Genomic DNA, 69,439 nt, shown 5'->3' on the forward strand with positions numbered 1-69,439 from the left:
GGCAGTGGTGGGTCCATCTGTGGAGGAGGAGGCTCAGGGTATGGAGGAGGAGGAAGCTCAGGCAGTGGAGGTTCCATCTCTGGAGGTGGCCACAGCTCTGGTGGATGGGGATCCAGCTCTGGCGGTGGCAGCAGCTCTGGCAGGAGAGGGTCCATCTCTGGAGGTGGAGGAGGAGGAAGCTCAGGTCATGGAGGATCCAGCTCTGGCAGTGGTGGCTCCATCTGTGGAGGAGGAGGCTCAGGGTATGGAGGAGGAGGAAGCTCAGGCAGCGGAGGTTCCATCTCTGGAGGTGGCCACAGCTCTGGTGGATGGGGATCCAGCTCTGGCGGTGGCAGCAGCTCTGGCAGGAGAGGGTCCATCTCTGGAGGTGGAGGAGAAGGAAGCTCAGGTCATGGAGGATCCAGCTCTGGCAGTCGTGGCTCCATCTGTGGAGGAGGAGGAGGAGGAGGCTCAGGGTATGGAGGAGGAGGAAGCTCAGGCAGTGGAGGTTCCATCTCTGGAGGTGGCCACAGCTCTGGTGGATGGGGATCCAGCTCTGGCGGTGGCAGCAGCTCTGGCAGGAGAGGGTCCATCTCTGGAGGTGGAGGAGGAGGAAGCTCAGGTCATGGAGGATCCAGCTCTGGCAGTGGTGGCTCCATCTGTGGAGGAGAAGGCTCAGGGTATGGAGGAGGAGGAAGCTCAGGCAGCGGAGGCTCCATCTCTGGAGGTGGCCACAGCTCTGGCGGATGGGGATCCAGCTCTGGCAGTGGCAGACACAGTCCCCACAGTGGAGGGATGAGCTCTGGCGGTGGCAGCAGCTCTGGCAGGAGAGGGTCCATCTCTGGAGGTGGAGGAGAAGGAAGCTCAGGTCATGGCGGATCCAGCTCTGGCAGTGGTGGCTCCATCTGTGGAGGAGGAGGAGGAGGAGGCTCAGGGTATGGAGGAGGAGGAAGCTCAGGCAGCGGAGGGTCTATCTCTGGAGGTGGCCACAGCTCCGGTGGATGGGGATCCAGCTCTGGAAGTGGTAGACACAGTCCCCACAGTGGAGGGATGAGCTCTGGCGGTGGCAGCAGCTCTGGCAGGAGAGGGTCCATCTCTGGAGGTGGAGGAGGAGGAAGCTCAGGTCATGGAGGATCCAGCTCTGGCAGTGGTGGGTCCATCTGTGGAGGAGGAGGTGGAGGAGGCTCAGGGTATGGAGGAGGAGGAAGCTCAGGCAGCGGAGGCTCCATCTCTGGAGGTGGCCACAGCTCCGGTGGATGGGGATCCAGCTCTGGCGGTGGCAGCAGCTCTGGCAGGAGAGGGTCCTTCTCTGGAGGTGGAGGAGGAGGAAGCTCAGGTCATGGAGGATCCAGCTCTGGCAGTGGTGGCTCCATCTGTGGAGGAGGAGGAAGCTCAGAGTATGGAGGAGGAGGAAGCTCAGGCAGCGGAGGCTCCACCTCTGGAGGTGGCCACAGCTCCGGTGGATGGGGATCCAGCTCTGGCAGTGGCAGACACAGTCCCCACAGTGGAGGGATGAGCTCTGGCGGTGGCAGCAGCTCTGGCAGGAGAGGGTCCATCTCTGGAGGTGGAGGAGGAGGAAGCTCAGGTCATGGAGGATCCAGCTCTGGCAGTGGTGGGTCCATTTCTGGAGGAGGAGGAGGAGGAAGCTCAGGGTATGGAGGAGGAGGAAGCTCAGGCAGCGGAGGTTCCATCTCTGGAGGTGGCCACAGCTCCGGTGGATGGGGATCCAGCTCTGGAAGTGGTAGACACAGTCCCCACAGTGGAGGGATGAGCTCTGGTGGTGGCAGCAGCTCTGGCAGGAGAGGGTCCATCTCTGGAGGTGGAGGAGGAGGAAGCTCAGGTCATGGAGGATCCAGCTCTGGCAGTGGTGGGTCCATCTGTGGAGGAGGAGGCTCAGGGTATGGAGGAGGAGGAAGCTCAGGCAGCGGAGGCTCCATCTCTGGAGGTGGCCACAGCTCTGGTGGATGGGGATCCAGCTCTGGCGGTGGCAGCAGCTCTGGCAGGAGAGGGTCCATCTCTGGAGGTGGAGGAGGAGGAAGCTCAGGTCATGGAGGATCCAGCTCTGGCAGTGGTGGCTCCATTTCTGGAGGAGGAGGTGGAGGAGGCTCAGGGTATGGAGGAGGAGGAAGCTCAGGCAGCGGAGGTTCCATCTCTGGAGGTGGCCACAGCTCCGGTGGATGGGGATCCAGCTCTGGCAGTGGCAGACACAGTCCCCACAGTGGAGGGATGAGCTCTGGCGGTGGCAGCAGCTCTGGCAGGAGAGGGTCCATCTCTGGAGGTGGAGGAGAAGGAAGCTCAGGTCATGGAGGATCCAGCTCTGGCAGTGGTGGCTCCATCTGTGGAGGAGGAGGAGGAGGAGGCTCAGGGTATGGAGGAGGAGGAAGCTCAGGCAGCGGAGGCTCCATCTCTGGAGGTGGCCACAGCTCCGGTGGATGGGGATCCAGCTCTGGTGGTGGTAGCAGCTCTGGCAGGAGAGGGTCCATCTCTGTAGGTGGAGGAGGAGGAAGCTCAGGTCATGGCGGATCCAGCTCTGGCAGTGGCGGGTCCATCTGTGGAGGAGGAGGAAGCTCAGAGTATGGAGGAGGAGGAAGCTCAGGCAGCGGAGGTTCCATCTCTGGAGGTGGCCACAGCTCCGGTGGATGGGGATCCAGCTCTGGCAGTGGCAGACACAGTCCCCACAGTGGAGGGATGAGCTCTGGCGGTGGCAGCAGCTCTGGCAGGAGAGGGTCCATCTCTGGAGGTGGAGGAGGAGGAAGCTCAGGTCATGGAGGATCCAGCTCTGGCAGTGGTGGGTCCATTTCTGGAGGAGGAGGAGGAGGAAGCTCAGGGTATGGAGGAGGAGGAAGCTCAGGCAGCGGAGGTTCCATCTCTGGAGGTGGCCACAGCTCCGGTGGATGGGGATCCAGCTCTGGAAGTGGTAGACACAGTCCCCACAGTGGAGGGATGAGCTCTGGCGGTGGCAGCAGCTCTGGCAGGAGAGGGTCCATCTCTGGAGGTGGAGGAGAAGGAAGCTCAGGTCATGGAGGATCCAGCTCTGGCAGTGGTGGCTCCATTTCTGGAGGAGGAGGCTCAGGGTATGGAGGAGGAGGAAGCTCAGGCAGCGGAGGCTCCATCTCTGGAGGTGGCCACAGTTCTGGTGGATGGGGATCCAGCTCTGGCGGTGGCAGCAGCTCTGGCAGGAGAGGGTCCATCTCTGGAGGTGGAGGAGGAGGAAGCTCAGGTCATGGAGGATCCAGCTCTGGCAGTGGTGGCTCCATTTCTGGAGGAGGAGGAGGCTCAGGGTATGGAGGAGGAGGAAGCTCAGGCAGTGGAGGTTCCATCTCTGGAGGTGGCCACAGCTCCGGTGGATGGGGATCCAGCTCTGGAAGTGGCAGACACAGTCCCCACAGTGGAGGGATGAGCTCTGGCGGTGGCAGCAGCTCTGGCAGGAGAGGGTCCATCTCTGGAGGTGGAGGAGAAGGAAGCTCAGATCATGGAGGATCCAGCTCTGGCAGTGGTGGCTCCATTTCTGGAGGAGGAGGTGGTGGAGGCTCAGGGTATGGAGGAGGAGGAAGCTCAGGCAGCGGAGGCTCCACCTCTGGAGGTGGCCACAGCTCCGGTGGATGGGGATCCAGCTCTGGCAGTGGCAGACACAGTCCCCACAGTGGAGGGATGAGCTCTGGTGGTGGCAGCAGCTCTGGCAGGAGAGGGTCCATCTCTGGAGGTGGAGGAGAAGGAAGCTCAGGTCATGGCGGATCCAGCTCTGGCAGTGGTGGCTCCATTTCTGGAGGAGGAGGTGGAGGAGGCTCAGGGTATGGAGGAGGAGGAAGCTCAAGCAGCGGAGGTTCCATCTCTGGAGGTGGCCACAGCTCTGGCGGATCAGGGTACAGCTCTGGCAGTGGCAGACACAGTCCCCACAGTGGAGGGATGAGCTCTGGCGGTGGCAGCAGCTCTGGCAGGAGAGGGTCCATCTCTGGAGGTGGAGGAGAAGGAAGCTCAGGTCATGGAGGATCCAGCTCTGGCAGTGGTGGCTCCATTTCTGGAGGAGGAGGAGGCTCAGGGTATGGAGGAGGAGGAAGCTCAGGCAGTGGAGGTTCCATCTCTGGAGGTGGCCACAGCTCTGGTGGATGGGGATCCAGCTCTGGCAGTGGCAGACACAGTCCCCACAGTGGAGGGATGAGCTCTGGCGGTGGCAGCAGCTCTGGCAGGAGAGGGTCCATCTCTGGAGGTGGAGGAGGAGGAAGCTCAGGTCATGGCGGATCCAGCTCTGGCAGTGGTGGCTCCATCTGTGGAGGAGAAGGCTCAGGGCATGGAGGAGGAGGAAGCTCAGGCAGCGGAGGCTCCATCTCTGGAGGTGGCCACAGCTCTGGCGGATGGGGAACCAGCTCTGGCAGTGGCAGACACAGTCCCCACAGTGGAGGGATGAGCTCTGGCGGTGGCAGCAGCTCTGGCAGGAGAGGGTCCATCTCTGGAGGTGGAGGAGAAGGAAGCTCAGGTCATGGCGGATCCAGCTCTGGCAGTGCTGGGTCCATTTCTGGAGGAGGAGGTGGAGGAGGCTCAGGGTATGGAGGAGGAGGAAGCTCAGGCAGCGGAGGCTCCATCTCTGGAGGTGGCCACAGCTCCGGTGGATGGGGATCCAGCTCTGGCAGTGGCAGACACAGTCCCCACAGTGGAGGGATGAGCTCTGGCGGTGGCAGCAGCTCTGGCAGGAGAGGGTCCATCTCTGGAGGTGGAGGAGGAGGAAGCTCAGGTCATGGAGGATCCAGCTCTGGCAGTGGTGGGTCCATCTGTGGAGGAGGAGGTGGAGGAGGCTCAGGGTATGGAGGAGGAGGAAGCTCAGGCAGCGGAGGTTCCATCTCTGGAGGTGGCCACAGCTCCGGTGGATGGGGATCCAGCTCTGGAAGTGGCAGACACAGTCCCCACAGTGGAGGGATGAGCTCTGGCGGTGGCAGCAGCTCTGGCAGGAGAGGGTCCATCTCTGGAGGTGGAGGAGAAGGAAGCTCAGGTCATGGAGGATCCAGCTCTGGCAGTGCTGGGTCCATCTGTGGAGGAGGAGGAGGAGGAGGCTCAGGGTATGGAGGAGGAGGAAGCTCAGGCAGCGGAGGCTCCATCTCTGGAGGTGGCCACAGCTCTGGTGGATGGGGATCCAGCTCTGGCGGTGGCAGCAGCTCTGGCAGGAGAGGGTCCATCTCTGGAGGTGGAGGAGGAGGAAGCTCAGGTCATGGAGGATCCAGCTCTGGCACTGGTGGGTCCATTTCTGGAGGAGGAGGAGGCTCAGAGTATGGAGGAGGAGGAAGCTCAGGCAGCGGAGGCTCCATCTCTGGAGGTGGCCACAGCTCCGGTGGATGGGGATCCAGCTCTGGCGGTGGCAGCAGCTCTGGCAGGAGAGGGTCCATCTCTGGAGGTGGAGGCGGAGGAAGCTCAGGTCATGGCGGATCCAGCTCTGGCAGTGGTGGGTCCATCTGTGGAGGAGGAGGAGGAGGAGGCTCAGGGTATGGAGGAGGAGGAAGCTCAGGCAGCGGAGGCTCCATCTCTGGAGGTGGCCACAGTTCTGGTGGATGGGGATCCAGCTCTGGTGGTGGTAGCAGCTCTGGCAGGAGAGGGTCCATCTCTGGAGGTGGAGGAGGAGGAAGCTCAGGTCATGGAGGATCCAGCTCTGGCAGTGGTGGCTCCATTTCTGGAGGAGGAGGAGGCTCAGGGTATGGAGGAGGAGGAAGCTCAAGCAGTGGAGGTTCCATCTCTGGAGGTGGCCACAGCTCTGGTGGATGGGGATCCAGCTCTGGCAGTGGCAGACACAGTCCCCACAGTGGAGGGATGAGCTCTGGCGGTGGCAGCAGCTCTGGCAGGAGAGTGTCCATCTCTGGAGGTGGAGGAGAAGGAAGCTCAGGTCATGGAGGATCCAGCTCTGGCAGTGGTGGCTCCATCTCTGGAGGTGGAGGAGGCTCAGGGTATGGAGGAGGAGAAAGCTCAGGCAGTGGAGGTTCCATCTCTGGAGGTGGCCACAGCTCTGGTGGATGGGATCCAGCTCTGGCGGTGGCAGCAGCTCTGGCAGGAGAGGGTCCATCTCTGGAGGTGGAGGAGGAGGAAGCTCAGGTCATGGAGGATCCAGCTCTGGCAGTGGTGGGTCCATCTGTGGAGGAGAAGGCTCAGGGCATGGAGGAGGAGGAAGCTCAGGCAGCGGAGGCTCCATCTCTGGAGGTGGCCACAGCTCTGGCGGATCAGGGTACAGCTCTGGCAGTGGCAGACACAGTCCCCACAGTGGAGGGATGAGCTCTGGCGGTGGCAGCAGCTCTGGCAGGAGAGGGTCCATCTCTGGAGGTGGAGGAGGAGGAAGCTCAGGTCATGGCGGATCCAGCTCTGGCACTGGTGGGTCCATCTGTGGAGGAGGAGGAGGCTCAGGGTATGGAGGAGGAGGAAGCTCAGGCAGCGGAGGCTCCATCTCTGGAGGTGGCCACAGCTCTGGTGGATGGGGATCCAGCTCTGGCGGTGGCAGCAGCTCTGGCAGGAGAGGGTCCATCTCTGGAGGTGGAAGTAGTTCAGTCTCTGGAGGTGGGGGATTGAGCTCTGGTAGTAACTGTGGTTCTGGCAGTGGAGGGTATGGTTCTGGAGGTGGGGGTGGCACTGGAGGGGAAGGGGGTTATGGAGGAGGGAGCCGTGGAGCTGGGAGATACAGGTGTGGCGATGGAACTGGAGAATGCAGCTCTGAAGGAGGGTGGTCTTCTCAAAGACGGGGTTACAGGTCTGTCTATAGAAGTGGCTCAGGTTCTTCTGGAGACGCTTCCGACAAGTAATATTTGCACGCAAAAATCTGCCAGTGGAATGGGAAGAAGGCATTCCCCTTCCCGTCAGAGGCAAGGGTGGCTTTCCTGCCCACCACTGAGTCACCGCTAGTCCGAACGGGTCGCACATAATCCCGAGCTCTCTTCTCCCTGCAGAGCCATCTCCTGAATTCTCCAACCACACACCTCTGTTTTATGACAATATTGTGATGGTTGCTATTGTTTCCTTGGGCTTTCTCTGAACACTTCAACTCAGCCTGCTTGGAACCTTTGTTTTTGGCAACTAAAAGCTTGAAACCCTGTCTGTGTGTGTGTGTATTGGTCTATGGGAGGGCAAAACTCTGACGTGTATGATGAGATTTTTGAAAGAACTCTTTAAACAGATAAACCAGTTTTTGGAGATCTGATCCAACCTCAAGAAAAAATTAGTGAAAAAGTGGAAGAAGGTGTTTACAGAAGAATGTCTGCTGGGGGGGCCATACGCCTAACATCTGCTGTGAAAATGGGTTTCAGGGGACAAGTCCTATTGGCCTAATCGAGCCGGTCAACCAGGACATGTGGCTACATGTCAGTTCCATCACTCCCTCCAGGAGTCACTCATTAAATAACCAGGGGATCGAATCATCCATGTAGATTTTGTTAGCATTGCAGTTGCACATGAAGAAAGAGCAGAAAGTCTATGAACAACAATGTCTCCTTATCTCGCTTCTAGTCCCGTTTTTCCCCCTGGAGTCCCAAATCAACGTTGGTTGGTATGTACCCAAGTAAGCCTTTTTTGGTCAACATCGTATTCAATGGTTGCTTCTATGCAGAGGAAGCAAGATGTTTTCTAAATTTCTCACAGAACCTCATTTAAGTCCAATCAAAAGTTCTAATGAAGAGCAGAGCAGATGAGATTACCGGGAAAGTTTGTTCAAGAAGCTCAATGCAACTGTGTCACCTTAATTTAGCAACACTCTTCTTAGGAAACTAGAGTGTCACAATCCCATCAGGAATATTTCATGTCTTCTCCCCAGTCAGGGGGAAGGTAGGACCCTCTTAACTGTTTTTCAAAGAAATCCAACTGTGAAGAGTCCTGGGGGTGGCAGCCAGTGGGGGGTGAGATACTCAGCTTGGTGGGAAATCCACCGTGGAGACCCATTTGCAAATGGCCGTACAGCCATGAAAACACCTAGAGAAGGTTGATGGGGAGCCACAAAGGGCTAAATCAAACCTTTATAGCATAGTCTGGAAGCAGTTACGAGTACCCTGCATGTGGGGAGGTCTAGACACTGTATTTCAGTCAAAACTGGATTATCACTGCCCTCATCAAATGCAGAAAGCCCTACGCAAGCCGTGAAGCAGTCAGTTGTGGTCGTGAAATCTGGAGATTGTGTTAGCAAACCCTGCTGAGATATGCCTGTGTTTTCATCTGCACTGGCTCACATCCCACAGGTTCAGCGTGTGGGTGGTGTGAGTCTACCTTGGTTTCAAAATGCCATGTAGAGCTACCCTCCAACAGCTGAGACAGTTTATTCACCCTGTTAATGGCTGCTTCTTACATCACCTACTGAAACAGCTCAGTTCTTCAGGATCCAAGTGATAAATAAGCTGCATCATCAAAACCTCATTTTTTATCTAAGAGATTAGGTAAGACTTTTCAATCAAGACAAAGCCTCCCCTCTTACAATAAAAAGTGGAAGCTGTGAAAGGTAATTCTGCACACTACCAAGTATTGTTGGGCTTTAGTTTCACTGTTAAATTAATTACGTAGGCAGGGCGCCTAGAGCTTCTCATCTCTAATCAGCAGAAATAAAGAATTAATATGAACGCTGTGGTCAGGTCTGTGGGTTTTTTACTGATCTGTTTTGTAGAGTGAAAGGTCGAAAAGGAAGAAGGTAGAGTCAATGGAGAGAAATAGGCACTTCTGGAGGCAATTCAAAAGACCTAATTTGTGCATCTACCTTAGTACGGGATGAATCACCCATTGGAGATCAGACAAACCATCTGTTTCAGCTGACTATAACAGGAGCTTGGGAGACCAGCTTAGAAAAGAGACTGCTAACCCCCAACTCGTACGAGAGGCTTGATCAGCATTTCCACTAAGTGGTTTTAAGTACTGTTTACACACTGGTAGTACATAGCCTTAAGTGCTGGGCTAATTTAGTGAAGGAATAGTTTGGAAGGGTATATCAAAACCTGTTCTGCTTGTCAGCTAAGCTATAATCATATCTCCAGTTTCTGGAGATGAGTGTTCTGGCACCTCCTTCCATATAAAACTATCCCTTTTTAAGTAGAAGTGAAAAATCTGGCCCAGTTTGTTTTCAGTTGTCTAAAAAGATAATATTTTTAAAATGCTTAATTACTGCTGTTCCTTTCCTTCAGCAGTTATGTGGTCCAACTCCTGCTAGTACCTGTAAGGAGCTTGTGTATTCGGCTCTATTAAGACCAAGGCTGAGTGTCAGGTCTTTGGACCATACAGATTTGAGCTGGGATGATCAAGCAGATGATTTTCTTTCCACCACCACAGCACGTGCAAAGTGTGGAAAGTGGCTAAAAGAGGTGCAATGTCAATGTGGGGAGCATGGGGACATGTCCACTGCTGATTTCTTGTTGCTGCAACACTAAGTTGCTTATGTCAATTAGATATTGCCCATGCATTTTTGATGGAAAATGCCACAAGGTAGACTGCCTAAGGCTGTGCCCAGACACATTTTGATTTTTGAGGTTCAGGGGCTAGGCTGAAGAAGAAGAAGAAGAAGATCATAAGATGGGGCCTTCAGATTAATGTCAGTTAATGTCTTGGGGCATGTATTATCAGTCATCACAACACTGTAAACGTGCTCAGGGTGTAACACTGAAAGAAGGTGTCTACTGACACCCTGTGCCTAGGCAGAGCTTGAGCCTCCAAGAGTATTGATGCGATAAGCAAGATTTCAGGTATGAGGGGAGGACACCAAGGTGGTGAAGAAGATGACGGTAGGTCAGTTGTCCTTAAAGCTGGTGGTAACTCTCTAGCTCAGTGTCGTTTTTCTGCCAGAGGTGCATTACTGGATGCACACGTATTTTACAAAACATCCCAGGCTCATAGTCAGCCTCAGAGTACAAATCCATATGAAATCTCACCTTCTTGCAAGGACTGAGGACCTTGTTGTTCCCATGCTGTCCTGGCTTCTAAATATTGCCCTCTATAGCTGTGAGTTAGCTCTTGCTAGTGGTATCCTGAGAGGTTTCTGAGTGTTGAACTAGGTGTGAACAGGCTCACGTCACCACCAAGAGCCTAAGCGAGGACCCATGTGGACAGGGATGTTCAAGATGCATTAGATACCACCACCTAGTGGGAGAAAAAAGTTGTACCATAGTGGTGTAGAGCTGGTCTTTGCGCCGGCTCTCCCAGTCTCTCTCACTGACTGATGGAGTTTTGGGCTTGAGCCCTCTTCGCTCTACAGATGTGGCCGGAACAAGAAGTTCCCTCTTGATTTACTTTGGCAAAAAGCTGTGAAATTAGTCAGGGCTACGTTGTAGCACCACGAAAATTGTTGGCCTCCTATCTTCATTGCTGGGCCTCTTTCCAAAATTCCTGGTAATTAGAAGTAAATTAATGAGCTGTGATTACCCTGGGAGCTACTCCCCTGGTGCCCACATACACATACAACCCTCCCTTTCCTGAAAGGGAGCTGCAGCAAACACAATTACTCTGAGATGAATACACTGAGTTCCATCAACTGGATGGAGGCAAGTGGAGAAGATCTGGTGTATTTTAAACCTGGAGGCTCTCCGCTGTCAAATGACACACAAAAACTTTGCCTCCTGCAGCAAGTTGGGTGGGATGAGATGAAGTTGGGAGAGGAAGGCAGAGCTGACCTTGTGGTCCTCTAAACTACAGCCCAAGCTGGGCAGTTGAGAACAGCCCCAGGGTTGCATCAGGTGGCATCCTCTGCCTTTTGGGGACTCAGGGGCATCAGGGGACATCTAGACTCAGAGTCAGAGGTGAGGCTGATCCGGATGGATGAACCTTTCGCTATGTCTGGGGGTGTGAAAAGCCAAGTTCAGAAGTTTTGCTCATCAAAGTGTATCTATGGGAGGAAAATTTTTGAAACCATCCATGACCCTGTAGGCTCTAACCGCAGCAAGGAAACAAAAACTCTGAGCTAACTCTGTCTTGCTTGAAAGGAGCCAAACTCTCCTTGCTAGCAGCAGGGCCAGGCAGAGTGCTGTGAGATCACCCACCCCTGCTCAGAAGGTGCAGGAGGACCACCAAGCATCGTGGTACCTCGTCACCTGGGCCATGCAGATGCAGCAGGGCGATTCAGTGGGAGACCAAGGAGAGACAAACTGGAAGCACAAAATGAAGACCGAGTCAGAGCAGCTCCAGGCCAAGTGCTCTCCTCCTGGGCTCCAATCCTGCTCTTCCAGCTGGGATTGCCACGGACTCTGCCTGTATTTAAGCAGCCAAGTGAGACACCCAGGACTTCAATCATTCCTGCTCTTCTGTGTGTAGGTGTAATTGATAGTGCTGTCAAGAACCTGCAATTAAGCTAGTTGTCTTTCCAGCTACTTCATACCATCAATTACCTCTCTTGCTGGGCTAAGGGCAAGCTGTTCCAGTGCAGAACATTTGCAAATAATGAGGTACAAGAAAACCTTTGGCAACAGCCGCTCTTGGAGACAGAATACCAGCAAGGTTTCTGGTAACCAGGTTTGTTTTTCATCAGCCTTCTTGCGAAAGGTGGTGAAAAAGCCCTCGAATGAGCCCAGGGAGCGAAACAAAAAAAATTAAAAAATCCCTGCAGAACCAAGGAAAGAAGTGAGCATGTGAAATACTATCCCATTTCTTGGGAATTTGAAACGCCTAAATGTTTAATCACCAAAAAAACACTGACCAAAGTTTGAGCCTATTAAAAAGTTAAGGATTAGTACAGCATAATAGCAGGGGAAAACCATTTCTTTCAAATCATCTGAAATGAAACCCTTTGCCTTTCGGTTTTGAAAGAGACTTTGGCAAGAAGCCACAAGGACAGAGATGTAATCTTGGCTCCACCTCTGAGGTATTGTGAGGCTCTCAGCAAATATATTAAACTTATCAGCCTTTTCTTCCCCATCTGTCAAGCAACTCTAATAAATCTTTTTTATTTGCCTTGAGGTATCCCAAGGATTTTAATTACAAGCTCAAATATAAAGGATAGGAACAGAGAGTAGCCATACAGCAGCTGTATTAATAAGGTATTTTTGCAGGATACTGGTTGCTGGTGTATTCATAGTCTGCCCACCAAGGCCAAGCCTACCACTGTTTCCAATTAAATGATTAACAAGCATCCAGTTAACAGCCTTGTGGCCGAGCTTCCTATTTTCCAAGCTATTTATTGTCTTCTCCACGCGAGTCTCATTTTTCGATGTGTTCTACACAATCAAAGCCAAAAACTTAATGAGAAGCTACAGCTACGTTAATTTATTCCTCTAAAAGTTGGGCATCCAAGTCTGAGCTGGTCCTTTTAGACTTTTTTGGACTCAGCGAAGAAGAGAAAGGCTCTCTGGAGAGCAATATCTCAGATATGCCTGTCTCTCAGCAGACCTAGCATCAAAAGTTAGAAGAGATGAGTCCGGCCCAGTCAGTTATGGTCTTTGACTGGGGATGGCGTGTGGAGGGCTATTTATAAAAAAGAAGTATTTTGCACTCTTGTACGACAGCAAGGAAATGTGCGTGCCTGGTCTGCGCTATGGTTCCCAGCTTCCAAGCACTGGGCTGCCTTTGGCTGTGCCTCGTGGACTCATATTGTCCTTTGTGAAGGGAGTGACTATGAAAAGAACAGATATACTGCAAAAGTCACTTATAATTCGCTGTTCAACAGAACATCCCTTTACAGATTGTCCTTGACAGAGGGAGACACTTGTAAGGCCATTTGCTAAACTGTAATTAATGTAAGGAAGGAGGACGAACTAAAACAAAAGAAGAATCCTCACAAAACCCAGCCCATGGGATCCTCCAAGCTGCGTATGCAAACAAAGCGATTTAAAAACAGTAAAATTCCATAGGATTTCACAAATGTTCAGTGTTACGCACTGTTTTGCATATTTAAACCTACGAACTGCTGCTAGGCAAGGCAAACCCCAAGAAAACCCCAAATTATTCATCTGCATCAACTAAGTCCCACTTCTGAGATGTGTATAAAGGAGGCGCTCAAGGGTGTCGGAGCAGAGGGGCCCCTTTTTGGGTTGCATGCTCGGCTGTCCTCCAGCATCCTCTCCTCCATCACGACTGCCACCATGAGCCAGCAGCTGTCAGCTGGAAGGTCTTTTCATGGAAGAAAGTTCTTCTTATCATCTTCTGCTGCAAGTGGCATGAGCCGCTGCCGAAGCAGCATTTTCCCCTCTGCTGTGCTATTTGGAAGAGGTTATGGAGCCTGGAGCCACAGCAGCCAAAGCCTCCAAAACACAGATGGGTGTAAATGGATTTCTTCTGGCCGAAGCCTCACACAGGGGGTCTGTGGAGGCTGGGAACGCAGGGGCATCCATGCCAACAGTGAAGGTGGGAGTTATGGGTTAGGCTTCCACGGCAGGAGCTGCAAAAAGTGAAGGTATTTGTGCGGTGCATGTCAACAAGAACCTGCTGCAGCCTCTTGATGTGAAGATCGACCCTGAAATCCAGCACATCCGAAAGCAGGAGAGAGAGCAGATGAAGAGCCTCAATAACCAGTTTGCCTCTTTGATTGACAAGGTGAGAGCTGAGACAAGACTTAAAGGAATGATGAGGTTTAAGTGTGAAGGAAACCTTTCTGTGCTCTGGTCTTTGATTCCTCTCCTTCTTTCATGCTATTACATGAGCCTTGTGCTGGTTTTAGCATGCATGACTCCAGTACCCTGAGCTGCAAGTGCAGATCTAGCTGATAATGTTCTTTTAATCTGGTTTATGTGCTTATGTGCTTTGATAAGCTGCATCTGGTTTTATTATTAATGAGGGAGCTGTTCCTCCAAGGTAGCTTACTGAGCTTCTGCACTGTTGACTTCTCTCTGTGCAGCTAGTCCTTGTAAATTTGCATTGTCTCCTATCAGTAAATGATGGTTTCCACTACCAGCCAACTGATATGCAGATCTATTTAAATATTCCATGGTTTCTGTAGCTGCCACAATGGCTGTGCTGTCTATGGCTTCCTCAGAGAATGGGAGAGCATCATGCCCAGTTGGCTCCAGGATTATAGGATCATGAAGACCGCAATGCCCCCCTTTTGTCCTCTCATCCCCTTCAAACCACAACGAGCCCCTGCAGCCTTGACTCAGAAGAGAAGTGCCTTGTTCCCTCCACGTTTATCTGGTCCCCATACAACGCATCTAAGCACATGCCTGAAGAAGGTGGCTTGGCTTTCTGAATGCAGGTACAGCATCTGGAGCAGCAGAACAGGGTGCTGGCCACCAAATGGGACTTAGTCCAAAAGCAGGTCCTGCCATCCCAGGAGAACATCAAGCATGTCTTCGACAACTTCATTTGCAGCCTGCAGAGGCAGCTGGACTCACTGCTGCACGAGAGGGCGCAGATGGAGCCTGAGCTGAACGACACGGAGAAGCTTGTTGAAGAGTTGCAAAGGCGGTGATTTTTCCTTTCTGTCTTCACAATGTAACTTCTGGACCTAATTTTCCATTCTGCTAAACTCTGTGAGTCTCAAAGTCAGGAGAACATCCCCAGAACAGATACAGCGCAATGGGACAGGACTCAGTCATGCTAGGAAGGTTGTAGGTGGGAGGTTGTAGGGGAGTTGAACAGTGACAGCTACGGCAGGAAAGCCCCATTTGCTGCTGAAAATCTCAGGAGCTGCAAAGTTGTGAGGACTTTTCTAAACCTAGTTTAATTCACTCTGGAAACAGAAGCAAGGCTCCTATATTACGTACACTACCAGTATTCATTGCCAGTTCTCTCTTTTCTTACTATCAGTTCCAAGAGCTTGAGGAGGCAAAGGGGAGAGACTGCAATGAACTGAGGTCCCACCAGCAAGAGATTGAAGAGCTGAGTATCATGATCCAGAGAAGGTGATGCGGCCTTGAAAATGTGAAGGAGCAGGTATGATGGATCATATTCACTCACTGGATCCTAGATGTGAGATCCCAAGTCATGTTTTCTACATCTCTGTGGCATTTCTTTCATCTTTATCAAAGAGCATTGCCTCACATTGGTCTAGAGAAGATCTTACCGTGCTGAGCAGGGAAGAAGGACTATCTGCTGGCCTATTTTCTGTTGGATCATTTTGACTATTGCAAAGAACTAATTGCACCAAATTAGATCATTGGATTAGCTACAGCCACTTGGAAAATTGCTAAAATTGCTCCAGCAAGAATTCTGGCAGGAGACAAAGCTCCTGACACAGGTTCAAAGCATCCAATAAGTAGGGTAGAATTATGACTCACCAGCAATTCAGCACCCATAGAAACTGGTATAATTTTCAGACCATCTAATTCATTATATAGTTTATAACGGGAAGTAATGGAAAACCTTAATTATTAGTTCCAATTAGAACAAAGTATTGGTATCCTCAAAACAAGACTTAAACACAGTCTGGCGGTACAGGAACATGTCCAGCCTTTCTGTAGTATTTCAGAATTGAGATTTGATTTTAGAAACATTTGGCTTTCCTAAAAACAACCTCAGTACTTCCCAATTTGGGACTCTCAAAAGAAGCAAGAATTTCTCTTTCAGAGGTGAGCACGGCAAGAAAGAGGGCAGGGGAAGTACGGACTTCTTGTGTCTCCCCTGACAGGTGTCCTCTCTGCAAACATCAGTTTGTGATACTGAGCAGCGTGGGGACTGTGCCCTCAAAGATGCCCGGGAGAAGCACGTTGAGCTGCAGAATGCCCTCCAGAAGGCCAAGGATGAGCTGGCTTGCATGCTGCGGGATTACCAGGAGCTGCTGAATGTCAAGCTGGCCCTGGATATCGAGATTGCAACATATAAGACTCTACTGGAGGGTGAAGAGAGCAGGTGGGTACCACTACAACCAGTCCTTGGGACTCTTCAGCGGACACAAGGAGGCTGGAAAACGCTAGAAATGTTAGTTATGTGATGGATAACCTTGTGACCTTCTTCTCCTTCAGGATACGCCTTGGGAGCCCTGTGAGAGTGTGTAAGTAAGTGCAAGGTTTTCTATTTTCCTTAGAACATTAAACATCTAGTTCTGGTTTGCTGGGGGAGGAGGAAGGCTGCGTCCTCCCCATGAGTGATTCAGCTTGTGTTTTCCCATGGCAGTGGTCACCACCCCTTGCAACACCATTTCTGGCTGTGAAGCCGACCTGGGATGTGGATCTGGTAGACAGTCCAGAAGACGCAAGTCCTTCTGTAGTGCTGGTAGAGCATCCCTGCCTGAAGATGCTGGTGCCTGCCACAGAGGATTCACCTCCAGCAGCGTTGCCAGCTCTGTAGGCAGGCAGTAGATCCCTGGTGCTCCCAGCTGCATCCCTAGGAGTGAAGAATTTAGGGGGCTGGAGGTGGGGGCCATTCGGGCCGGAGCTCAGCCCCTCCAGGCACTGGTGGACTCTGCAGTAGGACTGCAGGGAGCTGTGCAGAGAGCTGCAGAGCTGCAAAGAGCATGGGAAACTCAGCTCACCCACAAGGGATGTGTTGGCCAGGGGTGAGGATTTCAACTGGACCTCCATGCCCCAGGAACACCCAGATCCAAACTTCAGCTGTGAGAGTCAGGACAACCAGGACGTAAGACCTAAAGTAGAAAAATGAAAGCCCTGCTCCACTTTCAGTGGTAAAAATGTCCTCAACTCCACCTTACACACAAGGAAGAGGCATACTGGGTACAAGAACATTCTAGCATCATGAAACCACATCAGAGAAACTCCACCGGGATCACATCAGAAAAGGGACACTTAAAACATATTCCTTTTGATGTCTGCTGTTTCTTTAAAGGGCTGGTGGTTGTGTTGGGGCACTTATCTTATTATCACTCAATTCCTGCTTTCCACCAGCCTTCTTTTTTTTTCCTGATGAAGCCTTTGCTATCTATGATACAAGTTGTGCTAATTAACTCAGAATCCTTTCCCTAGAGTGCTCTGGGAAGTGTTTCTGGAAATGAGCTCTCTAGGGCTCACCATTTCATCAAAGCCTATCTGACATAATTTTAGGCAAGTCAGTGGAGCTGTAGTGCTGGGACACACGTGGTCACGGAGAGGAGGGGCAGGACTCCAGTGGTGTTCTTTGTTCACTGTCTTGGAGCAGTTTGGTCATCCATATGCAGACAGGCAAGTCACAACGGAAATCTCAGTTCAAAAAAACACATTTCACCTTCTGTAGTCAGCAAAGAGTAACTACGTCACTTGTACTCCTGTCAGCTTCCTTGCTCAGTGTCCTGACAGATGCATAAATTACTGTACCCTCACTTCTATCTTGATGACGCAAGAGCTTTAAACTTTTTGCTCTTTTCCAATAAATTGCATGGAGAACAACGGTGTTGCCACATGGTTTTTAGTGTTTGCCAAGAATACAGAAATGCCCTGTTCCTAAATTGGACACGACATACCTGCTGATTAAAAGTCTTAACAATTAAGCAGAGGTGACAGGGCTGCCCAGAGAGTGTCATGCAGATCCAGTCTTTGGTCGGTGTAAATTATGGAAGCCTTTTAAAGTCAGCTTATTTATGCTGATTTGCACCAAATTTGGCTCCTACCCAACGCTACTCAATGGGTGTTTTAAGATTCATAGAGAAGTCATCTCAGTCTCTTTGCATTTTTATAGCACGTCTACCACAGAGGTGTGAAGACAAAACACATTTTATACCTCTTCAAAATCTGCTGCAATAGAGTCATTATAGGGAAAAGACTCAGGAATGTGCTTGGTTGCTTTTTTCCACATCATTTTAGAAATCCTACGACTACCAGTTTAGGATCTCAAAACAGATCAAAGGGAGATATTTTATTGTACCTTTGAGCAGATTAAAAGAAGAAGCCAACAAATTAGTAACATAAATCAACCACAAAGGACTGAAGTGTTTTGTGATTAAACTGATGAAAGCCAATGAGCAGAACAAAGACATGAACCATACAGAGGCAAGTTGGACAGATATGCCTTTTACAAAAGGGGGAATCCAGAGGGACGGTCTTTCCTATACGAAGCAATCGTTGTGATTCAGAACTGGAAGACCTTTCTCTCCCGCCATAATTCTCATGTGATAGGAAGCTATTTCCCAATCAAATATGAGGAGCACAAAAGAAAACAGGCACAATCTTTAATGCAGAAAACCACAAGAAAGATTTGACAAGAAAAGAACAATCGAGCAGCCATAAATATTCATTAAGAGGGGTTTAAGTATCTCATAAATGTTACGGTGTTCCCATTGAAAATAGACGAACCTGTCACTTTTCATGCAAGAGAAGAATAAGTCAGGGAAATGACACAGAATTAGGATTGCTTTCTCACCTCCAAACTCCCCCCCGTCACCATTTCAAGATCTGATAAGTTAATTTAGCAAGTGCTTTACTTTAAACCTGTGACCAGCCTCTCCGAACATCAGCGCTTCATGAATCAGCCAGGCGTTTCGTCAGAAGTTCAGCAGTACATCACAAAGCTGCACAAATCAAATCAAACATGGGCTTGGGCACTAGGGCTTTAGCATAACAAAAGGAAGAGTTTATCTCCTGCCGGCTGAATATGCTTCCCAGGAGGACCTGACCCACCTTCCATGGGCAATTCCTTCCTTCTGTATGGCTCAGAGAATCTCTTCTGCCCAGGAAAACAGCTTCAACTGGAAGGGGTAAGAGCTCCTGTAGATTTATAGGGAAGTTGCTGTAACCTAATAACAGATGCAATAGTTTTTTTTCCTTTTCTAATCTTTTTGCTTCAACAGGCAGTGTGATGCCATCCCATTCAGGGGCCCGGATTCCCATACATCCCACGTTCATTTCCACTGTGCAGTTCTGTGAGAGGAAGACATCAACATGAAAAAGATCAAAACAATCCTTTACTTTGTTGCAAGTAAAAGTACTCGGCTTTACAGGCACTAATCACTGCATGGAGATATGATATATGCACACATCAGGAACTGAGCAAATCTAGAGAGCGTGTGATGTTGTGTACTCTCATTAAGACTTCAAAGGTGCTAAAGAAATTTGGCGCCCAAAGGGTGGGACTAATTTCACCTAACTTTAACCATCCAGAAGTGGGGCGCCTGGTCTAGTTGTCTGGTTGTCTAGACTGCCTCTGGTAGTCAATAAGAATAGAGGTAAGTACCTCCAGAGGTGGATTCCTCCCACCTGTCTTAGCTGCCTATTTTAGGATGCGATGAATCACCGTCTGGAGATGCCTATCTCTTTCCATTAGCCATAGAGGGAGTCTCAAAGATGAAATTAGAATACATCGCTAGTTTGATGGCTGAAGGAAGGAGGAAGGTGCACCCCAGCCCAGTGTTTGATGAATTTTATGAGGAACATCCTTTGAAAATCCCAGCCTCAACTTCTAACATAGAGCAGATGTAGGCTAATGAGAGGAAAAAATACATTACCGGATTGAATTCCCTTGGACAACTTTGGCTTTAGGATACAAGGGAACGAGGCTGCACTAATCAAATCAATTCTTTAACATCTCATGAATGACATGGACAAGAGTCTGTACAGTCCAAGAAACTGTGTGTATAAAAATACATGTTACGACCCCGTCTTACATCTGTCAAATGGTGTTCGCACAGGTAGGTTATTGCCATTGTCCTATCTGAATGCAATGACTTTTCTATGGCTGTGGATAATTACAGAGACGGAGCACAGCTCTTTGAGACTATCGCATAAAACATATTTCAAGGGCTAGTTCGGATTCCTCTCCAGAGGCAACAAACAAATCAGTGAACTTCACATGTTCTTATAATGAATTCCATTTTCAGCAGCACATTCAGGGAGACGAATGCTGACAAAGGGAGAGATTGCAAGTTGTCAAAATGACTCATCCAACCCCTCATCAAAATATTTTCCTTTTTTGCTTCCTCGGTCCTTCCCCTCCTTTTTTTTTTGAGTCAAAAAGATGCAATTTTTGCTTCAGAGTACTCTCCCATTTCCCATGTCCATACTCACAATAACAAATTGTCGATTCTTGAGGTCTTCTGTACCAACAGGCGAAACACTCGTTGTTCCTTGGAAAGACCTAAAAGACATTAAGTAAACCTTCTGTATAGCTGCCTTCTCACTGGGATTCAGGTGCAACAACAGAGATTTGGCTAACACAGAAGTTTTACCCAATACTGGGCAACTTATACCCAAAATCTCTTACCTATCAGGAAGCCAGTGGCTCTGGTGAGGCGTTTTGGAACTGGGGCTGCTGCAGCACAGTTGGTTCACAGATGTCTAATTGCAGTCTAAGCTACGTTCCAGGTGTCTCCCACACAGCCGACGTGTATAATGGGGTGCAGAAAGGGAGCAGTGGCACACCAGCCTTCAGTCTGACTTCTGGTCCAGGATGCAGTTTTCCTATATACAGCTTGTAACAATTGCCTTTTGTACTCTTCTTTGGATTCAAATATGCATTTCGCTTCTGATAAATCTTTGTTTAGAACTTGAAGGATCTGGGAAGTCACAAGCTTCAGCTTGAAGTCTCTAATATGTGTTTTAACTGATATTGCCAATTGTGCTGGCAACCCAGTATGAACTGTGAGCCTAAAATACTATAAGCAAAGGTGTAATCTGAAAGTCATCCTGTCAATACGTTGAATTATCCCATTTGTATAGGGCAAAAGTATCAGTTTACGCAACTAATTTATACCACCAGCCCCTCAAACTCACATAAGTTGCAATTACACGTTCAATTAATAGCCTTGTGAATCTCGGTGCTGTAGTCACGTCCTATGGTTTCAGTGCGCAAGTCTTCTTTTTAAGAACTTCATATTAGAAGGTTTAACGTTTTAAGGAGGTTTAGCACTGTTTTTATGATTTGCACCGCCTGATCCTAACTCTTGGAAAACGTTTTCGGAGGGGTTTAATGAGGATGAGGGAACACAGCTACCGGGTGTCTCCAGATACCATTGCGTTGTATGTATAACATGCAGACCTCTCCAGGCGTCACTCCCCTTTGGTCAGGAAGGGCTGAGGGCATTTAGTTGTTTGCACTATAACGTCTCTTTTTCTCCCAAACACTTTACTCTCAAAGAGCTGAAAGAGCCCTATTGTTTTGACTTTCCAAATGTCAGTTCGGAGAAGGCCCTGAGACGGTTGGCAGATAGGTTCACTGTCTCACCTCCTTGGGCTGGCGATTAAGGGAGAGAGAGAGATTCATCTTGCCAATGTGAGTCAAAGCCATCTCTGGTGTCCAGTCTAATCCACTCATTAAGAATTCCTCTGTTGACGGAGAAAGACCAGAGCCTGCGGAGAGTGAATCACCCCAGTTCCCCTAAGCACAGACCCAGGGGCTGTTTCTCTTGGAGGTGTATGTCCATTGAGTGTCAAGGACGTGTCTGGTGAAGTCACCCAACTTTTAGCTGTTGCTCCTTGAATGAGGTGGATCTCGCCAGGCTGAAATGTACTACTGTTCCTTTTTTGTTCCCTGTAGAGACTCCCAGAAGATGAATCAAAAAGGTCTCTGACATGCAGCTTGGGAGAAGCTCCAATATAGCAAGGCTCAAAGACCTAACTGTGTCAAAGGGATTTCAGGTTAAGAATTTGCAGCATTACTCAAGTGAAAATGTCACTGACTGCACAGAACATAAATCCGGTAAGGAAACTGAAATATGCTGCAGTTCCTGGATGCAACCTGTTCTGTTTCGGTGGTGTTTCATGGTGGTAAGAGAAGGTCAGTGTGAAATGCTGCATGGGAATGTTTTTGGGGGGCATTCTGAGTCCTCGCATATGAATCCAGACCCCTAACTCACTGAACGTGCTGGTGTTTCAGGTACAGAAATGATCCATCCATCACAACACAATTTCCACGTTGTTTTTCCATGGTTGACCTCTTTTTTTTTCTTTTGTTACTTTTCCGCACCCAAAGATTGTGAAATTACCCCCACAAAGTGCAAGTCTGCAAAACATGCCATCATACACAAAACCCCATGAGACACAAAACCCCAAACGACACACTGCAAACAAATCACAAAGAGTTTCTTCAAAAATGTTTGCTAAACTATAATTAGCTTAAGTTAGGGGAACACTTCAAACCGTAATATATTCTAAGCCAACTTGCAAACAGAGCACTTTTAGATTCCTTTTTATTTCCTCAGTAGTTAGTATTTGCTGGGCTGTTTTGCATTTTGAGGAGCATTTATTGCTGCCAGGCAAACCAAACCCTTAAGCGCTTTAAATTAACGTCCTGATCCTATCAAGGCCAGCTTCCCAAATATATATAAGGGGTAGCATCACTGTGTTGCTTCAGCGGGATCTCTGTTCCTCTCCTGCAGAAGAGCTTCCCCTAACCTTTTGTATTCCACCTTCAAATAAGCCACGATGAGCAGACAGGCGCCTACAGTGAGATCTGTCCTGGGACGAAGAGGCTTCAGTTCGGCTTCAGAGATTTGTGGTCGAAGCTACGCTGCCTCTGCCTGCCAACCTGTCCGATGCGGAGCTGGTGCCTATAGCAGCAGGAGCGTCTGCAACCTGGGTGGAAACAGGCGAATTTCCTACGTGAATGGGGTCTGCGGTACTGGATGTTTTGGAGAGTTCGGCTTTGGAGGTGTAGGCTACGGTAGTGTTGGAGGAAGGGTTAGCCTTTGTGGCCCCAGGGGATATACTATTGTGAGAGGGTACCCCGATCGCAAGGCTGATGGCATCCAAGGTATCTGCATTGATGAACGGCTTCTGAAGCCCCTCTGTGTTGGGGTCGACCCGCTGGAACATGAAATACGCTGTCAGGAGAAGGAACAGATCAAGACCCTCAACACCCAATTTGCCTGCTTCATCGACAAGGTGAGTGCAAACCTGCTCCGTACTTGCACTTCTTTGACAAAAATAAACCACAACCAAACCCCTCCAAAACCCCAGTCCAGCTGATGCCATGAATCACTGCGCTGGGTCCATGCAGGGGTCCAGATTCCCACAGAGCCATGTAGGTTCAGACTGGGATCTTCAGTACTGGGGAAGGGCTCATTTCAGCCACATACTGGTCCTAATATTTGCTGGTGTTTGTATCGTGGCCACAGTAGCACTGGACTTTCTTGCAGGTGTCTCGTCTCTGGACGGCCTCAGTTCAAGGCTGGATTGCTCACTGCAGCCTCGTTCTAGCTCGGCTAGAAGTGACAGCCCCGACGGGCTCATCTTTCTGTCCTGTATTAGACCCTTTTCCCCCCTTTGGCTTTAAATATAGCGACTGTTCCAAAAACATTCCTGAAGGCAAAGGAGATTAATCTTGATTCAGGCAACTAAACCTTAGATATCTAAGTCTGAGCTGTCACCTTAGGATCCCTTTGCAGAAAAAACAGATCCAAATAGGTTCCACCCTCTGGGGACTCAATCTCATCCTAAAATACATCAGAGGCACCATCCAGAGGAGCTTTATTTCTATTCATTGGTGAGAAAGGCAGATTTAGACATGTGACTTATAGATTTCTAAATAATTTAGGCATGTGACTTTTAGATTTCTAAATAAGGGCAGATAATTTTATGATCATCGTGGCATATCACCTCTCACTTCCCGAAAATCCTATTCTTACACCCGCAGTTTCACAGTGAGAGCAGACAGTTAAACCAGGTGTCGACTTACTTAACTGCATTCATCTCTTCATTTGAAGAATTGCTATTTTTTGGCCTGCAGGTCCGATTCCTGGAGCAGCAGAACAAAGTGCTGGAGACCAAGTGGGGCCTCCTGCAGCAATACGTCCTACCAAAGAAAGGGAAAAACCTTGAACTGTACTTTGAGAATTACATCTGCGACCTGCGGAAGCGCCTGGACTGCTTGCTATGTGAAAAGCAAAAACTGGGCAGCGAAGAATGTGCCACAAGCCAGCTGGTGGAGGAGTTCAAGTGCAAGTAAGGACCTTCAGGTCTCCTCTAGCTCTTGGCATTTCACTTCTCCTCTGGTTCATCTCAGGCAACATCTCCCAGACATGTGGCACGTCCCCTTCGGGGATGTCACATTCTTCTGTCTCGCTTGCAAGCTCTTTGCATTGTTAATGTTGTTGTTCATGAAAAAGGTTCTGATCTTGGGATGGTCTAATCTTTGGTCTCCAGGCACTGATCTTACAGTGCCTGATGGCAGTGTCTGAGCAAGCGAAGGTTGTTATTTACACCTGATAGTTAATGTCTGTATGTCTGATAGTATTGCTTGCCTCAGTCCTTTTCTTCTCCTTTTCCAACAGATATGAAGAGGAAATCAACAGGCGTACAACTGTGGAGAATGAGTTTGTGGCACTCAAAAAGGTGAGAAGCTCAAAATACATGAATCATTATACCTATAATCGGTTTATTTGGTGTAAAGCTTGGCTGAAACAGTGCATTATCAGCAAATGCCCAGCAAAAGTGCTATAATGAGCAGAAGGAGGGAGGCCTGTAAAGAGGCACAGGGTCAGAAAAAGAGGCAAAAAATAACGTATCCTCAAAGCTTACATCATCAGCACTACAGCAATAGTTTTGTTACCCCAAGCACATTCTTGCAGTGTAATGGGAGGGTGTATTTGTGGAAGGGGGACAGAGTGGGAGAGGTCACACTGGAATACCTGGTGTCTAAGACGCTGGTTATTTTCTGACCGACTCTTCACATCCTTTATACTTGGACATCAGAAAAGCAGAAATCATTTGAACAAAATTAAAAAATTATGTTCAAATACTCATTAGTGAATTCTGAGTTTGTAGCTAGGTCCTAAGTAATAAATAAACTAATCCCTGTAAGTCACGTTGGAATGGTTTTGTTTTCCTTTAGGAGACACCGGGGCATCTTGACTCACCCTCTCACATCTTTCTGTTCTTGAAATCTTGTTGAAACGTGTTTCTGTTTTATTGGCGCTGCCTCTGTCTTCTGTGTGTTTCTCCGATGTTTTCAGTGAGATTGGGCTGGAACGTGTCTCCTCTCTTTCAGGATGCAGACTGTATCTTTTTGAACAAGGAAGAGCTGGAGGTGAAGGTGGATCTATTAAGAAGGCAGTTGGAGTTGTTGAAATGTGTGTTTGAGGAGGTGAGTTTCTCTGGTCCGTCCCAGGAGCTTGGTGGTGCTGTCTCATCCTTCAGGTGCTCCAAATTTCTACAGCTTGAAATCCCTCTTGGATATGTCTCATCCCAAGCCCTGAATACTTGAAAGCATGGAAGTACAAGGTTGATATAACATTAACATGATTATGCTGGAAATAGGGTGGTTCCCCCTTTCTTAATGCAGCTCCAGGTATGAATTGGCTGTGTCCTAACTCTACCCTGAGAAAAGAGATGCGTCTGTCTAGTTACTCCGGATTGCAGTTGTCTGATTAGAGCTAAAGAAACTCCCAGCTTAATCCTGTCATTAACATCAGTAAAGCAGCTGAAGATGACAGGATACCAAGGGTTAAGTCACTCAAATTCCTTGCCCTTGATGTGGACAGAATTGCTGCAGGTCAGCATGTAGGTCAGCAGCTGACATGTGGCAACTCATGCAGCATGGAGGATTTTCTGCTGAGCCAACCTGAGGGACATTTCTTGACTTGTTATATCCATCAGCTGAGCAGTGTGGCTCTTTGTCCCAGCCCTTCCTTCACTACAAAGTCTGAGAATTGCTAACAGCTGACTAAGCCATTCCCCAACCTGTAGGAACGAGCTCAGGTAGATCGCCAGCTATGCGACACTTCGGTCATCGTGAAAATGGACAACAACCGAGACCTGGACATGGAAAGCATCATCAAGAACGTTGAATGCTGGTACCAAGAAATAGCTCAGAAGAGCAAAGAAGAAGTTGATGCTTTCTACCAAACCAGGGTGAGTAAGAAGCAACCTGGGAGTCTGCCTGGCAACTTAACAGGCTGCAGGTCAAAAACAACGATTGTCTTGTTTCTTGGTTCCAGTTTCAGGAGCTTCAGGATAAGAGAGGCAAGTATTGCGATGATCTGCAAAGCAACAAGTGTGAGATTTCAGAGCTAACCCGGATGATACAGAAGCTGCAGTGTGAACTGGAGAACGTGAAGAAGCAGGTAGGAGAGGCTCAGAGGTGATGTTTCCAGAAAGAGCAAGGTCTTGGAGGACAGCTCAGATATGGGGGAAGATGACACATTGGCCTTTAGTAGACTTAAGACCTGCTCTAGGCTGTAGTTGGAAAGTGTACAGTTGAAAAGTGGATAGAGAGAAGGGAAGCTGGTAGTTTTTTTCTCTGTTTGCAATTGGAAGAGTGGATTAATCCAAAACCAGAACGTCCAGGAATTAGGAAACGAAGCCTTGAAGACAGCTGCACTGTTATCCTCCCCTCTGACAGGTCTCCTGCCTGCAAACCTCCATTTGCGATGTTGAGCAGCGTGGGGACTGTGCCCTCAAAGATGCCCGGGAGAAGCACGTTGAGCTGCAGAATGCCCTCCAGAAGGCCAAGGATGAGCTGGCTTGCATGCTGCGGGATTACCAGGAGCTGCTGAATGTCAAGCTGGCCCTGGATATCGAGATTGCAACATATAAGACTCTACTGGAGGGTGAAGAGAGCAGGTGGGTGACAGAGACCTTGTCCCTTTTCTCCTGTATATCAGAGGCCAGAACAATTCCAGCTCCCAAGTGAATTTTGCAGCTCCAGGATCCTCCCAGGCTCACAGAAACTGAGGCTGGAGAGATGGCTGGAGGCCATACAGGCCACCCTTGCGCCAGCAAAAACAGTTCCTGTCCTAGGGATAGTCAGACATGTTACAACAAGGGATTAAGTGGGCTGGATGTATGGCTGGAAGTTATGAGTAACATCAGGTTTCTAGATGTGTATGCAACTGGTTAATAGGATAACGTGCATTTCTCTTCTCTCCCCTAACAGGATATGTGTGGGGAACCCGGTGAGCGTGTGTAAGTAACCTGAAGATTTACAGCCATGAGGGTTTCTCATTTTAGGAAAGGCAGTTCATGGAGTAGCGTTATCTGTCTGCCCCAGCTCCCTCTGCCTCTGCCTCCCTTTTCCATTTCAGCCCAGGCTGATGTTGAAGGTTTAGTCCCAGAAATCTCAAATACCTCTGAATTTCAAAAAAATCAGCTTTTGGATGGAGGGGGGAAGGTCAAATTCACGACCCTTTTCTACTCTTGGAGGCAACAGCGAGCTGTCCTGGCGAACCCACCAGGCAATGCACCGATGTGCATTGAACCTGGGAAAGAATATGCCACCAGCCAGATGAGCAACGTGGGAACTGGGAGGATCTGTGAGGGGATGTGTTGGGACATGAGGGAGGAGTTGGAAGGAGCAGGGGCTCAGATACTTTGGACAAATCTAGAGGAAATCAGGTTTGGTCGGTTCTGTCACTCATGAAACAACTTGCCTTGTGAGAGCATTCCAGTTTTCCTCTCTAAATAATTAATCCCATGGGCTGTCTTGCAGCTGTGGTCAGCAGTGGCTACAATATCCCCGATGACTGCGGGATGCTGGCTGCAAACGGGGCTCCATGTGGCTACGGCTCCCTGGGGAGACGGTCCGGACGACACGGCTCCCAGAATGGAGGATTCAGCTCCCGGAGCGCTGGGATCCACCCCAAGAGAGTCATTAGTTCGGTGGCCAAGCAGTGTGTCCCAGAGGTGTATTGCCAAGCCGGAGGGGTCAGCTGCAAAAATGGGGGATTCAGCTCCCGGAGTGGGGGGTACCCAGCCCGCACCGTCATCAGCACGGGAAACGGGGGCTTGAATGCTAGGATGGGGGCTTGCCAAGCTGGTGGGGTGGTCAGCTTCGGAAACCAAGGCTGCGTCATCAGGCAGCTGGGGGGCTCTCCCGTCGTCGTTGCAAACACCCCCGAAGTTGTGGGGTGCAACAACGCCGTGGTGGGGAACTACGGGGTTGTCAGAGACCCGTGCGTCGTTCCATAGAGCTGTCAGCTGGCGAGGTGGCACAGCCAGCAACGTTGGAGAGCAATGCTTAGACGAGTAGTTCCTACCACTGAGATGATGCAGGATAGTTTCTCTGCCCACTAGTAGCAACATCTGTCACCAAGCCCATTCCCACATTTATTAGCATCAGATGCATACCCCACCAAGTTATGTTTTCAGAGTCCCCAACCCTAAAGACACACCTAGCAAGCTTCTCCAGCAGGTGCTCAACACAGTATTATTGCTCTGAGTTTATACTGTCTAGATTATCACAGCTTTAAGGGTTTGCTTGTTGCGCTGCCTTCTCTCTCTGGCTTTTCCCATAACGAGTAGATTCATTAACAATGTTCTTCCTTCCAAGACACCTCTTTTTCTTCCAGCTCCTCCCAAAGCATTTCAGAAAAGAGAGTGATGATTTAACTTTCCCAGGAGGCACTGCAAAGAGCACGCTCCCTTTTCTTTTTTTTTTTTTTGTCAAAGAAGAAACCCTGAGCTGCAAATTTGAGCTTAAATTTTAAACAAGGCAATTTTGACTTTCAAAGCACCTGCTAGTTATGCTGCAGCCATAGGCTTTTCGTGGAATTTGCTTACAGATGAATACGTAGTACTTTCATTTGCTTCTGCATGTTAGGGGTGGCTAGTTCAAAGCGTGCTGATTTTTAGAAGAGCTCACCCCCCATCCCTACCCCCAAAATGCCAAGGGAAGTTATTGGTGCATAAACCTTCTGAGTTGACATCTTGTACTCACATGAACAGAGCTTCTTTCACTGACTGCTCAAACTTCCCAGCTTTTCACTGCACCTTCAATAAATTGCATTGAAAGTACATGTTTCATCTCTGAATTTTTCCATAGAAGGTATTTAAAGAAATTACAGAGTGGGTGAAGAAGTACTCTTTTGCAGTCTATGGGGGGAAGAAAGAACCAAACAGATCTTTTGATTCTTTTTAGTCAGTTTGGAGCATGGTGGGACTCAGATGCTGGGAGAGTCCAATGGTGTTTATTTACCTCCTTATATCACATCACCTATAAGATATTTTATAGCCCAAGTAACAACGGATGTCAAAGATTGCCACAAACCTCCAAAATAATTCTGAGCACTGTAAGATGTCCTCTACAAGAAGTCTGCCAGCCTGTAGCTTCATTCACTGCTGCAACCTCAGAATGACATATTTGTTTGATCCTTCCATGTCACAGCAGTTGAATGAAGATGGATGCCAACGCTGACCTTCTGGGCTCAATGGGCTTGTCATCAGGCCTGTGCACTGCCAGAGTCATATGTATTTCGGACATAAAAACCTTTGCTTCAGTGGCAATTAGGGCTGACGAAGGGTGACATTTACCCTGGATGACTTAAAAGACAAAGGGATAAGTTATGAGATCTCTTGGCCATAACAGGGTGGGATTGACTTTGTCTCAGTTTTGAAGTCTCCCACGTAGAGCTCAACACGTGAGCTGGTTGCTGGGGTGTCATTTCATGGAAAGAAACCAACATTTCCATGGGGTGATTCATCTGACCAAACACAGGCGCCTAATTTAGAATGAAATGCATCAAGCTCTAGAGTCTACTGCATTGACTGCATCAATTAGATCTCTCCTGGCTCTGCAGGCAGCCCGGGGCAGGGGTATTAGCGCAAATGGAGACATCACCATGCGAGACGCTTGCAAGTACTCAGACGAATACACCCTGCCTCTCATCCGCTGGATTCACAGACGCTATTATCACAGTGAATTTCTTCCTGTCTCCAGCACATGAAGAATTACAGGTCACGCAGCACCACTAATCTCCCCACTCTCACAGGGCAAAATTCTAATTGCAACCTAGAAGAAAGTGAATATTAAAGACTGACACAAGGAAGAAGATAAGCACCTTTGGGGAAGGGCATGAGATGTCATTTCTATGCTAAGAGTAGAAACTGTTTCATCTAACTTTGACCATCTGCGTGTCAGACTCTGGTTAGGTGAGGCGGACAGTCCTCCACCTCAGCCCCTCTCTCAAACGAGGAAACCCAGTTCAGCAGTTTATATAACTTTTAAGTGGCTACAATTAGATGAGATGGAGTCCACCCAGGTGGGTAATTTTGCATCTGAGCTTAATGCATTCATCACTTGCAAATGTAATTTGGAAAGAAGGCAAGCCCAATGCTTAGAGTCCCTGCTGAGACATTAGGCAGCTCCAGTTAATTGCCCGAACGTCACTGATTCCCTGTGCGGTTTCAAGATGTCACTCTGGGCCATAGCCAGGCGGCGTGTGCAGGACGGCTGTCCAGGAACCACTGTGGCTCCAACTCTGGGTCTTCCTTGTGGCTAGGAGGAGGCATGGCCGTCCCTCCGCAATCCATAGCCAGAACGACTCGGCTTGGCTTTGTTTCAGAGGCCACTTTTCGTTGGGTTTTGCTGTTGCTAAAAAAGATGGTTGCTTGAGAAAGAGGAGGTGGTGAAAGCCACAGCTTTGAGACCTGGGGTTAGTCCTCACCAGCTGCAGCTGCTTGACTCGACCAGTTGGTCTTGCCCTTGCTTGCTCTCCCTCCACGGCCCGGTGAAACAGGAACTGGCTTTGCATGACATTCTCAGCCTTGAAGGGGTGAAAGCCCAGCAAGCTCCAGGTTTTCCAGAGCTTTCCCCTCCTGACCATTAAAGTCAGGACACAAAGGTGTCCCCAGATAAGAGAAGACACAGGCCTGGGCTGTCGGTTGCAGTGCCTCATTCTCTTGCTTCAGGGGTGAATTGCAGACAGGAGTCTAAAATAGCTTCCTAACATTAGCAAGGGTGACTTCTCCCATCCCAACCGAGGAAGCAGTAGGCGACTGCCTAATTTCAGTGGGAGAATAATTATCTTTTAGTGGACTGAATAATAGAGAGAAGAAAGGAAGATGATACTACTTCTTCCAAAACAAGGGCAGCTTCTTTCCTCCTCATGTTTGAGCCAACACCCAAATATTCTCAGCTATAATTTTAGCAAACCAAAGAGGAAAATGAAGGCTGCATTTATTTTTTCTCTATGGCTACAGCTGAATGGGCTAGCTCTTAAGATTTTGTCACAGTAGCAAAAGGAAAAGGTTAATCTCAAACGGTTTTCAAACTATTCATTAAAGGTTGTATTACAAGCTCAGGAACATTTCCTGGCAAGCGATTGCTATTTTTCCTTCCCACATTTTTTTTTATAAATCTTGAGGATTGTCTTGACTATTTTTTTGCTCTTCTTTCTAATAGCAATTATCTTAAACAAACAGTTGTTTTAACTTGGGGAAGTGGATTTTCTGTCAGTTAAAAATAACCAGAGAAAACTTTTTGATAATTGAGAAATGTTTCCATTAAGTTCTTTTAGTAAAAAATATTAATAATTTAAAAATACCATGCCAGTAATTTTATTCTATGAAATGTTTCGGTTTTGATGTTTTGGCTGACCAATACAAGCACTCCAAGCCAAAACCTACCACAGTCAAGGAGATGAAGAAGAAAGCGGGAAGCAGCAAAGCCATCTAGATTAAGTGCATGGTCCAGGTCTCCTCCATCATCCATGGGGACAGATGGGCAACTCGGAGGGTGCCCCCTCCAAAGACCAAGCATGTCTTGGGTGTGTTGCAGAAAGAGCAGTATGAAGACAGGGGTGAGTCTACTCCTGCATCGGGCAACCTCCTGCAAATATGTCACCACCCTTTATAACCAGCATTTTCCATTTCAACCATCCTGTCCAGGGTGGAACGCTTCTGCCATAAATTCATCTTCAAAAAAGACAGCCTTATCACACTGACCCACTCACCCTGAACTTAATTTACAGACTAGAAAGGGCAACTCACCTTCTCCTAAAGCATCTCTCTGCACTAAATACACCAAGACAAGAACGCAGGAAGAGGAGGAAGAGGTGGGACTCTTACAGGAACAGAGAGAAAGTAATCTCCAAGTAATCTCCATCTCCGCAGTGTGTCCCTGCAGTACGAGGCAGAAGAGACGGCACAACCACAGCAATCAACTGAAAGAACACACTTCGCAGTAAATATGTGAACTCCTAATTAACCCGAGTGGAATACATTAACCAAGGAAATGTTCTCCGAGCCAAGACCGTCATTTAAGCTTTTTCACTTGCTCATTATTCTCTGTGTGTGTGTGTGATAGTTACTATAATGTTTTTTTCATGTCAAAAGCAGATACCAATTACCACTAGCCAAACAAAACCACACAGGCTCAACAGACCTTTATCTCATCCAGCCATGCCCAACATAAGGGATACTTTCAAAGCCTGCCACTAGACGGGCTCTTTCCCTTCCTGCTCTGCCCCTTTCTTCTCTCCCTACCTGGAATGATCTAAAGATGCTAGACCTTTGTGGTCTAGCATTGGACAATGGGTCTTCGAAGCCTTTTTATCTCAGAAGCAGCAGAAAAGGCAAAAGCGAACTCATCCAGCCTTTGAATCAGTAGCAACAGCAAGAAATTTGAACAGCTTTGCTGGAACAAGAGCCCTCTCTGGTCTCCGTGCAAGTCTATGGAGACCTTGGTGGTGGACCACACACAGGACGCAGCGAGGGTGGCACAAGATGTGGAAGTGCGTACCACAGTTTTGGCTTTAAAGATCTCAGAGATTGCAGGGACCCCAGTGAGTGCAGAAGGTTTGGAGTTTGTAGCAGCAGAGGAGCTTGCAGGATGAATCATGGTGATGGTGATCCCGGTCCCACTCATTCTGCAAGCAGTGAAAACAGCCGAAGCATCAGCAGAGATGAAAGCTCCCAGCAATGGTACAGCTCTGGGGCTGAATCATCTGGGACTATGAAATACACAGATAAAGAAATCTCAGAAGCAAATCTGCCTGCTTTGCTGATAAGGTAGGAGCAGGAATTTTGCTTTATTCTGCAGTGAATTCCTTACAGAGCCAAACTGGGAAGTCCCCACCCACATCAGAAAGATATGGTTTGGAACATCCCACTTTAAAAAAAAAAAAAAAAGAAAAAAAAATCAACTTGTGTAATTTCAGCTTTTTACCCGAGGTGTTAAAAAAAAGTTTAAATAGCTCAGAATTTCCTGGAGGACAGAAGTTGCATTTTTGTGGCCTGATGAAGTGGATGTAGATTTATTGTATTTTTTACCATTACTCAGGGAATCATTATCAGGGATCATTTGCCTTTTTTTTTTTTTTTTTTCTTCAGCTATCCAGTGTTCAAGCTATGTATCCAGCTCCCAGAAAGCACAGTGGTTTTATTTCCCCTTTCTGACCCCTGGATCAAATGAGATGGTCTAGCTCTCCTTCTGATATGTTGCTTTCTGTTCTTTAATGAACACACCATTTACTATAATTATTACTATATTATTACTACTCCTAGCACACAGAGGAGGCAGCCAAATGGGGTGTCTCGTGGCTGCACAGATGGGAAATCCGAGGCTGTATTTTCAGCCCTGCCTCTGCAGCCCGAGGAAGCGGATAGACGCTTTGCATGGCAGGTGGGAACAAACGATACCCGAAGAGCCTGCCACAAAGCAGATTGTGGATAAATACAGGTAAGAAATTAGCCAGTAATTAGTTCCTCCTGGGAACACTCATTCCTTGCAGCCAGACGGCTCCACAATCCACATTATATTCAAAAGCAAATTGTTTCGTGTGATACGGTCAATATTACTAACAGGAGGGAGGGGGAAGGTTTTAGTCAGAGATCCCACTTGAAAAGGGATGGATCAGGGTAGGAGCAAGATATTCGGGGCTTGTAGTCCAGGCTCAGCGTGTGGGTGGAGGATTCTCCACCTCCTTGGGTACAAGTAATATAGGATCACGCTGGATCTTTCTCGCCTCTGCTTAACACAACTTCTTTCCTTTTAAGGTGATTTTAATGGAAACCCCAGTTTTCTTTGGATGCTTCAACTCAGCTGGACTAGAACAAAGTGATGTCAGACCTTTCTGTCTGGTGGCCAAACCAAACATCGGGGTAAACTCTGACCTGGCTGTCCCTAACCATTTTTGGGGGTTCAAGGTTTCTCTTCTACATCAATGAAACCTTTTCAGGAGGTCTGCTCTTCTCAGAACACAGGCCAGCAGATTTAACTTCCCTTCTCCACTTTTTCTGGGCTTGTGTCATTGAGGTGGCTCGAGGAAACTCCTAACCGCAGACAACACGATCCGCAAGTCTGCTTAGAAGAAATGAAGGGAACCCAAACCCAAACCAGCCATGCAAACCAGCTGGCTAGTTGAGTGTGAACTGCTCGGTGTCTGCATGCAGCTGGTCCTGCGTCGGCTCCCGAGGAGCTGGATGGTGCACGCCATGCCACGACAGAGCCACGGGGCAGGGCGGATCTGTTGAGGCAGGAGCTGGAATTGCTGAGATGTGTGTTTGAAGAGGTAGCAATTCCTCCCTTTCTGTCCGCAGGGAAATGCAGGTTACATTTTTTTCCTGGAAACACCCTCATCTTTAGCACAGCCCAGTTTAGTATAGACAGTCTTGGGTTTCGGAGCTGGACCGTCTACTTATCCAACATATTCACTAATAGGGCTTATGTGCTAGTTGCATATGGGAACAAAAATTCCACTGATATTATTCAGGGTTCAGGTGCTACCTACATGGGGAATCCTCTGCCTATACCCAACACTCCTTGGCCATGGTCCAGCTCAGTAGACGGATTTATCCTTTTTCAGGATTAAAGGAGGCTTTGTGTATTCCTCAGTGATGAATCACTCCAGGTCAGATTGTAGCTGCAGGATGAAGACTCACATTATACAATTAGTTCTGCATTTCCCCAAAAGTGATGCAAATGAGGGGGGAATCGCTCCAGACTGCAGCTTTTTGCAACCTTTAGGCACAAGCTTTGCAACGCCTCCGTCACTGTGAAAATGGACAACCGATGGGACATAGGCACCGTCAGAAACCCCAGCGCTGAACAGAGCTCAGAGCAGAGCAGACATCAAGGCTTTGTACCACAGACGAAGGACCCATCAGCTACTGAAAACCATTGCACAAGAGCAACTGCCAGCTCTGGAGGAGCCCAGATGTTGACCTAGGACAGTGTATTAAACAGGACCTCTCCCAGCTTTCTTGGGCTGTTTTGTACAACAGACATTAAATTAACAATGTTATTATGTGAAGAACGCAGGCAGGTGGAAGGGGAAAGCATAAAAACCTTTTATATTTTAAGGTGCTCTTTCAGTTCTAGGGTCAAGGAAAGAGGATTCAGTGTAACTGAGAAACAGGGTCTGAACACTCAGCATCCGAGACCTCCGGCTTTGCAGATGAGACCATGAGCTTGCCCTGCAGCGCTCTGCTTGTGACAGTGATGAAGGGCTTGGGTGGGAAGGAGGTGCTAAACCTCTGCAGAACAACAGCCAATTATGCCAAACCCAGTAGCAATCTCATAAGCGACTGGTTCTCTTTATCATATACTCTTGGAGTAACTTGAAAGAAGTCACTCAAAATGGGTATGACGTTTTGGGGACAGTATGCCTTGGGTGTTCGTCAGTCCTTAATTGAAATGAGGACAACGAAGCCACAGTTGTCATGCTCAGTAATTAAAGGGAAAGTAAAGCCACCCGTCTGTCCTTTGGCAGGTAGCCTGTCTGCAGACGGATATTTGTGATGCTGAGCAGCATGGTGACGGCATTTGCAAAAATGCCCGGGAGAAAAAACATGAAATGCTCTCTGCGTTAAGCCAAGGAGGAGCTGGAAGGCCAGGTGTGCAATTATTAGGATGTCTTGAACACCAAGCTGGCTTTTGGTCATTGAGATTTCCACATGCAAGCCATTTCTAGATGGAGAACAAGAGAGGCAGGTACTTAACACTCCCTGGTATCACACGCAGCACCCAGCAGGTGGATTACCCCATAGGATATTCAAGGAGAAAAAGCAACCACATAATAGCAAGAACAAAGAGAATAACAAGGCAAAACACCGATGCATGGATGTTGCTTCAAGAAATTACACCGGGGTTCCCCAAATGAATCTCCTCAGCGTGTGCATCCCCACTGAGCGGAGGAGGAAGATGGGTGCCTGATTCACTCACGATCACCTGGGTGCAGAGTTAAGAGTAGCTGTTAAATGAAATAATGAATTTCTAAGATCCCACTCAGTGCAGTTTCTCCTGAAAGCTGCAGATTTGCCTAATAACGTATTTCCTTTTATCCTCCAACAGAGCATGGCCCGAGAGTCCTGTTGGTACAGCTATGAAAAATGTACGATTCACAGGAAAATTTTCTCTTTTCCATTTCTCTGTGCTGTTTCTGGCTTTCTTTTCCAGTTGCCGTGCGCTGGGTTTCCTTGCGGCGCAGGTTCCCAAGTCCAGTGCAATGGACGGTGACAGTGGCCCAGTTGGATTTCAAACTCAGCATGTGCACATCTCTGGCCATGGAAGAAAAAGTTTCCTAAAACAGGAGATTTAGGTCAAGAAGGGAAGGAATCCACCTCAGAAACACAGAGAAATCAAAGCGTGACTTTGCATCTCTGAAGGCATACTGATCTTGCACGCTGGAGGACATAGCTGCGGCAGAGAAGCGTTTAGCTTTGGGAGGAGGGATTACCAGTCCAGAGGTATAATCACTACTGTTGCTTGCCTTTATCTCCCTAAATGTGTGGTTTGCTAGCAATTCAGAGAGTTAATCTCTGGAAATGGTGGTTACAGCCCTATAGGTTTGCTGAGCTGGGGAAATAAAGACTGTGGTGCCCAATGTTTCAGCTGGCTGCTCGCCAGGGCAGATAGCACTGGGGCTTTAGGTAACTTTGGAGCAGGTCTTTCTGAGTATTAGGGCTGTGATGAATAGAAGTTGGTTGCAAATTCCTCTAGGACAAATACTGCTCTCTATCTCTAGTTAACCCAGTGGAGACAACCATAAGACACAGCTTATGCACCAAGCTGCCACCTCTGGAGTGACACATCGCAAGTTTTTTGCGTGTTGGTGGCAAAATGAATCACAAAAGTGACTCCAACTGTTCATTAAGATAATAGGTACGTCCTCTAGAAGCTATACCTTCTGTAATCTCCTTAATCTGAGTGTCCATCTGGAAAGCTTAATGAATAGGTGCTCATAAACACAGCATTGTTATTTCTCCTGGTTCATATTTGTCCTTTTATTTTGCTGAGGCTGGTAGCCGCGTACAGATACCACCTCTGCTCTTGGATCTTGCCCCCATGGCCCTGCAAAGCGTGACTCCTTGTCTCCAGGTTCTCCTGCACTGGTGACTTTAGAAAACAATCTTTTGCTTGATGATACCAAGCGTTCTCATTGACTATTCATGGAGCCCATGCCTCTAGCTTCCAACTTGGTGACTAGTTTTTAGGCAGCTGAATTCAGGTAAGAGGACTCCCACGCTAGAAGTGCTTTTATTCATTTCTGTTATCATCTCGCCTGCCAAGTCATTCTTATGAGGCCAGTGATAGGGTTTGCTCTCTGCTGAACATCTCTCTCTGTCCCTGTCTGCAGAGTGATGCTTTTTAATTCAACACGGCACACAGAGATCGTATTGCTGATAAAAGCTCTGTGTTCTCTGCCCTGTTGCCAATAAAATGCACGCAATGTTTGTGCATTGTCTCTACTTAACTTTTTTTTTTAAGAAACCTGCTTATAAGTTTGCAAAATTAACTCTATTATATTAACCACACACACTGAACAGCTGCTTTCTATGGTCATTATTATATATACTCATGTGCACACACAGACATAGATTTACAGACCTATCGATGGGAACTAGTTGAAATTCAGCCACTGAATTTCAATTCAATTCAGTGGCTGAATTTCCCTCCTCCCACACTCTCCCCTTTCACTCAGCTGCTGGAGGGCATCTCTGGAGTCCCTGGTTGGCTCAGTGCATGAAGGAACATGCCTTCTGGTTAAAAAAGTCTGTATCATAGAAGAGAAGAGACAACTGTCCCGTGAAACAGTACAGCAGTACTTCCAACCTCAAAATCTGATGTGGTTCTCATGGCTGCTTTTTACAAGGATTGCCCACCTTTTCCCCCGAAAAACACTTCCAATGCAAAACTCGTGCCCTTGGCATGCGGTTGCTCTCCCCCTGCAGTGGCAATTCCCAATGCTTAGTCCTGGCTGTTGTGCTTTCATCATGACACTGCCATTCCAATTCCACCCCATTACTCAGAGCCCTAATAGTCCATCGGGCCCCGAGTGTTAGCACAAAGTTGGTCAGATGATGCAAAAGTGCCTTACAAATTCCTATGCAAAAGAGGAACGTTACAAAGGAAGGCGGTGGACACCTGTGGCGTTTGGTACGAAACCTATTTGTCTCTTGCAAAATAAGGTGGTAAATAAGAACTATGAAGGAGAGTTTCTCGGCTTAGGTCACCCGGTAACACCATCGACATGGAGATTTTAAAAATCCAAACAGGCTGCCTTGTGCTGCTGCTGGCACCCTGCCTACTGCAGTCAAACATCCAGACGTCACAGAAGCTCTGTCTGAAAGATGCACGCAGCTCTGCATCCAACGCCCGGCTTTTCCATCACACAAATAAAGAACTGCCCAGAACATGACAAAGTTGCCCTGAATGAAGCGCCTGGATTCGCTGTCAGGGCACCGAGCGTGGCCAGTGCATCACAGTGGACACAGGCAGGGCAGACATCCAGCTCTGGCTAGTAGGTAGCTCTCCATGTTCCTTGCATGAGACATCGCCTTTGGAACAATGCTCTCTTCTGCTTAGCTTACTGCCATGACACCCCAACATCTTCTCATCAATACTGGTGACGTGACCAACATTGGTCACCCACAGTTTACTATTGTCCAGCAGGAAGACTGCAGAAGGAGGGTAAAGGTTTTGGCAAGGTCTTATCCGGCAGCACTGCAAATGCAGATGGTGCGTATGGGCAGTGACCACTGATGATCCGGGAACAGCCTGGAAGGAACCTCAGGAATTATCTTGTCCATCTTTTTGCCCCAAAGCAGCATAAATAGCCAGGGACAAGCCAGGCTGAGGGTGAACAGCTACTGTGGAGCAAGGTTAGTGGGAGGAAAGCAAGGTGCCCAGTGGCGATGGAAGGAGCCCAGACCATCATCTCTAGCCTGGTCTCCACAAATCCACCATCTGCTTTGATGTGGGAGCAGAATCAAGCTGCTGTTAAGAGACCGGGAACAGCCACCTTTGGAGGGCTGGACCCGTGAAACCAGAGGGAGATGTCCCAGGGGCCTCATTAGCCATTTTAATGATGACTTTGTGGTCCCTTTCGCAAGGAGCCACAAAAACTGCCCAGCCTGCAGGGAGGGAGGGAGAGCACCAGCATGGCCAAGCCCTGCCAACCCTGTTTTCTCAGGAGAGGGTCTTAAAAAGCGGTTTTCTCACTGGGAGAAAGCAGACTTGGATGGCTGGGTTGTTACAGCTGGAATCATAACAGGAGGTTGGAAAAAGCCCTAGGCTCTCCCTATCTGCACAGATGGCTTAACAGGTCCCGATTTAGTAAGGTGCTTAAGCAGAATTAATTTATCCTAATGCATCTAGGTACATGTAAATCTCAAAGGCGTAAGTCTCATGGAAGCCACCACAGTTCAAGGCATATTTAGGGCCAAGGACCTCAGGGGTTTCCCCGGTAAATCTGGGTGTAAGCTGCTGCTTTAAAGCTTTGCTGAATCCTGTCAGCCTGAAAACAGCAGTTTCGTCTCTTCCTTGTAAAGAGGAAGGTTAGTCCCTTTCTACAGCTCTTCAAACACTATCTGACCTGCAATCAGCCAGGACAAAGCATGGAGACATGAAGAAGGTCTCTACGAAGAAGGCATTTGCGTCTGACTTGAGCCAGTGCTGTGCATGTGTGCGGCCGATGAAATAAAAGCGATCGCAATCCTTCTCTTCAGAAGACCAAATCACATCAGTGCTTCCTCCTTTGAAGCTGATGTAAGCGGTGCTCAGGGCTTCCACCATGTGACTGCGAACCGGCTTTGTGAAAGCTCAGCAGATGGAAACCACAAGCGCTGCCCTGAACCTTCTCCCTCTGATGTGCAAGGCTGGGCACCTGGAAGAAGCCACTTCTTAGGGCTGCGAGGAGGAGCCAAAGGTTGAAGCACAGGTTTGTTGCTTTCGATCCGCAGGGAAACAGCCTGGCAGCATGTCGTACGTAAGAAGGGATCTCAGGGCTCGCAGCCGGTGGAGGAACATGGATGGTTGTTACACAAGCAGCATTTTGCCTGTTTTCCAACAAGACCGGGGGCTTGGAGGGTCTACGGCCCTCAAATGGTGCGTGTGTCACCCATGCGGCACAAGGCACTCTACGGTGGATGGCCGAGCAGAGACACAGAGGACGGCAGGGACCTGATCCGAACCAGATCTAGATTTCTCACAGCTGGAAAAACCGGCAAGTCACTACCCTCAAGGATGAAGGGCCGTGTCTTTCTTGCCGTGAAAAGGAGCTGGAGTCTCTCTCTGCACTCGGAGCAGTGGCTGCTCCTGGTCGCCATCCCCGATGCCTCCTCTCTGCCCTACTGCAGCTGCACCAAGCCCGCGCGCAGGGCTGAGGCATGCAGAAAGCAGGACTACAGCCACTTGGGCCAGTAATCTGACAGCCTGGCTTCTCCCTGTTTTTCAGCTTGCCCATGGTTATGCCCACCTAAAAGAGTTCATGAAAGTCATGTTGTATGGACCTACCTATGCCCTATTCCCAGGCAGTGCTCCAGGTTTGGCTTCAGACCACAGACCCAATTGTCCTCTACAATGCTTGCACCAACACTTCAGCACAAAATAAAAGAAATTTCCAAAATATTTCCCCCTTTCACTTACTAGCAAGAGGTCCCGGTGCTTGGATTACCTCGGGCAGAATGACATGAAGGACGCAGTGCCCAAAAGCTCGTCTGCCTTCTCCAACTATCTCAATCTCACAAATGAAAGTACATCTCATTGCAAGATGTGCATCCTAATATACTCGGACCAATGCAGCTACAACGGAACTACTGCATGATTATTATTGCATATTTTATAGTTCATTTCAACCCATTATGAGACCTGTAAAAAAAAAAAAATCTTTACCTGGAGAGACTCCACAAATATTCTAAATCATCCTAACTCTTTTGCATTATTTTTAATTCAAGACAACCTGTTTCAAGTTTACAATAGCATTGACTAGGAATCCTCCCAGAACCAGTTAATTTTGCCCCAGCAAAGCTGCAAAGACTTCTTAGGGCAAGCTATGCAATCACTTGTGATTCTGTGATTAGACCGCTTTGTTAAGGCAAAAAAGGAACTTTATTTGTTTCCAAGGAAATTCAAAAATCTTTTTAAGAATTTTAATTAAGACGGTACGGTACCTTCTCATTAACAGATATTACTAGAATAATTTAATGTCAAATAGGTGTGTCACAGGAATACGAGGAAAAAAGTTCACTCCGGCTAACATTTCTCAACCTGTTTGTGACACTTCGCTTCACTTTGTTGCATCTCCAGCTATCGCTTGCGTGAATTCGCCGTGTGCGCCAGTCACATCACACCCAGATACTAAACACAATTATCGCCTTCCCTAGGCACATAATTCGGCAATAAATCGCTGTCTGCAGCGAAGCGTTTCCCAGAAATGCCTTACCTTCACTTCCATATATTCTAAGGGGCACATGAAGCCCAGGTGGAGCAGTGCCTCGACTTCACGTGCACGAACCCCCAGTTTGCCAGAGCATCTGCCCCATGACCGAATTCGTCCTCGGCACCATCTCGCGCAGTTCCCGCTCCATCAATACGTAACCTGCCAACCCCATCCTGCTCCGCTTTTCAGCACGCGAGCCAGCAAACACGGCTGCAACCGAATCGCCTACGAGAGCCCTAGCCATACCCATGAGAGGAAGAAATGAATGCTTACGAGAACAGTCCCGACAACGTCGGTGCTGTGCTTTGACAGATATGCCTTCCTTCTCCCCTATCGCCACCGGTCATTGCTCAAGAGCCAGCCCTGAGCTGACGAGAGACCCTGGAAGAGGCGGCATCGCCACGACATTTTGCAGGAGGTCCTGAAACATAATTAAATGCTGTGGTGAAACCAAACCGTAAACAAGCCATGAATAAAAACCCCTTGAATTATTTTGCTAAACTATAATTACACAATAAGGAAGCAGATTAATTAAGTAAAATATAAGTCCTGAAACTGAAGCTTGCAAGCAAAGCAGTTTATTTTAATTTCCACATTATTTCGTATAAGATAGAAGTGTTTGCTGTGGGTTTAAAATGTTGGAAGCCATTCCTTGCTGCCAGGCAGACCAAACCCAGTGGATAAATTAAATTTTTGCATCTCAGGCACCTCCTGAAATATATATAAGGAGAAGGGCTCTGCCTCAGAGAAGCTAAAGGAGATCTCCTTCTTTCACTCTCTGCTCCTCTCTTGCTCTTCTGCTTTGCCGTTACTGCTTCACCTCCCGTCTCCCCCAGCCACCATGAGTCGACAGTGCTACACCTCCAGCTCTCTCCTGGGAAGACGGGGCTTTTCCTCCGCATCCGCCGTCTGCGGCCTCGGCAGGGGCAACAGCAGCTCAGCCTCCGTCTGCCAGCCGGTGGGACGGAGATGTGGAATCGGTGGCTTCAGCAGCCGGAGCGTCTGCGACCTGGGGAGAGGGCAAAGGATTTCCTTCGGCGGGAGCTGCCGCAGCGGGGTCTACGGCGGCACCGGCGTCGGACGTTGCGGCGTGGCTTACGGCGGAGGCCGCTTTGGCGTGGGCACGGTCGTGGGGTTTGGTAACTGCGGAAGCTACGGGGGCCTGGGCAGCTACAGAGGTCTCGGGGACAGCGTGGCTATCGGAGGCTACAGCGGCGGCATTGGCATCGGCCTCGGCGGAGGTAGATCTGAAGGGATTCGGGGCGTCAGCATCCACCCGGAGCTCCTCAAGCCCCTCTGCGTGGGGGTCGACCCTGAGGAGTGCCAAGTGCGGACCCACGAGAAAGAGCAGATCAAGAACCTCAACAACCAGTTCGCCTGCTTCATCGACAAGGTGAGACCCCGCTTCCCTCCGCGCAGGCTGTTTGTCTCATGTCTCTAGGCTCTGATGGATGGATTGTCTCTAGAGAGACAATGTCGGTAGCTATTTCTCCTGGCACCCTGATATTGTAAACTTTTCTGGTCCTGACCTGGAGACTGTTTGGATTTAAGCCTTGCACCAAGGCAACCGCGTGGGTACTTTACCTTTCGATGGTCACCAATCTGCTAAATAGCTAAATCAGGAGTGGCTCCAGGGATACAGTAAAGCAAAACCTGTGAGAGAAGGGATGGAGAAATGGAAATGTAAAAAGGCAAAAGAGGAAGTTTTATTACAAATGTATGATCTGACATTGCTATCACACCTCTATAAACTCCAAAGGACTTTTGCACTTTTAAGATAGTTTGTGTGCTTCATCAAGGAGATGTAGAAAGATGGATGTCTAGCTAAAACGAGATGAACGATTCTAACTTCTCTGTCCCTCCACCCTGTGCATGAAATGATATGGTGATTTCCTAAACAGATACAATTTATCGCGGTTTTCTTAGCTAAGCCTAAGGGTTTTCAGTACTGTTCAGAGATGTGTTATAGGAAATGATTTTTCAAATGGCAGAGAAACCTCTGCTCTGTCTGATCTTGATTTTCCTTGTGAGTTGTTCTGCAGCTGGAAAAACCAAACCCACGTAAGAGGAGCAACTCCGCTTCCTCCCATTTGAAAAATGACTTATTCATGATCCTTAAAGGTTCTCAAGTACTAGAGAGCTCTTTAATCTAGAAGTGAAAGGCATGATAAATATCCGCGGTTAGAGTTTAAATCAGATACATTCAAATGAGATCCTGGATGGAGCTTTTAGTGCCGCAAAAGACTCATTACTGTACTCAGCCCATCAGGGGAGGCAGTGGATCCTCCATCAGCCAGCTGTCGCAGGGGAAGAGGTGGTGTTTGGTTGAACTGAGCTTTGGTCAAACAGATGATTGGCCTCAACACAGAGCAAACGCACCGATGTCGTTCAGCCTGTGATACGAGTCCTGGGTGGGACCAGGTTTAGCTCAAAGAAGATGCTGGTCTCACTCAGGCTTGCTGAGAAATCAGCACTTAACCATTTGCATTTCTGATTTTGTTTTTACTCTTTCCTTTTGGAAGTGGAGAAACCCAAGGTGCCTTTGCCTGGCACAAGAGGGGGTTGCGTGACTCTTGCATCTCTTGCTTCCCCAGGTCCGGCTGCTGGAGCAGCAGAACAAGGTGCTGACCACCAAGTGGGAGCTGCTGCAGCAGTATGTCCTCCCAGCTTCCCGGAGAAACCTGGAGCCTGTTTTCGAGAACTTCATCTGCAACCTGAGGAAGCAGCTGGAGTGTGTACTGGGGGAGCGAGAGAGGCTGGAAAACGAGGAGCGGTGCCTCAGGGACCTGGTTCAAGAGTACAAGTGCAAGTAAGTAGTATGCAGAGAGAAGCTGCAGACCGGGGTGTTTGCTGGCCTGAGCGGTGTTTCTGAGCATGAAGCCAACGCAACTGCACTGGATGGGTCTAAAAACTGGGGCACAGGGAGGGGAGCAGGGCAGAGCACACCAGTACTGGGCTGGTTTCCTGTACTGGGGTCCCACTGCTGCACCTCAGATGCTGGTGATGGACTGGGAGAGCTCTTCAACCACAGTGTTTCCTTAGGGAGAGGGACAGGGAACCACTTTTCCTCCCTAATGCTCCTGCACACCACCGTGGTTTGCCATATCAAATCTCCCACATCATCTGTGCCTGTGGCTCCCCCAGATCTCGTGTCCCCGGTGCCATCCGTTCCCACAAAACCCTCAGCCTATTTGTCTCCACCCCACGCTTTATCCACATCGTCTCCATTGGGGTTCATTCCCTCTTCCCAGAGGGAATGTGGGAATTGGTTTTTTTAATCTAAGCTGCAGATATTCCTTAATAGCTTCCCCGTGTGCTCTGCTAAGCCACAAACCAGGACACTTGGTGGTTGGTGGTATACAGCACAGGATAAAAGAGTAATCCTTTCTCCAGAGATCTTACAGTCAAGCATCTCAGATGTTTTTTTTCGCTGAGCCACCACCAAGGAGGTCAGACTCATAGAATCATTGAAGCGTCTTGTGAAAGTTCTTCTAGGTCCCAATTACTTGGTCATTATGCACTGGCTTTCCTTCCCATTGCACCTGGGAGTTTCAAAGGTTGCTCAAGCTCCTGACCTCCCTTGGGGCATTTTGGCCACAGTCTCCCCGTAAACACTCAGAGCAGAGTCCTGGGTGCTTCAGAAAAACATCACACAAAGCAGCAGGGCTAGAAGAAGCAATCCAAGCCTTCAGCTGAGGTACAGGGTTTTGCATTTCTAGTGGTTTGGCCTGATTTACTGCCATCTCACTCCAGCCACCGATACTGCTGGCGTGGACTATTTAAAACTGCTGAACAAAGCCCAGTGGGGAGGAAAGAAATAGCAACAAAGCAAAAATCAAAAAGGAGGTACAAACCAAATAGGGAGAGGCTCTGGTTTTAATCACGCTTCCCATGTTCTGCATTGGCCGTTTGGGTGATGGGGACGAGACCCCCCCCGGGGCTCAGCATCCCACCCCTCTCCTTTCCTCCTGCAGATATGAAGATGAGATCAACAAGCGCACGGCTGCGGAGAACGAGTTTGTGGTCCTCAAGAAGGTGAGTCATGCTAGGGACCACGCTGGCGAGACCAGCTGAGAGTGGCAGGCGCGTGGGCAAAACCTGGGCATGGGGCCAGGGAGAGAAATGGGGTGTCCTAGCACCGTGACACTGCCTGAGTCCTCATCGGGTAGCCCCAAAATAGAAGCAACCCATTGAATTTGGAGAACCCCCATCAGGTTGTAAGCACATACAACGCAATCCCAGGTAGTCTTAAGGGCTGAAAACAGTGAGGTTTCCTCCAAATCTAACAGAAAACATGGGCTTTGCCACAGTCCTTCTTTCTTCACCTCTTTTCACCAAATACGTGGTGTCTCTCCAGGATGTGGACTGTCTCTACCTGACCAAGGAGGAGCTGGAGGTGAGAGTGGGTCTCCTGCGGCAGCAGCTGGAGTTCCTGAAGTGCATCTACGCCGAGGTAAGAGCTCCTGACTCCCTGTCTGCTGCCCCGGGAACGATGCATCATCTGCTGCCCCTCTGAGCTCTTACCAAAACTAAATGCAGGGAAAGGTGTCTTTGCTGAAAATCCTGAAACTGCATCCCCCAAATCTGTATCTCTTTATATGCAGTTGATAACAAGACTATTGCACACACTTTGGGAAGGCAAAGGGTGTGCTTGGTCGCCTCTTCTATTGCTGGCTGCAAAGGGAGGGCTCTTTTGCATGAAAAAGCCCCTCAAATTCTAATCCAAACCATCCCTGGGAACCACTGAAACATCTCACTTTTCAAAACCCAAATATTTTTAGCACTTCACTTTTTAAGCTACATTACTCAAAATATTTTGGTGAAAGTAACACTTTTGTCTAAAACGTAGCAAGTTTTTAACAAAACACAGGGGGGATGCTTTGTATTTGCACCTTTTCTAGCCGAACACCTCTCAGCAGTCTGTAGGCAATGGGGCCCAAAGCACTCACCCCTGAGGGATTCACAGCCCAGAAAACTGCTGATGCAGCCAGAAACACCGAGTTGCAATGAAGCGAGTTGCTCCACCAGGATTCCCCACCCTTCCTTAGGGAACTGCATGCAGCAATCCCATATTGTGCCACCAAAACAGGTCCCAGCTGCCAGCTCTTGCTGGAAACCAGTCACCCACCTGGAGAACCCCATGCTGTAGTTGGGCATTAATGGGAAAACCTCCCCCAACCCTCCGCCTTCTCACCAGACCCCCCTTTGCCAGGGGTACCTGCATGCCTGGCTTGGGCTGGTTGAGGGAAGGGGATTGACGTGCGATGGATCTTGCAGGAGAGAGCTCAGCTGGATTGCCAGCTGTGTGACACCTCTGTCGTCGTGCAAATGGACAACAGCCGGGACCTGGACATGGAGGGCATCATCAAAAGTGTTGAGTGCTGCTACGAGGAGATTGCCCAGAAGAGCAAGGCTGAAGTGGAGGCTTTCTACCAAACCAGAGTGAGTATTCACACCACCAGCACAGGTGGCAATGAAATCCCTTGGCCAACAAAACTCTGAGGACCATTTCTGTCCTCCATGATGCAACTTAAACCCACCCCACAGTGTGCATGCACTGTAGTTTGCTAAAGAAAGTCATGCCAAAAAAACCTCCCCAACCTTAAAGCTGTGGTTTGAGCCTTTTCTGTAAAAACAGAGCACAGCAGACCACAATGTTGCTTCAGAGAGGTCTCCTCATTGCACACCCATCAGGAACACCATCCCCTTCCCAAAGGGCAAATGCTCAGGACCTACCGGGAACTGTCGCCTTGTCTGGGCTGAGGTCATGTCTGGGTGCTTCCCTGGGAGCACCGACACCAGTGCGGCTCCGGAGAGTCGCCACCTTCCCTGGAAGGGGCGATTCGGGTGCGTTAACGTCATCTTCTTCCCGTGCAATAGCTGGAGGAGCTCCACAGCAGCAGGGGCAAGTTCTGCGATGACCTGAGAAACAACCAGAGCGAGATAGCTGAGCTGAACCGGATGATCCAGAAGCTGCAGTGCGAGTCGGATAACGTGAAGAAACAGGTAGGACGAAGGGTTGAATGTGGCATGAGCAGCGGGGCGTGCAACTTCTCCCAGCAAAGGGCTTTGCCCTCACCAGCTCCCACCCTGCTGAGCTGCAAAGAAACCCCCCCCCCCAGCTTAAGCCTGTATTTGTAGCTTCTCATCTGCTGTCGATACACAAAGAAGCAGATTTATTTCTCACTTAGCAAATAAGCAGAAGCCAGTTGGTCTGGCTATAACAGAAACAGTGTTTGCTGGATGCTTCCTGCCAGGGTGCAGCCAAGAGGTCCCTTCCCCTTCCTCCCAAATAGTTTGGCCATCACGTGTGTCCAGCCTAAGTCTAGGCTCTCTGGCAGTTCCTAGCTGAGAAACAAGGGGGTACATGAGCAACTCTGTGGAGATGCCTCTTAATATCACCACTGGTCACCCTCTTGCTCATTACTGTCCCCAGATCGCAGCTCTGCAGACAGCCATCTGCGACGCTGAGCAGCGGGGCGACTGCGCCCTCAAAGATGCCCGGCAGAAGCTGATCGACCTGCAGACTGCACTGCAGCAAGCTAAGGACAAGATGGCATGCTTGCTGAGAGACTACCAGGAGCTGCTGAACGTCAAGCTGGCCCTGGACATTGAGATTGCCACTTACAGGACGCTGCTGGAAGGGGAAGAGAGCAGGTAGGAGCATCCCTGGCTGCGCCTTGTAACGATAGCTGGCAAAACCCAGCAGGAGGAGAGAGAGGCAGTGAGAAATGCTGGGTGGAGGCAGCTCCCCATGGGTGCAGAGGGGATCATCGTCCCTTTTCTCTCCCCATGGGTGCAGAAGGGAGCATCACCCCTTTTTCTCCCCACGGGTGCAGAGGGGAGCATTGCCCCTGTTTCCTCACCCTCCCAGGGCAGCTGGATCGCAGCATACTGAGCACGCTGCAGTCAGATCCCCTGCTTGCAGTACAAAAAGAGGATGGGATATTAAGATGTCTATGGGATTCGGGGATCTAACCCCGCAGTGCTTCGGTGGGCAATTTGGACCAGCATCTCACACGTGGGTGCACAGAAAAGCTGAAGTACCTGCAGGGTTTCTAAGGAGGCAATGGCTGGGCAGCACCTCTATTTGCTTGTGTATTTGAGGGCTATTTCCCTAAAAACATCTTTGAGACATTTCTTTTCTTAACAGGATATGTACTGGCAACCCTGTGAGTGTAGGTAAGTTAATGAAGCATTCCCTTAGTTTCCTTACAAGTCCTTTAAGCTTATAGGTTTCCTTATAAGCTGGGTTTTAGCTGCTCTGGGAGTAACTGAGCCTGTTTTTCTCCCACAGCTGTGGTCAGCGGCGGTGGCACCGTCGGGGAGTGCCGATCCCTCTCTGGAATCGGAGGCAAATGCGCCGTCAAGACAGGAGGGGCTGGCGCGGGGTTAGGGGTGGTCTCCTCCTTCGGCGTCGGCGGTGCCGGCTTTAGCACCCGGAGCGTAGATTGCCTCCCCAGGGTGGGGGGCGGATTTGGGGCGAGGAGCACAGTTAGCTGCGTGGGGCGAGAAGTCATCTCCGCTGCGGAAGGGGTGCAGTGCACCCCCGGTGTGGGCAACCTGGGGAACGTCGTGTGTGCCGGTGTGGAGCAGTGCAGCCCGGGAGCCGTCATCATTCCCGGGGCAGGGGTCTGCAGCACCGGGAGCAGGTACAGCACAGCTGTGCGCGTGGTCAGAACAACCCGGTAGAGACCGGAGGGCAACGACACATCACGTTTTAAAATAATCAGCATTTCTGCAATAAAACAGTATTCCCCTTCCTTCTGACAGCTATAGGGATCACACAACCATGCGCTGCCCATCATACCCACACAATTAGGCTAGTCGCTCTGCCGAAAACTCTTTGCATGATCAAAACCCACCTTCTCTTGCATGTGCTTCTTGGGGGAAACTTACCCCCACCGTTTCAGCCAGGTGAGAGTTTCATTTCAGAGAGTCCATACTTGTCTTCACACATCATCTTGGCTCTTAGATCGGTCTCCTCTGCTTGACTCCTCTTCAGCAGGGATTTTCTTGCCCTAATGCAGCTATTGCGAAGGGATGAAAAATTTGGTCATCCCAACTTCAGAAAGAGAAGCCACATTTTAATTGTCCGAGATGGAGCTGCAGCTATTTAATTTCTTTAATGACACCAGAAAATCCAATTTTTCCTGTTTATGAGAGGGTTGGTAATGCTTATGTAAATTGGTCCAAGTTGCTACACCAGGTTTGGTAGAGCAGATTTTAATTACACACCGACGAGCACCTTATATTTCTGTAGTTAAATGCATGCGTTGTTTTTCCTGTGTGTGTACTACATAGACGGATTTAATGCTTTTAATGTGTAAGTGAACAGAGTTGATTATCCTTCGCTTACTCCAAACTTTCAGCTGTACCTTCAATAAACTACATGCATAATTCACGCTTTGCTTCACGGGTTTTATTTCCCTCCCTGATATTACAAAAGCATAGATATCTTCTCAAACGTGAATCTCCAAATGGGCGGGGTTGGTAGCTCGCAAGAAGGGGAGTTTTAACAGAGTGTTTTTGAGACTTTGCTCTCCTTCCTGATGCACTTTTGCATACCTTTATTCCATCCAGAGATTAGTGTGGCCACAAGGAAGTCTGGAAACGCGGTGTAAACCAGGATATTTAACCGCTTGTGGGATGTGCAGCTCACTTGGGATCTCTCACACTGTCTGGCATCTCTGGAGGCAGAACAAAAAAGCAGCCAGGCCCTTGTTTAAAGAAATCAGTGAGAACCAGCTCAGGTAGTAACAAAAAGAAAATAACCCCATACCCCACCCCTGCAACTCTCTCACAAGAGCAGGCTAATATTAAAAGCAAGCAAGAGAAAAGTGTACCTTCCCAAAATGCAGCATCAGGGCCTTTCTTCCTCAAACGCCCCACCTTCCTTAAACCACATGAACTTACACGAAGAGCAGAGTCTGTAGGATGTGCCTGGACATCCCCCTCCAACATCCCTTGCAGGGAGGGGAAAATCCTCTCCCATCGTTTCAGGAGACTGGGATTTAGGTTCAGATCAGGTTGCCCCCTCCCTTTTCTCTGCAAGGGTCCCCAGTTCCCAAGGGACGGTGACCCACTGAAAGGTCTCCATAACACGGCTGGGAAGGGCTTGCCACGGCGGCACTCATCACAGCTGGACACACAGCTGGATGCCGGGAAAACCAGCCAGCCTGCCGGCTTCTTCCCTCCCACGGCTCGCCTGGGCGCAGCCGAAAGCCCCTGAGACAACCTCGCTCTGAATTGCCCTTCGGAGAAAGCTGTCTCTCCTCACCCAGTCTGGAAGCAGTGCAGGGTGTGGGCATGTTAATTTACCCCATGAAAGGGACACCGAGGGCCGGGTGTTGTAATTTATTCGCCGACATCCCACTCCGCTTCCTAGACTTCACTGCTGACTCACGGCTTGCCTGCCCCAGCCTCTCCATGGCTGGAGGATGAGTTCAACCATCCTGCCAGGCTCGGTCTGTCCACGCTGGCATGATGGTGATGAACCCACCACTGGTTGAGCATCTGCCTCTGCTTCTCTCCCAGCACAGAGACTGCGCCGAGCGTGGTGGATTCAGGCTCCCCATGTCTGTAGTGCTTTTCTGATGGAAAGCAAGACGGTTTATTGGATGTGATCAGCAGGTAGCAGATCACTAATTATTTTTTAATAAACGACATGCCTTAGCAACACTGTCTGGGCTGGGGGGGTTGTGAAAAACAAATGGATCAGCCCTTGCTGAGAAGGCAAAACCCATCCACCTAAAGAGGATGTTTTTTGAAATGGTTATCTTCATCTTTTCTGTCTCAATGCATATGACTCGGACTTCATCTCATTTATATGTAAATAACAAGCAGAAACACCTAAACAAGAAGCTTCCAGTGCCCTAGCAGCTCATAATTTATGTTGATCAACTCCCTGCAAAACAATACTTGCACACCAAAAACCAGCCGGCTCCCCAGGGTACCGAAGCAGCCCAGCAGCTCTTGCATTTCTGGGAGAATACCTTTAATCATCCCTGCCCTTCTCAACCCCCGAGTATTGCAAAACCCATGTTTTCTGCAGTCTGCTTGAAGATGTTCATATAGATCAGGTTATTTTGGAGAGAAAAAAGGCCAGGAGCAAGTTTTTTGGGGTAGTTTGGAGGCCAAATGCTGCTCAGTGTCACTATGGACTTGGCTCTTGGTAGATCAACAGAGTCTAGTAGAGTTGATCCAAATTGACAGATGCAAAAAGCCACATCTGCCTCTGGGTATGGAGCCCACAAACCTCAGCGCCTCCACACAATAAAGCAGCCTGGTAAATAAATGGTGCATTTTCCACCCAGCCTTTGCATCACTCGCATACCTTGTGGACAGTGGGCTGAAGGAAGAAGAGTGTGGGAGCCTAAAATGACAATTCCCTCTTTCTTGTTGGCAGCCCCACCTTTAATCCCATTACATTCATTCAGCTCTAATATCTGATCCAAACCCGTTTGTCAGCTTCAGGACAATCTGCCTTTACTGGGGTCAAGAAAGCATGAAGACAATCTCATTTTCCCATCGCACCCCGGCTTTGAATTTTATGCAAATAATCAAGGCAATAGATGTTCATGAATTTCAAGTGACATCCCAGGCAGATTCAGACCAACATTTTCCAAAGAGAAGCAAGACGACCTGTACCAACCAGGAATTTCACACTGCAGTGGGAAATTCTATTTGAGTGACCCAACTCTCCTGGTTTAAGCCTGCCTGGCAGCATTTCTCCAAGGATAATCAGCTGTTTGGTCTTCCGTATTTGGTAGAACACAAAGCACCTGCTTAATCTTTCTTCCAGAGATGCCAGTGGGATTTTAGCTCATACTTAATGGTTTTGTAGCACTGGGGCACATGAATGTATTTTGAAGGGCACGTAGAGTCCTGTCCTACAAATATATTTAAGCTCCAGTCATGCACACAGCACGGGCAATGCCACCAGGACAGCAACATGCTGAAAACCAACTGGGCTCTTAAATACAAAGAATAAAATACTCTAAACTTTGCAGTTCCACAAAGTCTGAGATGCCAGAAAATGTCACCACACCCTATTGAATTTGCTGTTTTTCCCAAGGACTCCAGGAAGTAAAATAAGGACAATTTGTGGGAGTATTTTTCATGCTGGTTAAATCTTTGCTTTTGGCAACATTTTGAATGGAAAGGTTCAAAGGTCTTTAAAAGCAATCACAGCTGTAAAGAGCTAGAAACTCAAGACTGATTACATCTTAATGTTCACATGCAAATAACACTGTTCCACAGAGCTGGGCAACGTGTTTTTCAGAAAATCTGCCTCTTTCATTGAAACGCTTTTTAGATCAAGATGAAAATGCATCAGTCACATCATCAGTCAGCTGGAGACATTGCAATGGCATCTGGGTGGGATGGAGTTGTCCTCTGGAGATGCCAATATCTCTAGAAAGGAAGCCTAGGAAACCTGCCATAGACTAAATACCTAATACTAAATGGCCAAAATTTGAGGTGACATTTAAATATGGTGTCTCAGAGGAAAATCATGGATCAGGACCTCTTTGCGCTAGTCAGCTCAAAAAGACAGGCTCTGCCTAACTAGTGTGAACAGGCAGACTGGATAAATAAGAGCCCTGAAAGAGATGTCAGGCTTCATGCACATCACACCCGCACTCTGCCTTCAGGTGAAGAAGCCCCATGAAATATTTTTGTTCAGATTTAGCCATTTTATTCTCACTGCCTTTCACTCAAGTTAATTCAGAGGACTCTCCACTAAGCTCTATACTGATCCACTGCATCTTATAAGTAGCACAGGGGTATCTGGGTAGCCATTTCTCTTTTTTCACCCTTTTTTATTTCCTTTCTTTTGCTTCACAGCTAGGAAATAAAATAATACATCTCTGCAAGCATACAGAGGCTTTGCACTAAGGCTGAGATCTCCCTGCCAAAAATCAGGGAGTTAGATAACCCTTCTAGCTGAGCAGATTTGCACCGGCTCCAATAGGTGTGTATGAGTGCAATCAGTGTTTAACAAGTTTCAAGAAGACAGCTGGCTGTCTGGCATGTCAAAACGATAAAGGCACTAAATTGATCACTGGACTTCCATGCAACCAAGCCCAGATCCCAGAGGGATAAAAAGGGCATCCCGCACTCCCTTCCATCAGAGAGCTGCACTCTCCCCGTTTGCTGCTTCTCGCCAGTGCCAGGCTGTTATCTCCTGCTGCAATGAACCGGCAAACTTACAGCATGAGAGCGGGAGGTGGAGGCAGATCTTACAGCGCTGCCTCAGCTATTATTCCAAGCGGCAACAGGGCTGGCTTTAGTTCGATGTCTGTGGCACGATCTGGAGGAGGTGGAGGTGGTTTTGGAAGGCTCATCGGAGGAGGCGGCGGCGGTGGTGGTGGTTTTGGCAGCAGGAGCCTCTACAACCTTGGTGGTACCAAGAGGATATCCATCGGTGTTGGAAGCAGCTTCCGAGCTGCTTTTGGGAGTGGAGCAGGTGGTGGCTCTGGCCTGGGAGGTGGTGGCGGCTGTGGACTTGGTGGTGGTGGAGCTGGTGGCAGTCTTGGACTTGGTCTCGGTGGTGGAGGTGGTGGATATGGCTTTGGTGGAGGTGCTGGTGGGCTTGGCTTTGGTGGTGGACAGGGAGGTGGTGGAGGGTTTGGCTTTGGTGGAGTAGGGGGGCTGGGAGGATTCAGTGGAGGGCTGGGTGGTGGCAGGAACCCAGTGGGATTTGGTGGTGGTCCACCTGGAGTCGGTACAATCCAAGAAGTGACTGTCAACCAGAGTCTCCTGGCACCGCTGAACCTGGAGATAGATCCAAACATCCATCAGGTCCGAAAAGATGAGAAGGAGCAAATCAAGACCCTCAACAACAAGTTTGCTTCTTTCATTGACAAGGTGAGACTTCATCAAGTGCTGTGGAATCGTGATAGAGAGGGAGCGAGGCAGTATTGTCACTACAAAAATACGACTTCATAGACCTACAGTCTATTGCATATTTCCTATCTGCATGTCTTCATTAAAGTAATCAAAAAAGAACGTTCTTCTCAACAGTTACAAGTCAGAAAACTAGACTAGAAACTAGTAATAAGAGGATTAGGTCCAGGTTTTGTGCCTGAGAAATAAGATATATTAGCTCAAACAGAGTAAGCCAGTTTCAGGTGCAGATCTAGCTGCTTAACCCAGCTCTCTCTGTGGGGAATCACAGCAGACGTGTTAGTCCTTATTGCTTTATTGCCTGCAAGCTAAAGTCCTTTTTATATTGACTCAACTTAAGTCCTTCCTTGGCTTTTACTGGGCTAAACATGTGGTACATATGAGCAAAAGGAAAGGCAATTAAGTACTTGTCTTTTAACCTGTAGTACTCAGATCTTAGCTTTAATGAAGGAAGATAAATATCTCTTACAAAGAAAGAAAAACCAAAGGATGTTAAAGAAAGCAAGTGATGAAAGAGCTGAACCCACATTTTCTAATGATTGCTCATTGGCTTGCTAAATTAAATTGTCTCTAAAGAGAACTGTCCACTGAGGGCAGATTGGCTTAGCTACTGGATGGGCTAACATAGCCCTAGATAATCTGGAGGATATTCACAGCTGGATTTAATACTCTGGCTTTGGGATTTCCTTGGTTTGTGCTACGCATCAGTCCCAGTTACTGATTATTGGCCATCAGCATGCTCACAGGTATCTTCTGCTGAGCCTCTTCTGCTTCCCAATGCTCAGGTTCGCTTCCTGGAGCAGCAGAACAAGGTGCTTGAGACCAAATGGACCCTCCTGCAGGACCAGGGTCAAAAAAACAGCTCGAGCAAAAACAACCTGGACCCGCTCTTTGAGGCTTACATCAACAACTTGAAACGGCAGCTGGCCAACCTGCTCAACGAGAGAGGACGCATGGACGGGGAGCTGAAGAACATGCAAGACCTCGTTGAGGATTTCAAGAACAAGTGAGTGCCTGTTAGTGGCACATCCAGGCACCCTGGGGTGGAACGGGATGCAAATGCTTCAGCTTAGCATTAGGCCGTAGGATTAATCTCACTGAAATTTAGCTTTCTGAAAGTCAAACATCTAGCCTGAGACACTCATCAAACTTTCTACAGGAAAGGGAACAAAAGTATCTCCAGTCTGTGCTCTAGCCCGTAACATAGTACCTAACTAATTCCCCTCTAATATACCACTCCTGTGAGGTGTCTTTCCCTGCAGAACCCCTGTCTTCCTCGACAGCAGCAGCAAGGTGGTCCATCGACATTTTTCCAATCAGAATATGCAGATTCAGCCAGGACACAACAACTTGTGATGACACTTGCAAAGGAAAATCATCTAAACCAGCTTTACCCTCCTTGTTCCATCCGTGTTATGTCAAAATGTCATTTCAACCCTTTGAGAAATGGGATTCTCACAAATGTGAGCTGGGCAGTTTCCAGGAGGTTGATTTGGAGACGCCGTACCCAGCCTAGATAACCTTGCAGTCCTACCTGTACAACTTTTCTGCTTACCGAGGTATGATCCAGCATGTCTTTCCCTTTATCCCTGCAGATACGAAGAGGAAATCAACCGACGCACAGCAGCGGAGAATGAATTTGTGGTGCTGAAGAAGGTGAGACAGGAGGTGTGACGGATGCTGAGCTAACCCTAACCATTGCATAGGCTGGGAATATCCTAAAGGATGGGAGATCTCATGGAGCTGCATCCTCATCCTTTAAAAGCTGTCATTTGGATTGTGGTTTTGGGGGAAAGGAATGGAGGGGCTTGGAGGATGGAAGTAAATTCTTGTCCCGCTCCTGTCCCACAACATACACACATGCTTGCCTGGGCAAAACAGACCGTGTAGAAACAAAGATGGTCAGTAGTGTCGGGAACCCCAGGTACCACGGCCAAATGGCCTGCACCCCCTCCTTATCCACTAACAAAGTTACACACAGCACTGCATTTGGCCAAGAGATGTCCTCTTGGTGCTCTTCCAGGGCAATGGGCCAAGCACAGCTTCTCCAGTCAGGCAGCAGCACTGCAGCAGTGAAAGGGGCAGCCTCATCTCCAGGCTTGGCCAGTTCTTGGCTGAGCTAAAGAAGAGGTACCAGGTGCTGCAGATGTCCCCATGGTTGCTCTTTTCCAGGATGTGGATGCTGCTTACATGAATAAGGTGGAGCTGGAGGCCAAGGTGGATGCCCTGACCGATGAACTCAGTTTCCTCCGAGCCCTCTATGATGCGGTACAGACAGCCTCCTCCCCTGATTTCTGTCCTGTTGTCACCCCCTGGACAGTGACTGCCCTCATTCATGGCATTTGAAAAGGTAAGTGCAGCTGGCCGGGATCCTGTGTGCTTCCTCGCAGGAGCTGGCTCAGCTCAGTGCACAAACGTCCGACACCTCTGTCATTCTGTCAATGGACAACAACCGGGACCTGGACCTCAGCAGCATCATAGCTGAAGTCAAAGCTCAGTACGAAGACATTGCTAACAGGAGCCGGGCCGAGGCAGAGGCCTGGTACCAAACCAAGGTGAACAGACCCATAGATGCCATGGATGCATCTCTGGGGAAAATTACTGCTGTCCCTCCTGAGGCTGTTTGAGCCACATCTTGTCCACTCGCACCTCTCAGATGGTTTACTCTTCCTTCTGAACTGCAGTTTGAGGAGCTGCAGGCCACGGCTGGGAAGCACGGGGACGACCTGCGCAACACAAAGGGGGAAATCTCTGAGCTCAACCGGCTGATCCAGAGGATCCGGGCAGAGATAGAGAACACGAGGAATCAGGTAGGAATGGCAATAGGAGCCCGCAGAGCCCTGTTCTGTGGTCCCTTAGGACCGCAGCTCTGTTTTGCTGATCGGGGACTTTAGCAGCCACAGAGTATGATGTACCTCATTAAACGTGTTGAATTCCCTCCTGAAAAGGGTACCATGCTGTAACACATGTTAAATTATTCTTGCCAGGCTGGCATTTCAACTCCAGCAATGTTAGCTATGGGTGAACGACCTCGGTCACAACTGTTTTAATTAACACCCCAACCAGAATGGTTTTCTTCCTTGGGTGACGCTTACCCAAAAAGAAAAGCAGCATTTAGGAGTCCCAATCCCTCCTCTTGCAGTGTGCCACCCTGCAGACGGCCATCGGAGACTCTGAGGAGCGTGGGGAGCTGGCCCTCAAAGATGCCAAGGCAAAGATGATTGACCTGGAAGATGCCCTGCAGAAAGCCAAAGCTGACATGGCTCGGCAGCTCCGTGAGTACCAGGAGCTCATGAACGTCAAGCTGGCCCTGGACATCGAGATCGCGACCTACAGAAAGCTGCTGGAGGGAGAGGAGAGCAGGTGGGAGCAAAATCCCTGCAGGAATAATAGCGACTATCGCTTTGCCCCTGCCAGCAGTTGGTCCCCCTGCCTGTCTCCTTCATTTTGCTCAAACCTCCCCTTTATCTGCCCTCCAACAGGCTGAGCGGAGAGGGACTCAACCCCATCAGCTACTGTAAGTATCGCCGTGCTTGTCTTGCTTTGGGCCCGTTGGGAGCAGAGGCTGTGAGCAACGTTGGGAAAAGGGAGGTTTTGCCCAATATAAGACGTTCAGAGCCCTCCATCAGCATTAGTGGCTTGCACAGGGGACAGAAGTTGGGTTCAGGTCCTGTGGGTCAAGGTCCTGATGATGGTGTGTTCTGGAACTGAGTGACTGCCAAGCAGATGTCCAACCCTCCGGTTGCTTTTTCTTGCAGCTGTCATCAGCTCCAGCTCTGGCATGGCCGGTGGAGCTGGGTTAGGAGGAGGATTTGGTGGACTGAGCCTAAGCGGAGGAGGCGGCGGAAGCAGTTTCAGTCTTGGAGGAGGCGGCGGAAGCGGTTTTGGTCTTGGAGGAGGCGGCGGAAGCGGTTTTGGTCTCGGAGGCGGCGGCAGTGGTGGAGGCTACAGCTTTGGAAGCGGAGGAGGACTTGGACTCGGGGGTGGTGGTGGTCTCGGAGGTGGATTTGGAGGAGGCAGTGGTCTCGGCACCGCAAGCGGTCTTGGCTACGGAGGAGGTGGCAGCAGTGGTCTGAGCACTGGCGGAGGGAATTTCAGCTCTGGAAGTGCAAAAGGCACCAACCCAGGTGTGAAAATTGTCTCCAAAACCTCCTCCAGCAAAAAGAGCATAAAAAGCCAAAGCCTGAAGAATGCTACACAGCTCGAGTAAAACCAACATCAGACCCTCCCCCAAACCATCACTCCCACATTGCTCCTGCATTACCCCTGTATCGCTCCTGCACACCGTCCCCTCCACCCACCTCTGTCCCGGCTCCTCGCACCATAGCTCTTAAGCATTTGGATCACAGTTCAAGAAAAGCGGCGGAGCACATGTTAACCAGATCTCTCAAAGTACCTGAAACAGGATTAGAAGGAAAACACGGGCCTAAGTGATTTTCTGAATGGGGAATTGTTTTTTTGTTTTTTTGTTTGCTTTTAATGAGGCTGAGCAGCTTGTTTGTAATTGTGGCTAGCTGACAGCCATCAGCTAAGACAGATCAAATAGCAGTGAAGACGCAAAAACTTGCGTTTTTAGCTCAGTTCTGGCCCACAGAAGCCCAGGGATGGGCTGGGAACTTGGCTTCAGTTCAGCCTGCTTTGCCTTCACCGCTGGGATGAACCAAACTCACTCCTTCCAGTTCAGAAATTCATCTTTATCAGAGATGTGGGTTATTTTTCTGCTATGTAGAAATACCCCAGGAGGTTGCTGAAAGATCCCAGGCAGTGGTTTGCAAGCGTGGGGCCCCTCTTAAAATATCTCTTATTATGGGAGCACAGAGCCCATTAGGAGCCACTTCTGAGTCACTCAAGTGTGACGGAAAATCCCTCTTTTTCCCCATTCACTGCCGAGCTTCGAAAAACATGTTTCTTCCAGATGTGCTGAGCATTGCAGCTGTGTGAAGTCAGGCACACGAGCCTGGCCAGTGGTTCCGAGCGTAATATTAGGAAAGCAATCTGAGATACCTCCATCTGAAAAGTACCACCCACAGGGATGCGGATTCAACTTGCAACAAGCTTCTCTAAAAGGAAGCCCAAACGACTCTCCCATTCCCGTCCTTTCTCCTCCTAAATGAAAGTTTGCCCACAGTGGCACTTTACACGTAATCTCGTGGGTGTATTTTGTCAGAGGAGCCATCAGTGGCTGATCCAAAGCATATGGAAAAGGGCTTGTTTTCTAAATTATAGGATTTTTTTAATTCTAAATAATAACTGAGGCAGAGAGTTCTTCAAAAGCAAGACTGGGGTGTGCAGTTAAATTGGGCTGCTGTCCTGTCTCATGCAAGATTTTGTTGGAATGGCTTAAAAAAATGCCACAATCATCCAACAGTCCAAGTCTCGCTGACTTTCCCCACTCTCTTGGTAGCAGCAGTCAAGGTGAAAGTCTGAGACAGTGAAAATTACACTGAAAAAACTGCCTGAAGGGCCATGTCCATGCTGCTCCTGGGCGTATTTCAGCATCTCCACTATGTGTGGGTTTCTCTGCCAAAAGACAGACATTTGGTAAACTGAAAAGTGCAGTCAGGTTTCAGCCCAGCACATGGGAAATGAGGCAATCGGCAGCAGGAGCCCAAAGGCACACCAGTGCCCAAAATCTACCTTCCCCTTTCTGATGGAATTTACCCCTCTAGCCTTCCACTACGTCTTTTTCTTTTTGTGAAAGTACCATTAAAAAAGAAAATTGCAGCTTTTTATACTTCAATGATAGTGATATGATGCTGTGTTTTCCTTCCTCTCTCTTTTTGGAATGTGTCCAATAAAACTGAATTGTAATTTATTTGTTCCTATATCTTTTTATTCTAAAACAGAACCAGTAGCATGAAATATTCCCAACCTTCAGCAGAGTGAGCTGGAGGGGGCTTTTGCTTTACTTTGGGGAAAAAGTTTCAAAATACTGATAAAATTATAATGAAAAGCTTGAAATCAGTTGTCCCAAAACAAATTGGAGAATCGGAGAAAAGAGGAGGAGGAGGAGAGCGGGGGGTTTAACCATTAAGTGACCAAAAAAATTAATCACTGTTCATTTCTTAACATACGATTAGGGTTAATTCAAAAGCCTTTCTTCCATGGAAGGCAGGGTTTTGTACAGCTCTGCTAGCTTGGGCAAAACCCCAGCATTTAAATTTTGCTTTCTTAAAAAGATGTAGCAAAACCAAGTATATACAGGGCTCTGGGGGAGGATTTTATCAGGCTGATCTAGACTGAGGATGTGTTTCGGTGAGCTGGAGCAGAGCAACTCACCAACCGATGCAGGTATTTTGGTCAGCCGTCATTGCAAAAGGAGAATAAAAAAGGGGAGAAAAACCCCTCAGAAAACACTCACACCTTATTGCATTTCAAAGAGTCAGACGCTTCGCTCTTCCCTGACCTCTCAACGTCCCGGCTTTACATAACTCGGCGCAGCAAATGGAAAAGAGCAAGCAAGTACACGCCAGCCCAGCAGGTTTGCAGGAGACGCTCACAACCGCTCCAGCAAAACCTCACTGAAACCCAGATGCACCGAAACACGGGAGTATCAAATCTCCCTTCACCCAGAAAATCAAAGGAGCCGCAGTAAGAAAGACTGAAGTCCGGGGACAAAACCCAACTCCTCCGTCCCTGCTGTTGCAGAGGATGCTGCAGACAGACAGGCCAAAAATTAGTGAAGGTTAAAAATAAACTCTGAGTCACCTCGATTTCTGTACTTACCTGTGCGAATGCTGAATTACACAGCACGGGTGTGAGGAATTAATACAGCTAATGACAACCTAACCTTAACTAACCTTAAAAGTTTTGAATGTCTTTCTTCCAGCCTGCGCTGAACAAAAACAGCAAATAACAGAGTCCAAAAGTGGTGCTCACAGGCAGCTGAGCTCCTGCAAACATCTCAGCCGGCCCCGTTCCTCCTCCCTTTGCTCTGCATCCCCAGCCCACCCGCCACCCCCAGCAGTGCCCTCACCCTCCAGGCAACCCCTCTGCAGCAAATCCTGCCTCCCAAATTGACCTCCTCTCTGCAGGCAACCTTCCTGTCTGAGGGGGCAAACACAGCCCCCCCGCAGCCCTGAGCAGCTTCAGGAGGACAGTGCATGTGAGCGACACAAGCCAAGCAAGGAAACTGTGTGGGACAGAGATTCTGCAAGAATTTTCCTTGTTTTGGTGCCTAAACCATCATTTGCTTTACTCTTCCAAATCCTTTGTAATATTCCACTTAATTACCATTGTCTGCAGCAACAGGCTTTCCTAGAAGAGCTGGGGAGATAATGACTGCCTTCAACATGAATCCTTTCTCCTTGCTTTAATTAAAACATTTGCAGCCTGTGCTCTGGTTCCCAGGTGTGACTTTGCATAGCTCTTTGGAAGTCAAAGGCAGGCTCCCTGCCTGGCCCCCGTCCACAGGATCCGGCACACATGTGCCAATTCACATCTGCAGGCTTAGGAAAGCAAATCTCCATACCTCTGCCATGCTTGTAACAGAATTTATTTATTTTCAATATCAGCATAACCCCAGCGGTGTTATTATCGAGGTTACCTGCCGCTGTGCATCACCTGTGAAATGGGGGTTCGTTGCTTCTGGACGTGCGAGCGTGGGTGCAGTTTTCCCTGCGAAACTCTGCGTTTCCAGCACCGGGGAGGTTCCCATGTCTCCACTCCCAAGGCGAGAGCACCCCCTTGCTACCGCCCAGCCGTCTCCCTTTCAGCGGGAGGGTGCCTTGCAACAGCCCGTCCAACGATCGGCTTCCCGATAGCTCGCCCGAAGGCGCTGCGGGTGCCGGTGACTCACGCTGTTGGCAATGAGCAGCGACAGGATTGCTTGCAGGAGATGATAGTTGTGAGCGCTGGCTTTTTCTGATTGCAATAAGAAAAAAAACCCAATACAAAACAAAACAAAAAAACCCCCCTTCTGCTCAGGTTCTTTCAAGTTCCCAGACAGAGAAAACGGCAGTTGGAAACACATCAAGAGAAACAAGCTATGAGATGCAGCAGATACCCTTAAGCCGCTCATTTTGGATTAAGCTCCTGTACTTACTGCTCACGTAGCCGATTTCGAGAATCTTTTTGATTTAGCTGCTCGGGGTTTCATCTCTCTGCCCTGCACTATTATTTTATCTGACACATAACATGACCGAGGTGGGCAGCCCTCGCAGCACAAGGATGCGGCTGGGCAGAATCCAGTTTGCAGAAGTATTTTGGGTGGGAGGGAGGGGATATCTTCTCCTGTAGCCTGTGTCCAGCTCCTCATGGACACATGAGAAGGGGTCCCCAGCTCTCCTGCCTTTACACCGTCCTAAAGCACGACCCAGCCTCATCATGGGGATTGAAGCTCCTGGGCGAGGGTTCACCCAAGAGCCAAAGATCAAGAGGCAAAGGCTATTTCAGAAAAATTTTCCGACTGAATGATCTCAGCAGAGTGAAGAAGGGGGTGGGAGGGAGCTGGAAGAAAAGCGGGTGAATTCCCCTTCACAGAACGTCTTGGAGAGCCAGCAATGACGTGGAAACTGCTGGATAAATACAGCAGGGCGGAAAAAAAGTGATAAAAACACCACTTCACAAGGGAGCTTTTCAACCCTGAGCCTGACAAGGAGATTCAAAAGAAGAGCAATCCTTTCAAGCATCTTTTTAATAACTATTTTATAAGTCTCGTAGTACTATTTAATGTAATTTGAAGTTATTTTGGAAAAGGGATTTACTTGCTGTCTTGCAAAGCCATGCTAACTAATTTCTCAGTTTCCTCTGCAATGAGGGGAGACAATTTTTTGGTAAGATCCCAGAAAATACTGCCACAAGACAACTTCCACTCAGCTCATCTCTGCAAGCCCGTGACCATTTAGATCCCTTTTCCGAAAGAAATCAAAACAGCTGCGCTGATAAGTAAAACCACCTTCAGCCCCAGCTTTCCCAAGCCGACAACGGGACATGCACGTCCAGTCCCAGAGCCGGCAGCCTTGGAAAAGCCCCTATTGATGCTGCTGTTTGCTGTGCAACGTGTCAAACCCTAAACTTCACCTTGCAAAAGCCTCAGTGCAAGGAACCTTACTCAAGGGAGTGAGCCCTTGGCTCGCCTAAGGAAAACCGGCTCCCAGGGTCTCGGGAGAATCGTGTTGCATCCTGCCCCTGAGCACAGACCTCAGCGAGTCGTCCCATTCAATTCTAATTTCATGACTCAGAGCGGCAGGCTTTGGTAGAGGGGGGAGCTCCCTCACTCCGTTACTTTCTTGCCTGCAAACAATGCATTTTTCAGCGCCTCGCCGTAGCCTAGGTGTGTTTGACAAGGCAAGTTGCTGCAAGGCACGTCAAGTTCTGAATTCCCGTGCCAAGTTTTCCAAGCAGATAAAAGAGGAGGCTCCCAAGCTCTCCCATCACAGGGGTTTCTGTCTCCATTGCCCTCTGCTCTTTTCCTGCCGCGCAGCTTTTATTCACCAGCCTTTTTTTTTCCCCCTCTCCTGCTCTTTGCATTTCCAATTGAACAAGCCACCATGAGTCGGATCTCTTTCAGATCATCTACTGGAGGGGGCATGAGGGGCTTTAGCTCAGGCTCTGCTATCGTAGGAGGTGGCAGTGGTACCAGAAGCAGTTTTAGCTCCGTCTCTGTCTCCAGAGTTGGAGGAGGAAGAGCCGGAGGTGGAGGAGGCTTTGGAGCTGGTGGTGGCTTCGGCAGCAGAAGTCTCTATAACCTAGGTGGAAGCAAAAGAATTTCCTACAGCTCGGTCGGTGGAGGTCTACGGAGTGGAGCCGGTGGTGGATACGGCTTTGGTGGAGGCGCTGGCTTTGGTCTTGGCTATGGTGGTGGAGCAGGCGCTGGTTTTGGCTTAGGAGGAGCTGGTGGTGGTGGCGGCTATGGGCTGGGCAGTGGATTTGGGCTGGGAGGTCCCGGATTTGGTGGTCGAGGTGGCCCCGGGTTCCCTGTTTGCCCACCTGGTGGCATCCAAGAAGTGACTGTCAACCAGAGCCTCCTGGCACCCCTCAAGCTGGATATCGACCCGGAAATCCAGAAGGTGCGAACACAGGAGCGGGAGCAGATCAAGACCCTGAACAACAAATTTGCCTCCTTCATCGACAAGGTGAGAGTTTGGTCTTAAACATCAAACCATGCATATTATCAGTTGCCTTGGGAAAAAACAACAGGAAGAAACTTCAGTTGGATTTAGGGGCTTGCCTGAACTAATCCCAGTCAACAAACAGTGTGGGCTTGGCTGAAAACTAAGTACTGTCTTATGTTTCCTCTTCGCAAGGATGAGTTTTTAAGCGCCTTTTATTTTATTGAAAAAGTAAATCCCCCTCCACCCTGTAAAAAACATCCTGGGGGCTGGATGGATCTTCTACTGGTTGTAAAATGGCAAAGCTCTACACAACTCAAGGGGATAACACCAGTTTAAACCAGTAAGGTGGGCTGAGCATCTAGTGGGGGGAGAAACACCTAAAGTTGCAAATACAGGTGTTTGGCCTGCTTAATAGCTCTTGAAAAATCTCACCGAACATCTTAGCTGCTTTTGATACTTTGGAGAATCTGGTGCCCTAAATTAGGAAGATCCTAATAATTTCCCCCCGACTGTCCCAGCGTCTCTTCGCTTTTTCTTTCTGTGTTGAATGATCCCTCCTTTTCCTGGCAACGCATTTTTTTGTGCATTGTTCACATGGGCTTCAGCATGCGCCTGTTTTTGTTTCTCCCTAGGTGCGCTTTTTGGAGCAGCAAAACAAAGTGCTGGAGACCAAGTGGAGCCTCCTCCAAGAGCAAGGTCACACAGTCACCAGGAAGTCCCTTGAGCCCCTTTTTGAAGCCTACATCAACAACCTCAGACGGCAGCTAGACAGTCTTGTGGGAGAGAGGGGACGGTTGGACTCTGAACTGAGGAACATGCAGGACATGGTGGAAGACTTTAAGAACAAGTAAGAAATTGTGCTCTGTAGCATAAATGATTAACAGACGGGAAAATCAGGGCAGGCAGTTCACGCTCGCTGGTGCACACCTTGTGTTTGCACTGGGTTCCTCTTCCAGTTTGCAAAATGAACATATAAAACTTGGTCTCAGAATTACCTCTAGTTATGTTAGATTTCTTACGCGCAGGATCAGCGTTTAGCACAGAATTCATGCACTTGTGGGAAGCTGCTCCAGTGCAACGAAGGTCACGGACTGATCCCTTGAGTCTCCCAAAATAATACACCTGGAGACCGAAAAACGCGTAACTCATGAGTATAACGGACATGCAAAAAGGGAATGAAACATAGCCATAAACTGCCAGCTCCAAAATCCCCCATTTCTCTTTTTGCAAAGGAAATCCCAGCCTCTCCAGAGGGCCCCAGGCGACCTGCGTGCGCTCGGCCCTGCTCAGCTCCGATCACGTGAAAGACGCTCAGCTCTTTTCTCTGACCGTTGTCAAAGAAAATGATTTCCCTGGGGAGGCAATTAATCCCATCCTGAGATAAGGTGTCCAGCGGAGGTGGGATGAATCATCTTAAGGACATGCCAGTCGGCATCTGCTGACTATAAGGGATATTTAGGCGGTTTTTTTTAGGCGAGGCTGTTCATTATTAGTTGGCTGTCGTCTGGCGAGAATAATCTCTCCCTTATTCAACCAGATCCGGCCAAGTGCAAATTTGAGAAAAACACCCTGAAGGCCTGAAATATGTTTATATTAGATAGTTAAGCATGTGAAGAGACAGATTTTTTTGGGGGGGGGACAGGGAGACGGCACTTAGAGCTGACAGGAAGGACTGACACAGCTTCTGGTATGTTGTACTTGGGTGCGTTTCAGGTCTCGATATGTATTATAGGCTTTTAGAAATACTGATCAGGCCAAAAATGACAGATGATATTGTCTGGATTTCGGAGCTACTGCCTGGGAAAGAGAACACATTTTATTTCAAGTCTAGAGTTGGTTCCCAGTCCACTGGCTAATTTCCACTTCTTCCCATGTTTGCTCGGAGATCCATCTGCATGGATATCTCTGCCAATATTAGTTAGAGGACTGGCACGAACCTGCCTTTAAAATCCAGGTCTTTGCCTCAAGAGCCTACATGTTTTGTCTACTTTCTAGCTAAGCCCTGCCCTGATTATCTGATGAGAGGATGTTGCTCAGAGCCATAAAAAGTTCCACAGAAACATAGTCTGAGGCATAATGATCTGCTCTTGCACAACCACGGCTAAAGAATCACAGACTTTTTTTTAATTAAATGCTGCAGCGGGTTATTCAGAGTCATTAGCATTATTATAATATCAAATATCAAATTGTTACATTATTATATATTTGTAGGCATTGCAATGCAGCTTCTTTGAAAGCCTTTTGCATAACTTTGCTTTGGGCAAAGGTCACCAAGAATACCTGTTCCTGCTTCCTACCGAAACGGGCTCTGATCCTGCACACATTTACGTATGATGAGCTTGATTTTAAGGGTAGCGATTAAAATCTATTAATTTTAGCTGGGACTACTCGCACCACGGAGTCTCGCAGGTTCAGAATCAGTAATCATTTGCTCTGCATCTGCTCTGGACTGTAAAGAGGTGGGAGTAAGGAATATATCCGTGAGCCACAACTAATGATTTGGGACTGGAGTGGTCCCATCTCTGCTTCCCATGCTGGCTTTGCTCTTCATTTCCACCAAAACCCTCTCACTTTTTTATCCTAACAGATATGAAGATGAGATCAACCGGCGCACTGGTGCAGAGAATGAGTTCGTGGTCCTCAAGAAGGTGAGTGAACTGGGAGTTATGGGATGGACAATGAAATTAACTCGGCATGCACAGAGTTCAGGCAAAGCTGATGGGAGCTGGGGTCCTCCAACCTCACGGCTGGGTCAGGCTATGATGTTGGCACGTCTAGGAGTAAGTATGGTCTGGGTCCTCCTGAGGCCATGAATGGGCACAACCTCCATGCTGATGGAGCTGCCCTGTTTTCTGTAGATAGCTCCTCCGGTTGCAGTTGCAAACCATCTGGCCTCTTGTGGTTCAGTTCAATTCTGTCTCTGGTCACATCCCCGTGAGTCAGAGCTTTGCCTTCTGCCCAAGAACCCGGTTCTGGCTCACAGTAAATGTCCAACATTACATTAAAAAAACCCAACCTTGATCATCATAGCAATATAAAAACAAGCCTAAAGAATAACAGACCTGGAAGCAAGAGAGATGGTCCCACTGGTGTCCTGAAGCCCCTTTGGCTTGTGGTTTCATCAGAAGTCTTTGGTTTTCTTTTCTTTAGGATGTGGATGGTGCTTATATGAACAAGGTCGAGCTGCAGGCCAAAGCAGATGCACTGGCAGATGAAATTAACTTCCTGAGAGCTCTCTACGAAGCGGTAAGCAGTCAGCCCTCCCTGCGACAGCATCCTCCACGGCTCCCTGCCGTACAGCTCTCCATGCCCCGGAGCTCCGGCCACCATGCTCAGTGCTGTACAGCAGTAAAAGAGAAGGTGGTCACTGCCTTTTTGAAATTATAATGCAAGCATAAGATAGAAGAGCGTAGATAGTTAGAGACAGAGCAGGGGGAAACGCAAGAAAATGGCTCAGCGGAGAGGGCTCCCAAGCCACCTCTTGTCTGCATGGTTTCCACCCCAGATACCAGACCATTAACTTCATTTTTTGTGTCTTCTGCAGGAACTGTCCCAGATGCAGCAGCAAGTATCCGACACCTCTGTGGTCCTGTCCATGGACAACAACCGTAACTTGGACCTCAACAGCATCATTGCAGAAGTCAAAGCGCAGTACGAGGACATCGCCAACCGGAGCCGGGCTGAGGCTGAGGCTTGGTACCAAAACAAGGTGGGTAACCAGAACGACAGACCGATTTCTGTGATTCACGTGGCATCACACTAGCTGATGGGAGGCAGGACTAACAGAGGAAGGATCACAGCATTACACCAGAGATTAATTTATTTTCTATGCATATTGCAATAGGCTCTTGTGTACAGATCCCCAGTGTTTGCTTATGGACCACTACTCTTGACCAGCCTTATATTCCTTGCGGTGAAACCAAGGGACAAGATGCTTAAATGCCTTGACCCTGGCCTCACAAGGAGTCACTGGTAGATCTGGCCTTAGACACAGAGCCCTCCTCTTTCCCTTCCAGGTTCTTAACAGTAGGTGACAACCCATAGGTGCTCTATGCAATGCAATAGTTGCTGCTTTAGCATATATTGATAACTAAGGGCAAATACTGTTATTCCACGGGCAGGTTGCTCAGAGGAATGTTGTCCCCCACCCTTAACCTGCATCCAGACCTGCACTTTGTGCCCTGAAGTCCTCTCACCCTTCTCCGAGCCCCGTGGTGCCTAACCAGCGCTCTCCTCCTTTCTATGTATCAGTACGAGGAACTCCAGGTCTCTGCCGGGCGGCACGGTGACGACCTGCGTAACACCAAGATAGAAATTTCAGAGATCAACCGGATGGTCCAGAGGCTGCGGAACGAGATCGAGAGCGTGAAGAAACAGGTAGGAGGGGGATGCTCCTGCAGAGCAGCTGCTGCATGGTGGAGGGCAGGCGGGAGGTGATGGTGGCCAGGCACGGCAGAAAGAGACAGCTCCTGGCATTGGAGCAGGGCTGGAAGGCCAGGCTTTCCCCCCTGCATTAAAGCTGGCATGGCCACCTCTGTCTTTGCCCACCAGAGAAGGTCCTTCAGTGCAAGGATGTGCTGTGATAGCCACTTTCTTGCTGGGGAAGCAACTTGTGAGCTACTAAGTTACCCCAGCAAAGGTGTGTAGCAAAGCAGAGAGATGTAGATGTCTCTCCTTTTCTTGGGGGACAGGATTATGGCTGCAGCTCCCCAGTCACCCACCCTATGACACCTTCCTAACGGCCCATCAGGAGCTCTCAGTGCTCTCTCCTGAGAGCCACCAGCCAGTATCTACAATACCATAGCAATACTCAGGAGAGCAGTTTGGGGTAGCCCAAGTTAAACAACTACCTGTTCTCCTTGCTCTCAGTGTGCCAACCTCCAAGCAGCCATCACCGAGGCGGAGGAGCGTGGGGAGCTGGCCCTCAAGGATGCCAAAGCCAAACTGGCCGAGCTGGAAGACGCTCTGCAGAAGGCCAAGGCAGACCTGGCCCGGCAGCTGCGCGAGTACCAGGAGCTCATGAACGTCAAGCTGGCCCTGGACATCGAGATCGCGACCTACAGGAAGCTGCTGGAAGGAGAGGAGAGCAGGTGAGGACAAGCACAGGGACCTGTTGTGTGCTGCTCTTCAGAGCAGGGCGCATCTCCTTGGGCTCAAAGAGACAGCTCACCCCAAGGGGCTGGAGCACCAAGAGATGTAAAACAAGGGCAGAGAGGGATATTTTAAATTGTGAGCTTTGTAGGAAAAGGTTAGTTTCTCCAGCTCTTGGCACCTGATGCGCTAATAAAAATGAGCATTGTCACCTTTCACCTGTGATACAGACATACTCCACCAGAGGATACTCCCTACTGAAGGCCACAAAAGTCTAATTAGATGGTCCCAGTGGCTAACGTTACATCTTGTCTGTGCT

General features: G+C 48.9%; 4 protein-coding genes and 1 pseudogene across 4 annotated transcripts in view; all 5 read left to right on the forward strand.

Moving 5' to 3' along the window:
• LOC127028363 (keratin, type II cytoskeletal 75-like) overlaps nucleotides 1-16,130 on the forward strand; it is a 24,472-nt gene extending 8,342 nt beyond the window's left edge. Inside the window, 4 exon segments of the mRNA XM_050914068.1 lie at nucleotides 14,641-14,766; nucleotides 15,461-15,681; nucleotides 15,795-15,823; nucleotides 15,946-16,130. Of these exon segments, the coding sequence (XP_050770025.1) occupies nucleotides 14,641-14,766; nucleotides 15,461-15,681; nucleotides 15,795-15,823; nucleotides 15,946-16,130 (561 nt within the window).
• A 5,985-nt stretch (nucleotides 16,131-22,115) lies between these two features.
• Nucleotides 22,116-27,596, forward strand: LOC127028443 (keratin, type II cytoskeletal 4-like). The gene is made up of 9 exons (XM_050914186.1): nucleotides 22,116-22,574; nucleotides 23,419-23,633; nucleotides 23,963-24,023; nucleotides 24,679-24,774; nucleotides 25,377-25,541; nucleotides 25,628-25,753; nucleotides 26,032-26,252; nucleotides 26,566-26,594; nucleotides 27,118-27,596. The coding sequence occupies exons 1-9, from the start codon at nucleotides 22,116-22,118 to the stop codon at nucleotides 27,594-27,596; spliced, it is 1,851 nt and encodes a 616-aa protein (XP_050770143.1).
• Nucleotides 27,597-41,906: 14,310 nt separating this feature from the next.
• LOC127028469 (keratin, type II cytoskeletal 4-like) lies at nucleotides 41,907-48,757 on the forward strand. The gene is made up of 9 exons (XM_050914218.1): nucleotides 41,907-42,458; nucleotides 43,660-43,874; nucleotides 45,040-45,100; nucleotides 45,423-45,518; nucleotides 46,343-46,507; nucleotides 46,946-47,071; nucleotides 47,502-47,722; nucleotides 48,219-48,247; nucleotides 48,363-48,757. Exons 1-9 carry the CDS (start codon nucleotides 41,907-41,909, stop codon nucleotides 48,755-48,757), a joined length of 1,860 nt encoding a protein of 619 aa, XP_050770175.1.
• A 4,382-nt stretch (nucleotides 48,758-53,139) lies between these two features.
• Nucleotides 53,140-58,184, forward strand: LOC127028376 (keratin, type II cytoskeletal 5-like; annotated as a pseudogene).
• Nucleotides 58,185-63,414: 5,230 nt separating this feature from the next.
• LOC127028377 (keratin, type II cytoskeletal 5-like) overlaps nucleotides 63,415-69,439 on the forward strand; it is a 6,519-nt gene continuing 494 nt past the window's right edge. Inside the window, exons 1-7 of the mRNA XM_050914085.1 lie at nucleotides 63,415-64,050; nucleotides 64,662-64,876; nucleotides 66,617-66,677; nucleotides 67,180-67,275; nucleotides 67,574-67,738; nucleotides 68,281-68,406; nucleotides 68,899-69,119. Coding sequence (XP_050770042.1) covers nucleotides 63,466-64,050; nucleotides 64,662-64,876; nucleotides 66,617-66,677; nucleotides 67,180-67,275; nucleotides 67,574-67,738; nucleotides 68,281-68,406; nucleotides 68,899-69,119 — 1,469 coding nt within the window. The 5' untranslated portion in view covers nucleotides 63,415-63,465. The remainder of the gene's footprint in view (nucleotides 64,051-64,661; nucleotides 64,877-66,616; nucleotides 66,678-67,179; nucleotides 67,276-67,573; nucleotides 67,739-68,280; nucleotides 68,407-68,898; nucleotides 69,120-69,439) is intronic.

The sequence above is a fragment of the Gymnogyps californianus genome, unplaced genomic scaffold (assembly GCF_018139145.2).
Source record: "Gymnogyps californianus isolate 813 unplaced genomic scaffold, ASM1813914v2 HiC_scaffold_32, whole genome shotgun sequence".
Lineage (NCBI taxonomy): Eukaryota > Metazoa > Chordata > Aves > Accipitriformes > Cathartidae > Gymnogyps > Gymnogyps californianus.

Bases quoted from the DNA above. Each gene is read 5' to 3' on its own strand.
- LOC127028443 (XM_050914186.1), top strand. From the start codon at position 22,116: ATGAGCAGACAGGCGCCTACAGTGAGATCTGTCCTGGGACGAAGAGGC. The intron at 22,575-23,418 runs GTGAGTGCAAAC...TTTGGCCTGCAG, and splicing joins TTGCCTGCTTCATCGACAAG to GTCCGATTCCTGGAGCAGCA. The intron at 25,754-26,031 runs GTAGGAGAGGCT...CCCCTCTGACAG, and splicing joins TGGAGAACGTGAAGAAGCAG to GTCTCCTGCCTGCAAACCTC.
- LOC127028469 (XM_050914218.1), top strand. From the start codon at position 41,907: ATGAGTCGACAGTGCTACACCTCCAGCTCTCTCCTGGGAAGACGGGGC. The intron at 45,101-45,422 runs GTGAGTCATGCT...GTGTCTCTCCAG, and splicing joins AGTTTGTGGTCCTCAAGAAG to GATGTGGACTGTCTCTACCT. The intron at 45,519-46,342 runs GTAAGAGCTCCT...TGGATCTTGCAG, and splicing joins TGAAGTGCATCTACGCCGAG to GAGAGAGCTCAGCTGGATTG.